This window comes from Conger conger, chromosome 18 (assembly GCF_963514075.1).
Source record: "Conger conger chromosome 18, fConCon1.1, whole genome shotgun sequence".
Classification (NCBI taxonomy): Eukaryota; Metazoa; Chordata; class Actinopteri; order Anguilliformes; family Congridae; genus Conger; species Conger conger.
The window spans coordinates 4,454,545-4,515,824 of record NC_083777.1 but is presented as its reverse complement, the minus strand read 5'-3'; the positions used below and the strand labels follow the sequence as shown (position 1 = coordinate 4,515,824).

General features: G+C 43.8%; 1 protein-coding gene across 1 annotated transcript; it reads right to left on the bottom strand.

Moving 5' to 3' along the window:
- Nucleotides 1-1,140: 1,140 nt before the first annotated feature.
- sptlc3 (serine palmitoyltransferase, long chain base subunit 3) lies at nt 1,141-38,110 on the bottom strand. The gene is made up of 12 exons (XM_061228085.1): nt 37,894-38,110; nt 34,066-34,266; nt 32,193-32,347; nt 30,922-31,070; nt 20,547-20,671; nt 18,575-18,668; nt 12,847-12,952; nt 11,683-11,902; nt 10,046-10,172; nt 6,394-6,529; nt 2,780-2,909; nt 1,141-1,895 (listed from the first exon to the last, which is right to left on the bottom strand). The coding sequence occupies exons 1-12, from the start codon at nt 38,002-38,004 to the stop codon at nt 1,782-1,784; spliced, it is 1,668 nt and encodes a 555-aa protein (XP_061084069.1). The 5' UTR covers nt 38,005-38,110; the 3' UTR covers nt 1,141-1,781.
- Between the last annotated feature and the right edge of the window lie 23,170 nt (nt 38,111-61,280).

The window sequence follows — 61,280 nt, the reverse complement described above, 5'->3', positions numbered from 1 at the left end:
CACTGAACCGCCTAACCTGGCTGTCAGACTGAGAGAGATGTGTGTCAGGTGCATCCCCTTTGACAAGGCGGAAATCAGATAGACGTGTTTGGAAGTTGCTTGTGGATGTGCCTCCATCTAACCACTACAACAGGTGTACCAGACCTGGGTCAAATACAAAATTGAAGAAGAGCAGAAGGTGAGGATTGTATTTTTGAGAGAATTTCATAGGTTGCAAAACATCAGACAAGCTCATTAAAGCATGGAAAATTATTTGAATGTGTGTAGAAGGTTATTTTAATCTCATTATTCATTGCTTAATCTCAAATTCAATGTGCTGGAGCACAGAGCCAAACGACACCGTGTCATGACACCAGAAGAAGAAAAGAGTGAAGACTTGAAGCAATCTTGACAGGAATTGAAGTACATTTTACAGGTCTGAATTCCTTCCAGTATCAATTACATGATTAAACCCCATTTCTGAAGAAGAATTCGGAGCACTTGTCTAATTGCTGGTTTAAGTTATCGTTGGCTCTTACGGCACATGCTCAAAATGCCTGCCATTTTGTGTGGGTACAGTCCTTCTTCAGAAGTACACCAATTAAGCAATCATGACCGAGTTAAGGGGGCCCACCACAGAGCAAGCCAAAACATCTATTTTCACTTTTGCTCGAGGCTGATTTTGTGTCACATAAGTAATTGCTACATGTTTATACGCAATTTATGATTTGGGTTTCTAAAGAGACAAAATGATCTACTCAGATGAAAAGCCGTCTACTCTTTGAAATTTTTGTGAGGGGTTTCTGTTTCAATTTATGCTCCGTCAAAAGATGAGTAAAATACACACAACTCCAGACTTTATAAGACTGGGAGTCTGCCCTGGCCAACATACTGTGACATAATGAATTCATATGAAAAAAGATGTCAAATAAAGTTGCAGTTGGGTAAATGAAAAGAAATTAAAGATGACTACATCCAGCTAAAAATTAAACACCCAGATACTGCCTTGGTACCATGCATGAAGATGAGGTCCAGAAATAGTTAAAATGAAAATCTCTTTATCTTATATACAGCATATGGTTCACACTCACTTGTTTCATGTCTTTTTTTTTTTCAAGGAAGCCTCAAAAGGGGATAAGCAAAAGCCTGGGACCAAACACGTAAAAATCAACCTTTTGGGTTTATGTTTATTGTGGAAACGTTTTCCATGTTTATTGCATGGTTATGCACAGACACTATTCATTTCTTTATTTTTTTTTCCTCACATTAAATTTTAATGGCAAGATTACAGAAGGTCAGCCATGATCTCTGAAAAAGGTAATCATTTTTAAAATTAGGAATCAGGAAAATGTACGCATGATGACATTTACATGCAGACCAGCAGCTGCACTGAGTGTGCAAATATGCCTTAGCTCTGGCACAAAATATCATAATATTCATATATTATTATGATTATTATGATTATTATTATTATTATTATTACTTTTATTGTTGTTGTTAGGACACCACTCCCAACAATTAATATTGTACATCAAGACACTCATAAAAAAAAAAAAGGTACAAAATAAATACAAAAATGTTAAAGTATCAAATTTACTATTCACAGATGTACAGACTTGCATCCCTAGTCTGCAGTCATATGTTAAATGCTGTAAGTTTAGCGGGCGAAGAAGACGCGAGCAGTGTACTGCCCTCGTGTCTCTGAAGCTTAAGTGCAGCAGTGCAGAAGGTGAGCTGCTCTGTGGGCTGCTCTGTGTGCTGATCCCTGGGCTGCTCTGTCAGCTGCTCCGTCAGCTGCTCCGTCAGCTGTCCAGCTCAAAGTCTGTCTCGTCGTCGAGCTCCGGGCGCGGGGAGGGCGTCCGGCGGGAGAACTTGAGGACCAGGTAGTCCCCTACCTCATCCAGGGCATCCAGCACCTGAGCCAGGGCACAGCACTCAGTACGGCACACACCTGGGAGCTAGTATGTGCGTGACTTTGTGCGTGTGTGCGTGTGTGTGCGTGTGTGTGTGTGTTTGAGTATGACTGTGTGTGTGTGTGTGTGTATGAGTATGTGTGTGTATGAGCCTGTGTGTGTGAGAGTATGACTGTGTGTATGTGTGTGTGTGTGTGTGTGTGCTTGTATTTGTGTGTATATGTGTGTGTGTACGCGTGTGAGAGTGTGTGTGTGCATGTGTGTGTGTATGTGTGTGTTACTCTGTGTCTGTGTGTGACTCTGTGTCTGTGTGTGTGTGACTGTGTGTGTGTGTATGTGTGTGCATGTGTGTGTATGTGTGTGTGACTCTGTGTGTGTGTGTGTGTGTGTGTGTGACTCTGTGTGTGTGTCTCTCTCTGTGTGTGACTCTGTGTGTGTGACTCTGTGTGTGTGTTTGACTCTGTGTGTGTGTGACTCTGTGTGTGTGTGTGTGATTCTGTGTGAGACTGTGTGTGTGTGTGTGTGTGTGTGTGTGACTCTGTGTGTGTGACTCTGTGTGTGTGTGACTGTGTGTGTGTGTGTGTGTGTGACTCTGTGTGTGTGACTCTGTGTGTGTGTGACTCTGTGTGTGTGTGTGTGACTCTGTGTGTGTGTGACTCTGTGTGTGTGTTTGACTCTGTGTGTGTGTGACTCTGTGTGTGTGTGTGATTCTGTGTGAGACTGTGTGTGTGTGTGTGTGTGTGTGACTGTGTGTGTGTGTGACTCTGTGTGTGTGTGACTCTGTGTGTGTGTGTGATTCTGTGTGAGACTGTGTGTGTGTGTGTGTGTGTGTGACTGTGTGTGTGTGACTGTGTGTGTGTGTGACTCTGTGTGTGTGTGAAGCTCACCGTGTCCAGCATTTCCCTGGTGTGTGCGGCGGAGACGCAGAACCTCGCCCGGGCCTCAGCGATGGGCGTGGCCGGGAAGCCCACCACCACCACGCCGATCTTCCTCTCCAGCATGGCCCGCGAAAACGCCCTGAGGGGGAGAGAGAGCGTCAATGTCCGCTTCAGTCAGCCACGACACCTCACCCTCCCCCGCCATCTCCTCAACGCTCAACCAGCCTCCGACCAGAGCAACATCTGTCTTTCACTCGGACTTACACGCAAGAGTTACACGCAAGAGTTTGTTCTACACAGGTTACTAAGCTCATAGGTCTCCGACAATAACTCACTGAACTACGTTTGTAATAAATAAATAAATAATTTGTTATTTAGCCAAGGCCTTTTATCCACAGCGACTTACGGTTGATTAGACTAAGCAGGGGACAATCCCCCCCCTGGAGCAATGTGGGGTTAAGGGTCTTGCTCAAGGGGTTGTGAAGAAAAGAACAACAATTTGTGAAAGATTAGGAGGAATGTTGATTGATTCAAGGGCCCTTTCTTTGTTAAAGAAGTGTTGCCATTCAATCCACAAAAAACTAATTTGCACAATAAAAGGCTTCAAAAGCTACAAAGAGAGGAAGCAGTGAGAAAACAGCTGTGAGGAATAGTTCACCTACTCCACCAATCCAGGGGTAAGTATTCCTGCCACGTGGAACATACAGTGATGTCCGTAAGTATTTGGACAGTGGCACTATTTTTTGTTTGGTTTTTTTGGCTCTGTACTCCAGCACATTGTATCTGAAATTAAACGATGAATATGAGGTTAACGTGTCAACTGTCAGCTTTGATTGTAGGGTATTTACATCCATATCAGGTGATCAGTGTTGGAACTACAGTTGTATTTATACATAGTCCCCCTGTTTTAGGGAACCAAATGTAACTGATATTATGCTGCTCAGCTGTTTCTTGACCAGCTTTGTGTCATTGCACCATGAATTCATGCACAATTATTTATGTATTCATGCCTATAGCATCAATCGAGCACACACAACAAACTATATTTTGGCTGTAATTGCTGTAATTGAGTTCTTACAACAGGACAACAGGACAACCCCTTCCATCCATTATCTGAATGCTTATCCTGAACAGGGTCGCAGGGGGGCTGGAGCCTATCCCAGCATACATTGGGCGAAAGGCAGGAATACACCCTGGACAGGTCGCCAGTCCATCGCAGGGCACACACACCATTCACTCACACACTCATACCTACGGGCAATTTAGACTCTCCAATCAGCCTAACCTGCATGTCTTTGGACTGTGGGAGGAAACCGGAGTACCCGGAGGAAACCCATGCAGACATGGGGAGAACATGCAAACTCCGCACAGAGAGGCCCCGGCCGACGGGGATTCGAACCCAGGACCTCCTTGCTGTGAGGCGGCAGTGCTACCCACTGCACCATCGATGCCGCCCCCCTTCCAACCGTCAGGACATAATTCAGCTCAACACTGCAAAAACTTAAAAATAAGTCAGGTATTTTTGTCTAAAATCTTATTTCTATGACTAATATTTCTATTATTTATATCTTTGCTGAATATGACAAAATGATGAGTTTGCCAGTGGGGTAAGACAATTCACTTGTCAGATAACATTTTCTACTTGAGAGGGAGAGAAAAGTCTCATTACAACATTGAAACACTTGTTGAGACAGGCTTCTTCTGCAATGTACACACCAACTCAACCACACCGCTCTGCTGCAGCAAGGAGACCTGCACTTCCTGCCGTGTGAATGGTTCTCACTCTTCTCAACCACAGAGCTACTCCACTCTAGCTCCCCTGTGGTGATATGACCTCATGACCCACTCCAATAAAACAATAAAACAATAAAACAATAAAACAACTGCTCAGTCACAGCCCATTTTCCATTGTGGTCAGAAGGCACATCTGGACTAATTTCCTCTGCAGAGCTACCCCCAATCAAGTAATACTTGTATCTTGGCATTTCAGTACTTTCATGTTGCACTTGTATCTTCATCTTGATGTTGTAGGCAGCTCTTTGCCATGTCTCTTAAGTTGTAATCATGCTTATGACTTTACTGTCTTAGCCAATACTTTACTGTGTGAAACAGACTTGATGTTCATGGCTATGTACAGCTGATACTCTTTGGGAGTTGTACTTTACCGGACCGGGGTTTTGTAGTTGTTCCAACGACATTCCTTACGTACTTATTGTATGTGGCTTTGGATAAAAGGGTCAGTCAAACAAATGTAATGAACGTGGGCACTCATGACAGCCAGGGTTCACCCCTCTCCCTGTGCCTAGCCCGGGTTCTGCGGTCTCCAGCTGGCCCGTCCGAAGGCCAACCGAAAGGCCAACCGAATGCACACACTCTGAGTGGCAGGCCAATAATAGTGTGCTTTTTTCAGTAAAGGCACTGAACATGAACACAGGCCTTCCTTGCAGCTCAAATGAGTGTGTGAGTGTGTGAGTGAGTGTGTGAGTGAGTGAGTGAGTGAATGAGAGAGTGAGAGAATGAGAGAGTGAGTGTGTGAGTGAGTGAGTGAGTGAGTGTGGGTGAGTGTGTGAGTGAGTGAGTGAGTGTGTGGGTGTGTGTGAGTGAGTGTGTGAGTGAGTGAGAGAGTGAGTGAGTGAGAGAGTGAGTGAGTGTGTGGGTGAGTGAGAGAGTGAGTGAGTGAGAGAGTGAGTGTGTGAGAGTGAGTGAGTGTGTGAGAGAGTGAGTGTGAGGGAGTGAGTGAGAGAGTGAGTGTGTGAGAGAGTGAGTGAGTGAGTGTGTGAGAGAGTGAGTGTGTGAGGGAGTGAGTGAGAGAGTGAGTGTGTGAGTGAGTGTGTGAGAGAGTGAGTGTGTGAGGGAGTGAGTGAGTGAGTGAGTGTGTGATTGAGTATGTGAGTGAGTGAGTGAGTGTGTGAGGGAGTGAGTGAATATGCTTTGCTTCATGCAGCACACATGAGCACCAGGACTCTGCCCCACACTGCTTTGCCAACTCAACTACCCTCCCTCCTTCTCTCCTCACTCCCACCGTCTCTTCACTTTCTGCACTTCTGCCTCCTCAAACGGGACAGGGAAGAGAGAGGGGGAAAGATCTGAAGACGGAGAACAACAGTAAAAAAAACAAACAAAAGAACTTCACAGGCCCAAATCGCTTCAGTGGCCCTCGCCTTTGAAGTGGTGCCAGGGCGCCGTTATCTCTGGAACGGGGTCCGAAACAGTCTGAAAGGCTGGCATAGAGATGACCAGCTGACGTCCGGGCTGTTTCAGCTGGGAGTGATGGGACCCCAGTCACTCACCTTCAGTCACAGTGGGCTATGGTCAGTCACAGTGAGCTACAGTCAGTCACAGTCAGTCACAGTGAGCTACGGTCAGTCACAGTGAGCTACAGTCAGTCACAGTCAGTCACGGTCAGTCACAGTGAGCTACAGTCAGTCACAGTCAGTCACAGTGAGCTACAGTCAGTCACAGTCAGTCACAGTCAGTCACAGTGAGCTACAGTCAGTCACAGTCAGTCACAGTGAGCTACAGTCAGTCACAGTCAGTCACAGTGAGCTACAGTCAGTCACAGTCAGTCACAGTGGGCTGTGGTCAGTCACGGTCAGCTGCGTTTAATCACGCTCAGCACTTACACGACTTTCCCGGGCATGTAGAGCAGCAGCGGGACCACAGGGGACTCTGGGGAGCCGTAGATGATGAAGCCCAGCTCCTGCAGACGCCGGCGCAGGTACCTGGTGTTCTCGGCCAGCTGTCGCACCCGCTGGATCCCTGCAGAACACGAGCAGCCTTGAGCGCCTGTTTCAGCCCCGCCCCGGAGAGCCCTCACACACGGCTGGAGTTCGCTCAAATACGCTCTACTCCTCCAGTTCGCTTCAACATTTACACATTTTTCCAAGACATTTCCATAAACGAAAGACAAATGTCACCTGTTTTTGAATATTGTTATTTCATTGCTTAGCAGACGTGACTATTCAGTGCAACAAACACAGCTTACCACTATTTCTTTAAAACAAAATATCCGTTTATAGAGCTGGATAGATAAAAGAGCTTAATTTGCCTTAACGTTTCCCTTAGTAAGAGACCTAAGCTTAAAATGGTACCCATGACACAAAGAGATACAATCAAGCAAATAAACTTAAAAAAGACTAGTTTAAAAGTTGGGGGAAAAACACCAACTCTCAACTTTTTCCCCAAACACCAACTGATGTATTTTAGCATCAAATATGAACACCGACATTTCTCAAGGCAAGTGAGGTTTGTTTAATGAGTGAATGTGAATGCATGTGTCTGCATTTGTAAGGGGGGGCAGGCTGTCTGAAAAATGACAAGAAATTATTCCATAATTTAAAAAATAGGTGGGCTGTTTGGAAGGAAGAAAAAAACACTAAAACAAAAAAAGAGAGAAAGAAAAAAGAGAGAAAGACAATAGTAACGTGAGCATCTGTGTCCTGCCACATCATACATGATATTTTGGATAACTTAGTGGCGTAGAGCAGATTAAAACGTTTTCTGCACATCCTAAATCGCCTGTGTCGGCTTAAGCCACAAGAGGCTTTAAACTGGCCCGCAGTGCGGGAATGAGAGCACAGCCATCTGGCCAGCTAATGCCATCCAGAGACGCAGAGTTCAGACACCCAAAAGCCACCGACGCTGGCCCACAATGCATCAGCACTGAAACGAGAGAGGCTTTACCCCATCAACACCCCAAACCCCCACCTTCCACCACCCCCCCCTCACTTCTGACCCCATGAGCACTGCAGCCAGAAATCCAGTGACCCCTCCCCCCCCCTTCACCTCCAAACATGTAGCCGTGTACACTCACCAAGCATTTTATTAGGAACATTTGTACTTTATTACACCTACATATTCAAGCGATTATCTAGTCAGCCAATTGTGTGGCAGCAGTGCAATGCATACAATCGTGTAGATACGGGTCAGGAACTTTCTGACTTTCTGACATTCACTGACATTCATGCAGTTTCATCACAACTTCGGCAACACACTGTACAACACAAAAACAGCCTGTCTGGGGTCCCCACAACACAATAAAAACCTGACTGGGGTCCCCACAACACAATAAAAACCTGACTGGGGTCCCCACAACACAATAAAAACCTGACTGGGGTCCCATAACTGCACGACAATACCATTAAAAAGCTATACACACCCAGCAAATTATGGAAAATGAAATGAAAAAAACATTTAGAACCTGAATTGTGTGGCCCACAGATGGTTGTGGTCCTAAATGACCACACACAGTGTATATATCAGTGGTCCACTTTGTGGTTAAGGAACTGGGCTCACAACCAGAACTCCCATCCTGGGGGAAAACTCTTTAGCCAATCAATGACTTTAATTAAATACTTAAGTGCAGGAACACATTAAGAAGTAGCAGACACAGCAGCCCTCCAGGATTTGAGTTAAAGATTGCACGTCTAGACTAAAGTTAACCTTGATCACTGCAGTGGACACCCAGGTATATACAGTATGTGAATGCTGTTACACTATGCAGTAAGAGGGTATCTGACTACCCTACTGACAAAAAACAGCTCAAGCTAGGTTTTGAAATAGCTGGTAGCTGGTTTACCAGTTCAGACCAGCTCCCAGCTTGATATGGTTTAGCTGGTTGACCAGTTCAGACCAGCTCCCAGCTCTACATGGTTTAGCTGGTTGACCAGTTCAGACCAGCTCCCAGCTCTACATGGTTTAGCTGGTTGACCAGTTCAGACCAGCTCCCAGCTCTACATGGTTTAGCTGGTTGACCAGTTCAGACCAGCTCCCAGCTCGACATGGTCGCCACCCAGCTAGTCCAGTTTATGACCATCTTGACCAGCTCAACCGCAGGATTTGTAAACAAAGCACATGCCACATTAGCCATGTACTACAAGTGAGTTTGAATGAGAACAAACATATAAATATATTAATTCATGACCATCATTATTACTATCAATTACAATAGTAATAGTACATTTGTGAGCAGCCTACAATGTGCCAATGAGCACATCATCAAGGGTCTCTGAGGCGTTTTTCTGTCAGCTTTCTCCCGCAGCATAGTAATGAGTACATCGCTTTCTTACTTTCTCTCGGCATATTAAGTCACTTAACAAACTTCATTCCAGCTCCCCCTTGTGTGCTTTCCAGCAGATGTTGGCAGTAAAAGTGCTTTATGTAAATCCCCCATAATTCTGATGGGTCCTGTCTTAAAGCAGCGATCCTGTGCATCGTGGACATGGATGTAATCAGTGCTTCCAAGAACATCTGGGCCGTAATAGCCGATGTTTACACAAGGGCCTTTCCGTAATCTTCTTCGAAATGAGCACAATGTTTTAACCGTAATCTTTCCTCGGTAAATTTTTATCCCTCCTAGATTAAATGTTTTGTTATGTGCATATCTATATGTGATACGGCTGGCCTAAAATGGGTGATGTTTGTATTGTGTGAAAATCTGTTCTGACATATTAAGACGCATTTCCAAAGATGCAGAACTGAAGTTGGAGAGCTCTCTCTGTGTTTCCCGTCAAGCAATCTTTGGACCCCAGGAGATTCCTGGAAAGTTATGGAAAATGTTCCCAGCACACTCTTGCCCGGTTCCCTGGATGCCCCATTAACGTTCATCGTCAGCCGCGTGTGAAATTGTCGGAAAAGTCTTAGAATGTTAGTCCGGTTCGCTAATGGAGATATTTAGAAATGTAACTGTTGGACAAACCTGGGCCTACCCTTAGCATACTGTGGAGAGACGCTGGCTGAGAGCATAACTATTACAGCACAGCTCAGTGTCCAAGGCCATTACCTCTGGGGCTGTTTAGTGATGCAGGTCTACCCCTGAGCATATGAAACTCATTACCACAGAACCTGGAGTCACGTGTGCTTTGAGTTAAACCTGCTCCCTTCACACATTAACCCTCACCTCCCCACCCCTTTAATAGCAAGCACGTTTCCACAGGACAACAGGACTGATGAATGCTCCTGTTCCTACCCCTGACTGCTTCCTGTTCCTACCCCTGACTGCTTCCTGTTCCTACCCCTGACTGCTTCCTGTTCCTACCCCTGACTGCTTCCTGTTCCTACCCCTGACTGCTTCCTGTCCCTGCCTCTGACTGCTTCCTGTCCCTGCCTCTGACTGCTTCCTGATCCTGCCTCTGACAGCGAGGCCTGTTTGTAAATACAGACGTTATACTATGCATTTTTGGACTACAAATTAAATTAAGCCTTTTGGCTAATCTGGGTGCAATGAATTGCATGCTTTTCAGTTGTACACTGTACCTGATAAAATTGTACACTGACCTACTGTGGTGCCATCCAATCCGATGATGCACTTAATGGCGCGGATGATCTGATTGGCCACGGGCGGCGACATGGCCATGGCGTAGACAGCACTGTGAGAGTAGGCTCTCAGGTAGTCCACCAGCTCCTGTACACAGAGATCATTTAACCCACAGGAAACACAGAACAAGGGAACAGCACAAACAGGAACTCACACTCACAAACAGGAACTCACTTTTAAAGATTATTATCAAATATGATTACAGTGTTATAATGATACATATTTGAGGATGATTTCACTTGGCCATTTGTCTTTATCTACAAATGCTACTAAACTGCTGTACGACAGGCACGATTGCTCCCCAACAGTTGTCCATCATGTCCACTAGAGGGGGCTGATTGAACCCTTTATAAAGCACTTTGTATCTGCAATAAGTCAGGTTGAGTTTTAAATAGCTTTCAGTGGATTTACTCAACTTTCAGAGGATGAACTCAACCAGTAAATATGGCACAGTAGTTTTTGTTCAATCGAAGCACCTGCATTTGATTTGAATTCACTTAGGTATAAAATAATGAAATTGACTGTTTTTTAAATTGTATTTTTTAACATGGTTGTTCGAAAAGAATCAACAGATACCGATACTTGTGTATGGTCATGTGTGTAAGCACGTGTGTGTGTGTGTGTATGTGTATGTGTGTGCGTGAATTCAGGAGCAGAATTCAGGATGTCATCAGTACAAAGGGCCATTTTATCCATGTTCCCACAAACTTCATAATAGAGCATGTGAAAAATTAAATAACTGATATGTGAAATATAACAGAACAAATATATCTTAAGTTAAACCCCCCCCCCGCCCACCACCAAACGTTTACCATCAACAGCTGTCAGTGCAGCCATTCTGTTCATTATTGCACGGCATCATGGGAAATCTGGAGCACGCTCTCGTGTTCTCCAGAAGAAGAGGCTGGTCCAATGCCAGCTCTCCCACCTTATAAACACACTGGGACCAGGCAGGGTTCTTGGGTTCTTAATTTGAAAAACATGGGCAACCAGTCTCTGTAACAACTGTATCCCTGATGTGGTCACATACTAAAGCCCGCTTTTAAAGACAAGCTGAAATGGAAGTTAGAGCTTCCGCAATTTGCTGTAGAGGTGGACTGGGGAATTGGGAATGTTTGGGGGACACGTTTGGGTGTGCGAAGGTTTTGGAGAGGTGGACTGGGGAACGTTTTGGGGGACAAGTTTGGGTGTGCGGAGGTTTTGGAGAGGTGGACTGGGGAACGTTTTGGGGCACAAGTTTGGGTGTGCGGAGGTTTTGGAGAGGTGGACTGGGGAACGTTTTGGGGGACAAGTTTGGGTGTGCGAAGGTTTTGGAGAGGTGGACTGGGGAACGTTTTGGGGGACAAGTTTGGGTGTGCGAAGGTTTTGGAGAGGTAGACTGGGGAACGTTTTGGGGGACAAGTTTGGGTGTGCAAAGGTTTTTGATAGAGGTGGACTGGGGATTTTTTGGGGGACATGTTTGGGTGTGCGGAGGTTTTGGAGAGGTGGACTGGGGAACGTTTTGGGGGACACGATTGGGTGTGCGGAGGTTTTGGAGAGGTGGACTGGGGAACGTTTTGGGGGACACGTTTGGGTGTGCGGGGAGGCGAGCCGGTACCTTCTTCCCGGCGATGTAGCCCCCCGCGGCACCGAAGCTCTTGGTGAAGGTGCCCATGAGCACGTCCACGTCGGCCGGATCCACCCCCAGCAGCTCGGTCACGCCCCGGCCCGTCCGGCCCACCGCCCCGATGCTGTGCGCCTCGTCCAGGTACAGGTAGGCCTTGTAGCGCTGCTTCAGAGCCACGATCTCGGGCAGCCGCACGATGGAGCCCTCCATGCTGGGACACAAACGGAGACGCGCGATTAACGCCTCAACCTGACCTCAGCGTCCTCCATTCCGTTTTCATTTTTAACTGTTTGCTGATGTAGCTCCTTTCTTTGCATTCTCCTGGTAAATATGGGAGCTTCTGGGGATATTGTTCTTAACTTTGGGTAGAAATTTGTGAGGAAGTATCGCTCTGTCTCCCCCACTACCTATCACCCCCACATTCTATCTGTCTGTCTGTCTGTCTGTCTGCCTGTCTGTCTATATCTATCTATCTATCTATCTATCTATCTATCTATCTCTATCTTATGTGTGCTTCCTGACCTCAGTTGCCTATAAGATTGCTGAATGGGAGACCTGCTGTTCTAGGTATGAGACTCTACAGCGCATGTAAATCTAATCATACCAGTAATAATGTCACCCTGAGCTATGAGCTCATCCATCAGCACGCCACTGCAGCTCAAACACACTGTGCTCTTCATCTTTGTCAGCCTGACAGTTTCGGGACATGGCGTTCTCCGGTGCGTTCTCTCAAACCTGGTCTGGATGAGTCACTGCCACCAGAACACTGACGCTCATCAGTGAAGCCACAACACGCCCTGGGACCCTATCTCACACAGGTAATGTTTCACACAACAGATAACCTCTGAGTTAACCTGCCGTTATGCGCAAGGGCGGAGAAAACTTTAAAATCTTATTTCCATTATGTTTCTCTTTCTATTAAGTTTGACTCATTTTAAGATTTGCCAATGGGGTGAGAAAATTTCACTTGCCAAGCACACAGTAACTTAACACAAGCACATATTAAATTTTTGAGAGAAAAAAATTGTTCCAAGAAAAAACAACTTTTATTATTTTTTTTCTCCTCTAACCTCAGCTGTGTCGGGTCTATAGCCAGCGCCTGGGGCAGTGTGCTTACCCCCCGGGGCAGGTAGGGGGCAGAAAAGGCCGGCTCACCTGTAGATGCCCTCCACCAGGATGAGGACCTTCCTCCAGGGCCGGTGGGTGCGAGGCTGGCCGTAGGTGATTGCCTCCCGCAGCATGCGCTCCAGACTCTGCATGTCTGTGAGGGAAACATCAACGTCAGCGCCGGAGACAGCTCCCGCTAACCCGCCCCGTGGGTTTCCGACAGGAGCTGCTGTTCATGGAGGTGGCCATTTTGACCGTGGGTGTTTTATTCCGGGCACCAGACCTTGCACTGGGTACCTAAAGGTGAAGGGATGAATAGGAATTAAAGAAATATTGTAATATCTTCCATGACAGTGGCTCAGGAAAAAAAATTAATTGGTCCCCGGTGAGTAATTAGTTCAATGTGAAGACTTTTCAAGACTTAGTTTTTGAATGTAACGCTGGGTGACACCCCTGAGAGGGACACAGGGAGATACTGCAATGCGGGTGACGCGCTGGTGTTTTATTGGCCAATAGAGACTGAGAGAGTCTCCTCTCACCCTCACTGATTCATACAGGACACTTTAAATGGTAAATGGTTGGCATTTATATAGCGCCTTTATCCAAAGCGCTGTACAATTGATGCTTCTCATTCACCCATTCATACACACACACACACTCTCACACACCGACGGCGATTGGCTGCCATGCAAGGCCCCGACCAGCTCGTCAGGAGCATTTGGGGGTTAGGTGTCTTGCTCAGGGACACTTCGACACAGCCCGGGCAGGGGATCGAACCGGCAACCCTCCGACTGCCAGACGACTGCTCTTACTGCCTGAGCCATGTCGCCCCCATTCACACTTTAACAAAAGCCTGTTTAAATTACTGGAAAATGACTCAAAAATCCCTGTCACTCAGGTATGTAATCATGACACTCAACAGGTGGTCAGGCAGCAATTCCCTGGATATGTTTTATTTTCCGCAGTAACAGTAGGGGAAGTTAGAAGTAACTAGTTAGAATAATCGGGGGTCGCAAATCAATCGAAATTAGAATGATTTAAAGTCTGTCTCTTTGTGGAAGCTGCTGTTGTTCCGCTGTGTCCAGTAGGTGGAGCTATTGAACAACTGCAAGCCGTGGCTCAGCGCTCGAGAGGAAACTGAAGAAGTGAAAGAACAAATGTGGAGCAGAACACTGAAGTGAAGGCAGAGAGCAGGACTGCTGATGAAAATACCATGACTGAGACATGACCGATGTCCACAAACGCTCACTCCTCCACCCAGAGATCAGCTGTATTGTTCCACAGAAGACTCACGTCAAACACTGAAAGCCTTCGCAAATATGAAAGATTTCGCCACGTGCGACATTGTCACGAGCAGGTGTCAAGAGTTGTTTTTGGAAGTATAATGCAAAACAGTTATTTAGCTGATGCTTTTATCCAAAGTGACTTACAGCTGATTAGACTAAGCAGGGAACAATCCCCCTTGGAGAAAGGACCTTGCTCAAGGGCCCAACGGCTGTACAGATTTTTATCAAGGCTACACCGGGGCTTGAACCACCAACCGTCCAGGTGCCAGTCATGTACCACAGCCAATAGGCTACACCAGTGTAGACTGACCCACCTTCACACTCAAAAGCCCAGAGACACAAACACGGCACTGTGGCATCTTTCCCCAGTTCAGCGATACCAACACACCCGGCCCACTCAAATCTGGATGTCTGAAACTTCTGCTTCAGCGATTGGCGAGCCACACCCAAGGTACTTTCTTTCCCATGGTGAAGTCTGGAAGGTTCAGCTCAGCCAACCACAGATGATGTGTACATACTACTCCGCAGGCAGCTTTTCTTTACTGCATTTTTATCAAATCTGTCTCTACCTATGTTACTAGCTAGTGCTAGATCTTTTGCAATGAAGTTTTCTAGTTCTAAAAGCTGTTGCCTTGCAGGCTTCACTGAGAGAAGGGAAGTACCTTGTGTGCGAACCACACACGTCAACAAAATCCAGAGATAGTAAACAATGTATGGAGGAGACACCAATATCCCCACCATTTCTACCCCTTCCCTCAACACCCCCGGATAACACAAATACATAGAAGAAGAGTCGAGACCTGGACAGAGTGGATTTGAGGATGAACAATGTAGCCCAAAGCCTGGCGCTGCTATCTCACGCCAGGCTAACCTGTTGAGTGGGTCTGTGCACAGGAATGCCAGCTCAATCGCAGCTGTGATGAATGCTCTGTACAGCCTGACAGTGACCTGGGTTTACCCGAGCAACAGAGAGCATGACGCCAGAGGAATGCGCACACATGCCTGTACAACCACACACATACACACACGCAGACACACACACACGTTCACACATACACACACGCAGACACACACACACACGCATTCACATATACACACACGCAGACACACACACACACGCATTCACACATACACACACGCAGACACACACACACGTTCACACATACACACATGCAGACACACACAGGCATGCACACATAAACACACGCATACACACACACACGTTCACACATACACACACGCAGACACACACACACGCATTCACACATACACACATGCAGACACACACAGGCATGCACACATACACACACACACGTTCACACATACACACACGCATACACACAGGCATGAACAAATACACACACACACATTTACACATACACACACGCAGACACACACACACACGCATTCACACATACACACACGCAGACACACACATTCACACATACACACACAGATGCACATATACACACACACAGACACACACATTCACACATGCACACACGCAGACACACACACAGGCATGCACATGCACATGCATGTGACACGGGAGGAATGAACTCTGCCCAGAGGGCAACAGAGAAGCACGCTCACACACATAAACACAAACACATACACTCACAAACACCTACACGCGCTCACACAGAATCACACAGGTGCACTCACACACACGCTCACACTCACACACATGCACACATACACACACGCAGACACACACACACAGGCATGTGCACACACACATGCACACAGATGCAGACGCACACAATGTCCTGTGCAAACCTCTGGTTCCATCTTGCACCAAATGAACAGGGCTCTTCACTTACATTTTTTTCCAAAGAGCACATGGGAGCACATTATTAGTAAATGACTTTTCAGTTAGCTGAAATCAATTTTCAGGAGCGAATGTTCCTAAAATGGGAGCACAGTAGATCCCTGATAACCAAAATGGCTGCCACATATATCTCCTCCTTTTGTGATATTGTCCACAGTCAGATGCCCTACTCGATAGCTTCACAATGGTGTCATTTCTCTCCACCTGAAAGGGGACCACATCCACACAAAGGGAGATGGGCTGACAATATCTGATGCGCAGTTCTAGTGCATAGGGTACAGATTCATATCATATTACCCTTTATATGCGGAGGGGAAAACTGTTGTGTCTATGATAATATTCTGTTTCTGATGCTTTTTGCTTTTGTATCCAGTCTCTACTGCAAAAGCTTTCTAAAGAAGAGGGTAAAAAATCATAATAGTAATACTGCCTGTATACTGAAATAGGTCACACTCACTTTCTACTGCCATTCTGCAGGGTATCCCTCAACAAGCAATTCACTAAATTCCAGGCTGACCAGAAATAAAACAAGTCAGAAACCCGACGCTAGCCTGTAGCCTAGTGGCTAAGCTACATGACCGGGCCCTGCAAGGTAGGTGGTTCAAGCCCCGGTTTAGCCACAGTAAGGTCCACACAGGTGTTGGGCCATTAAGCAAGGTTCTTAACCTTGTGTTGTTCCAGGGGGATTACTCTAATCAACAGTAAGTTGCTTTGGATAAAAAGCATGAGCTAAATAACATAAGCTGCATTATCAGTAGACAGATCTCTTGTATTAGTCGGTTGATATGGTGGCTGTTGGTTTTGTAGCGAGGGAGAACATAAAGACAGAGAGAGCAAGCTCAGAGCACTACAGGTATCAGAGAGATCTTCGAGATTGTAGTCATACGCTCATCCAGTTCAGCAAGCTGCTGGGCTGAAAAGCAGAAAGCCCGCACACTAACATGCATGTATGTGTGTGTGTGTGTGTGTGTGCATGTGTGTGTGTGTGTGTGTGTGTGTGTGTGTGTGTGTGTGTGTGCTTGCATGCGTGTCTGTGTTTTTTGTGTGTGTGTTTGTGAGTATGTGTGGACTCGGATGTCTGTGAGTGTATGTACGTGTGCGCATTTGTCTGTGTATATGTATACATGTGTATGTGTGTGAGTGTGTTTTTCCTCCGGGCAGAGTTCATTCCTCTTGCTGTCTGTTGTTCAGAAATATGTGGTTGACTGTGTGAAGTAGCACGTAAGCACAGCACTTCAAGTCCTTCCGCTAGCAGGCCAGAGAGAACATCAGAACCAGCTTCAAATCAACTGGATAGTACTTGTTTACAGACAATTGCTTTTCTTTACTTACGGAGTGATATTCTGTAATTGTCAGCACAAACAATTGTTTGTTCCTAATGCTCTTTTGTCCATAACAGTGACCACCAAAATCATACGTATCATTATGGTAGACTGGTGACAAATTAACTCAAGAGCCTGCTCTAGTCAGTACAACACTCGGAATGATGCTCATCAACGTGCCATTTTTACTGTGTTGTCAAAAGGAATATTAATCCATTGTTTGCTTTTGTTTTTCTCCCCTGTCGGTTCCCTTCAGATTTCATTATCATAAGCAGATTGTTTCAGTAAATTTCCTCTCCTAAAATCTCAACCTGTTTATCGTGCTGTGAATTTCACGGTGATCCACGCAATGCCCGTTTGAGGGCATTACATTACATTACATGTTATTTGGCTGACGCTTTTATCCAAAGCAACAGTGGATTAGACTAAGCAGGAGACAATCCTCCCCTGGAGCAATGTGGGGTTAAAGGACTTGCTCGAGGGCCCAAAAGTTGTGCAGATCTTATGGTGGCTACACTAGGGATCAAACCACCAACCTTGCTGGTCCCAGTCATGTACTGTAACTACATTACATTACATTATTGGCATTTGGCAGACGCTCTTATCCAGAGTGACGTACAGTTGATTAGACTAAGCAATCCTCCCCTGGAGCAATGCAGGGTTAAAGGCCTTGCTCAAGGGCCCAACAGCTGTGTGGATCTTACTATGGCTACACCGGGGATCGAACCACCGACCTTGTGGGTCCCAGTCATGTACCTTAACCACTACGCTACAGGCAGCAGCATTCAGTCTGTAGCGATGCCAGTGAGTCAGTCAATGAATCAGTGAATCAGTCAGTCTCTGAGTCAGTCAGTGAATCAGCCAGTCAGTGAGTTAGTCAGTGAGTGAGTGAGAGTCAATCAGTGAGTCAGTGAGTCAGTCAGTGAAAGAGAGTCAGTCAGTAAGTCAGTGAGTCAGTGAGTCAGTGAGTGAAAGAGAGTAAGTGAATCAGTGAGTCAGTGAGTGAGAGTCAATGAATGACCAGTGAGTCAGTCAGTGAAAGAGAGTCAGTCAGTAAGTCAGTGAGTCAGTGAGTGAAAGAGAGTCAGTCAGTAAGTCAGTGAGTCAGTGAGTGAAAGAGAGTAAGTGAATCAGTGAGTGAGAGTCAATTAATGACTCAGTGAGTCAGTCAGTGAAAGAGAGTCAGTCAGTAAGTCAGTGAGTCAGTGAGTGAGAGTCAGTCAGTGAGTCAGTGAGTCAGTGAGTGAAAGAGAGTCAGTCAGTCAGTGTATCAGTGAATCTGCCACGCAGGAGGGCTGATGACAGTGGGCCCCGGGCCCCAGGTGTGGTGTACTCACTGTTGTGTTTGAAGACCCGGATGGTGGCACCAGACAGCCGGGCTCCCAGGATGAGAGACGTGTGGTTCAGCTCGTCACTGAGGATCAGACAGCCCTGAAGGACAACAGAGCACACAGTCACCCCCAGCTCCTCAGTGACCCAGGGGAACCGCTCCTCTCCTGTCTGACACTGCTCCTCAGTGACCCAGAGGAACCGCTCCTCTCCTGTCTGACACTGCTCCTCAGTGACCCAGGGGAACCGCTCCTCTCCTGTCTGACACTGCTCCTCAGTGACCCAGGGGAACCATTCCTCTCCTGTCTGACACTGCTCCTCAGTGACCCAGGGGAACCACTCCTCTCCTGTCTGACACTGCTCCTCGGTGTCCCAGGGGAACCGCTCCTCTCCTGTCTGACACTGTTTCTGTTCCCAGGAGACTGAGAGAGCACCAGGAGGAGAAATCAGTTCCTCTACACTGTCAGTCAGTCAGTGTTTATATCATATGGATGGGTCAGTCTACACTGTATATATCATATGGATGGGTCAGTCTACACTGTATATATCATACGGACGGGTCAGTCTACACTGTGTATATCATACGGATGGGTCAGTCTACACTGTGTATATCATACGGACGGGTCAGTCTACACTGTGTATATCATACGGACGGGTCAGTCTACACTGTATATATCATACGGATGGGTCAGTCTACACTGTGTATATCATACGGATGGGTCAGTCTACACCCTGATATCCAATCTTTGCCCATTCCTACGACATATTAATCGATGTTGATATTTGCACCGTTTGTTCATAAACCAGGCCGAGCCGTATTGCTCTCTGTCGCCCCCCGCTGGCCGGTCCTGACTGCGGCTGCGCTGGTGGGCCGCGGGGCTGGCTGGTCCCAGAACGAGAGCAGCAGTCACCGACGCTTAGCAACGCCGCAGCCCAGACAGCCTCCCCTCCCCGCCCCGCCGCACTGTGGAGCCCTGTCTGACGCAGCGGTGCTAACGGCAGGTCTTCAGGCCTCCTCCTCGCCCCGCCTGGAGACCGCTGCTCCAGCAGCATCGCCAAGCGCTAGCGGTGATTCCCCGGGTGGCCACCGTTACCGCTGATTCACACTCCCACCTCTAGGGGGCAGAGCGGGTGCACTCTAAAGCAGTGGCTCTGACATGGCTTGCCCATCCCTAACGGCACATGTCTGTTGCAGCCTGTTGCGTAGTGGTTAAGGTACATGACTGGGACCCGCAAGGTCAGTGGTTCGATCCCTGGAGTAGTCACGATAAGATCTGCACAGCTGTTGGGCCTTAACCTCACATTTCTCCGGGGGGGGATTGACCCCTGCTTAGTTTAATCAACTGTAAGTCGCTTTGGCTTAAAGCATCAGCCAAATCACATGTATATGTATATATGTTTCCTGATTATTGCCCACCTCATATTTTCCAAGTTACTTAGCATTAAATGAATGATTACTTTAATTTAATGTGAGGTAAGGGCATGAATGTGTAGCCCTCCACAGCCTCTAAAGCCACATTATTTACAGAAACACAGCCAAATGAAGCCTGCTCTAGAGGGCCTATGAGCAGCAGGTTCCCTTCAGGACACGGTGAGAAGGAAGTTAGAGCAGCATTAGCTTCCTCAATATGACGCGTACACGAGTGAAAGGGATCTCTGCAGGGCGGGGAGTCGATTTGACTGATGCCAAATGAGGAGCGTGAAGAATGCACGACACTGAGTGACAGGACTGAGTGACTGGAGGGGACTGAAATTGGCGTTTCAGTCGTTAACCAGGAAGTGGATGGAAAAACTTTACTTTAAGTTTTACCGTTTTATACATTTCATGGAATATACTGTATACCTTAAGGCGTGTTCGTATGGTTATGAATAATTGACTACATTGAGGAAAAAGTTGATTTCAGCTGGTCTTAAAACGTGAAATTCAGCCTGTTCTTTGTGGTTTACACGCAGTAGGTATATAGTTCCCATAATGCTCACCTTTCCCACGAGAGCTGGGATGTTCATGGAGTTGGTGGCGAATCCCATGCCAAACGTCATGGCAGACTCCGCCCCCAGGAACTGGGCCACCAGGTCCTCCAGCTCTGTGTGGAGGCTCAGGTTACCTGCGGGGGAGGAAAGAGGGGGGGGGGGGGGGGAGCTGTCAATCAGCATGCGGGGGGAAACGCCCTGAATCGCAGCCTGCGGGAATGCACTCACGCTAACACACACACACACACACTCACACACACACACACACACACACACTCACACACAAACACACACACACACTCACACACGCACTCACACACAAACACACACACACACACTCACACACACGCTCACACACACACACACACACACTCACACACAAACACACACACACACTCACACTCACACACTCACACACGCTCACACTCACACACAAACACACGCTCACACACACACTCACACACAAACACACACACACACTCACACACACGCTCACACACACACACACACTCACACACAAACACACACACACACTCACACTTACACACTCACACATACACTCACACACAAACACACACACTCACACACACACTCACACACACACACTCACACACACACACTCACACACACACTCACACACACACACACACACTCACACACACTCACACACACACACTCACACACACACTCATAGGCAGGGTTGCTCCAGTTCCCTGGGTCACTTCAGGGCGCTAAGTCAATGAGGTGCTGTGTGTGTGTTTACGACCCAGTGGGGGCTTCATGCCGGCAGTGGTTCAGGTAAGTTTTCCTCCACACAGTAAAGTGCTTTTAGATCACAAAATGAAAAGCAGTATAAAATCTACTCAATTATATGTCAATGTATGGTTAAACAGAGAACCTCCAAAATTAAATTCCAAAATTAAAACACAGCAAATACTTTTTTTGACAGCTATTTGGCCCAGTACCAGTAGAAAAGGTTAGTAGGAGATGGGTGAAAGCAGGCAAAACAGGGGTTGACACACTGTTGCTGTACTCAGATAAACAGAAATGTAAGATTTCTAATATTATTTTCAGACTGTGGTTATAACGCCTTTTGATGGACAGTCTGGCTGCTAAAAGGAATGAACAGCGACTGCAAGGGCATCTGCTCTTTGCTTTCCCTGCCTCACGGCTCAAATCTACTGCTGGAAAAAGATCAGGAAACGATGCGGTATATCCAAGACAAAGGCAAACAGCACCACACCCTTTCAGCAAACACCTACAACTACATACTCTGGAGGGCAAAGATCAGAACGTCACGAGGTGCCAACGCACTTCCTGCGCGCTGAGGCCCGGAGAAGCCGCTTCACGCCTGAAGAAGAGCACTCCCGCGAGGGAGTCTGTGACGTTAACGCCACGGCGCACTTAAACGGTGCTCCACGCCGCATCAAATTTTACACCGCCCAAATACCGAAAAGCTCCGCCACCTCGCTGTGCACTTCAGCCGCCCGTCCTCAAAACATCACCTCTGTCTGAGGAGGAAGCCAAAAGGGCAAAAAGGAAGCAGTGTTATCTGCCAAATCGTTCCCGTGAAACAACACAGGACAGGGCAGTATTGAGCCTAACCCGGTCTGACACGAAGTGGCACCACATTACTCCCATAACAGATGAGATTTTATCCCATTCCTGTTTTTTCCTCCTCTATTTGTGAGGAATTTCCACAGCTCACCGCCGCGGGTGTGCACGGATACACAGAGACTGTGGGAGATAAGATCTCGGAAAACTGAAGAGCTGGAATCCCTGGAATGAACGCACTATTCCCGGAACAAAAGCCGGCTGTGCAGGACAGCTTTAGCTGCTGGAGATGGGCTGACAGACTACAGCAGGGCTGGTCACAGAACCACCTACAAATACACACACACACACACACACACACACACACACACACGCGCACACCCACACCAGCACTCCGATCCAAGGGTCAGTCTTGTTATGAATGACATCGCTGAAGATGAGGGGGAATTAGGTGACTCAGAGTACAGTTTTTTTACAATCACTTTGGCACTGTTACATTTCAGATAAGGTTTTAAAGCTGTACACACAGTAATCAAAATGCTGATTGGCTTATAATAGCGAATAGTGATGTTGAATGGTTGGGTATTTTGTCAAGTCGGTTCAGTGAGACCAGTTGCAAATGCTAGGAGACCAAGGCCATTGTGAGACGGAGGTGTCCCCTTTCAGCAACACTTTCATGTACAGGGAACAGATAAATAAAGACATAATAAAACAGACACAATACAACAAATGTTCTGGGCTCAGGAGTGCCCTGGCCTGTAAATGAACTCACTCTCAGCAAAGGCTGTGCCCTAAAGGCAAACTAACTAACACGCTAGCTGTAAATTACACAAACGGGAGCTTAGCTAACGCGTCTTAACGTTAATTTGTCTTGTGTTTGGAAAAACCTGGCTAGCCTGACAATTATGAACTTAAGCGCTTAATATATGTAGCTTAATGTAGCTTAAGGATCCTCATGTCTGGTGTATGCTGTAAGAAGACTATAGACACGATTCTGCGACACCACCAGGCTCCAAATGACTCCATGAGCGGCAATGCCTTGCTATAAAATCCAGGTATGCCTGCTTGTAAATTGAGCTGGTCAAGCTGGTCATGAGCTGGGTAGTAGCTGGTCAAATAGACATTGCTGGTAGCATGTCTGAGCGCAGCTTGAGCTGGACAAACCATGTTGAACTGGTCTGAACAGGCCAACCAGCTAACAGCAGTTTCAAATCCTACCTTGAGCTGTTTTCTCAGCAGGGTACACATCTCCTCATAGGTAGCTTTACTGCAGTACTGTGAGGCTTCTAATGTTAAAATATAAATAACATCAGAGATTCATTCCCAATCCTGGTCAATGAGAGCAACAGCGTCTGTTGTGTCTGCTGTATAAAACATTGTAGATGCAAAAACAGGTGTTAGCTGTGTAACTAAGTGCGTTGATAAATTAAGCTCTGAGTAGCAATGAACACTGATCGCCATAGCTCTATATGATATGCTTTGCTTGTTTCATTTCAAACTGACCCCTAAAAGTGACATATTTCTGTACCACTGTTGTTGCGGAGAGCCAGATAGAAAGAAGTAATCGCGGCAAACCAAATCCAAACCCTCTCACAAGGGTGAGAAAAAAGTCACAGCTATAAATCCAGGTGCCGAGGTCTGCAGAGGAACACCCGTGCCTTATTTCCTGTTTTATGGGTTCAATGGGTTCTCCTGAGCCTCCACAAAAGAAGAACTACAAAAATTTAAAGAAGAACTTTCACCTTCCTCAAAGGGCTGTAGCGTGGAGCCCAAAATGGAGCTCGTTGACGGTGAAGAGTTGGTGTCTGCACTCGGTAACGTGCTTTCAGGAAACGCCCACAGAGGGCATCTGCTGTACCCCTATCTCTCCAGACCTTCCCTCCCCATATCCCACACTCTCAAAAAAAACGCTATGAAAAGTGCTTAAAAAGGTACAAATGCTTGTTGCTGGGGCAGTACCTATACTACCTTCCTGTGCATATTACCAAGTGACTGGCAGGGCTGGCTCATAAATGATGTGTTACTCCACGGATATCTCACAGGCAGGAGGAGCCAGGGGAAACTGAACCACAATCTGGGAAAAAATCTGGGAGTCATTTTTCATGTATTCGTGGAAATATACAGAAAGTTTTAGGATTTTGAAAAATCTTTAACAAATTAAAGTTATTTCAAAGCTATGCAAGAACTACTCGAAGACCAAATAAGAGCAAGTGGTGCTACACAATCCACCATCAGCTGACCTCAACCCCACTGAACATTTATGGGGACACTCAAAGACTGAAAACCCAAGCATTCAGGAACATCACAAGATGCTCTTGGGAACATTGTTGAATAATGCTGGGATAACATGAATCTTCAGGTTTTGCACAGATTTGTGGAGTCCATGCCAGCTTGAGTGCATGCTGCCATTAAAACAAAAGGTGGACATACCAAGTACTGAGAAATTCTTAAATTCATGTACATTTTTCACAGATTCAACTTTTCACTCATTAATTTGTATTAAATTAGAAAATAATCAAAAATCGAAACATTTTCACTAGTGGTTCCAGACTTTTGGACCCTACTGTATCCATTAAGCCAAATAAACTGCAATACCAGCCTTTCTAAAGAGATCTGGGTGCAATAAGAGGAACAGAACAAATATCAAATACTTTGTTGTTCCAACTTTATAATGTGAAACAATAAAAATTATTGCAAAAGAAAGAACAAAATATCTGATCCTGCTGGACCTACAGTAGTAGATTGCAAGAGTAGACCGTAACTCTATGTTGACAGGGCTGGTTTTGGTGAGAACTGACATTTCCCCATCTCTATTTTAGTCATTACTTGGGTCCGTGGAGATTTTTATTTTAAATGAAAAGGGTGCTTCCAGTTCTGTCAGGGTTACTCGGGGTCATTCCGTAAATGACTCATCGCCTCGGTAACCACGGGTTGCTTTAATTCCGGCGTACTCTTCCAGGTTTCTATTTGCCTGGAAAAATGAATCTTTTAGTCTAACATTAACACAGGAGCATAAAACACATCATATAGCGTTTCTTAACAGGTCGGTTAACCATTCTGTGTCACATTCTTGTCTGTTAATTATTGCACAGGTCACACACACACACACACACACACACACACAAACTAATGGCTTCACTTCCTTTAATAATTGATAGGGCAATAATTTAATCATGCCAAAAGCAAATGTAATTGATTTGGTTAAAAAAACATGTAATTAACCGTTGGGTCATGCATCTCACTGAAAGAGGCAGTTCTCTTTCTGGATTTTTTCATATACTTTCAATGTTTTGTGTGTTGTAAATTAGCCCAGACAGGTTTTGTGGGATATTTTTGATTCATACAGCGCTTCCTGATGACCCGCTGGTTGTATAATTATGTTTAGAGGCATACTATGCAGGATTTTTTGCCTTGCTGTCAATCAAAGTTTACAATCAAAGAAGTCTCTCAACCTGGCCCACTCACCTGCTTTTACACTTTACATTTGTTTTTATACTGTTTTTATTTTAAAATCTCTGTTTTCTGGTCGCCATCCCCATCAGGGAAAAGCAGTTCCAGGGTTGAAGCTGGTTTTTGACCGAGCCATGTCAGCTTATGGAATGCGCTTCGCTGTTCTTGTGCTTCCTCATCTCCAACGTTGCAGTAACTACCTACACACACTCTACACACACCCTACACACACCCTACACTCACTCTACACATACCCTACACACACCCTACACAGTCTACACACACCCTACACACACTCTGCACATACTCTACACACACCCTACACACCCTACACACACCCTACACTCACTCTACACATACCCTACACACACTCTACACACCCTACACTCACTCTACACACACCCTACACAGTCTACACACACCCTACACACACTCTGCACATACTCTACACACACACCCTACACACACCCTACACGGTCTACACACACTCTACACACACCCTACACACACTCTACACACACTCTGCACACACTCTACACACACTCTACACACACTCTACACACACACCCTACACAGTCTACACACACTCTACACACACCCTACACACACTCTACACACTCTGCACACATTCTGCACACACTCTACACACATCCTACACACACTCTACACACACCCTACACACACTCTACACACACTGTACACACCCTACACACACTCTACACTCATTCTACACACACCTGGGTCACGTTCCGCCCCGACAAAACACAGCAAAACATTTATCTAAATGGAGATGGTGGCGCGTTGAACATCATGTTGCAAACCGTGGGCGGACTGACTGACGTCGGTAGGTACGGTTCGCTGCTACTGGCGTCTGAGAAGACCATTCTGTACCTTCTCTGGGCTTTAAAGCACAGGCCAAAGTCATTATTGATTCAGGCTACTCCCTCAACACACCCACCAAACAGGAGCAAACATACCTGAAAGCCTGTTGCAAGACATTGCACACCATTGGGAGGAAGCGTACTGTTCAGGCAGCTAATCATAGTAGTGGTTCAAACAGGAAACCTTGGCAAAGTGTTTTCTGATGGCGGTACCCTATTGGTGCATAAAACTGTACCCCTAGCTAGCAATATATAACTCCTTTGTATCTTTTTTGCATGGAAAATGTACTCATTTGAAATTGCACCCAAAGAGAACATTATTGTACTGTCAGGGTACTTTTGGAAATGTGATCCTTGAAGAACAAAAATGTACTGTTATTTCTGAGAGTGCACTAACACAACACAAGAAAGGATATTTATATTTATATAAATAATACCATCCATCCATCCATCCATCCATTATCTTAACCCACTTATCCTGAACAGGGTCGCAGGGGGGCTGGAGCCTATCCCAGCATACATTGGGCTAAAGGCAGGAATACACCCTGGACAGGTTGCCAGTCCATCGCAGGGCACACGCACCATTCACGCACACATTCTATAAATAATACAACCTATTAAATGAATGTTCTCATATACAGCCTCTGAAAACATAATTCTGCTTTGAACATAATTGTTTTATTAGTATTGTGTTGCTTTAAACCAAAAAACCCTAAATGTCCAAATACTAGCCATTGTGAACTTGGGGAGGTCACAAGAAATGTCTGCAAGTATGTGAAATAGGCTTCATCATACACACGAAAACCAGGGCCAATCAAAACATACACTGCAACTGGCTGCTGAACTAGGAATACACTGCCTCACAATATACCACCATATTTCTTATTATCTTTAGGCCACGATAAAACAGAATGAAACCTGATTTTACCTCTTCATGGAAGTTACACTGCAGCTCCATTGCAGTTTGGGTGGACCATTCCCTGTTTTTAGTTTGTTTTGTTTTTAACTGTGAAACCCCACCACTCACTCTCTCTCTCTCCACAACGTAACATGTACCTTGTTACCATAACAAGAGTTCCTTCTCTTCAGATTTCTTCAAGTGCCTTAAGACGCTTTTCATTAACTCGTTGTTAACAATGTGCAGCGTTAATAATTTGTGTTGCTCAAATGTACAGCTTCGGAAAAGAAACTGAAACAAAAACAAATCCATAGAGCCAGCACGGGAGCCAGCGACATCACACTTAACGCAGGTTTAATGAATTGCCGGTGTTTAATAAGGCCCCACGGGGCGAGTGTGCGACTTGTTATTTTCCCCCCTTCTCTGTGAGCCAGAGGAAGTCAACAAAGTACACACACAGAGACAAACCTATTTTGAAGGAAACAAACACAAAAGACATCAAAGGAGCTCACTGCTTTTAGGCCGACACTCCCTTGACTCCAGATTAGCCTACAAAGCTACACAGGCAGTGTGTTTCCTTTCAACATCAGGTGAGCCTATGATATAACTCACAAAAAGCCCTTTCAGGACATAAAATCCCAACTGTTGCTCTGGGTTAACATTTCAGCTACTGTGCAGGTAAGAACTACACATTAAAAGGAGAAACAAACTCACCCTTCCTTTGAATGCAAACTACAGTAATAAATCTTCTTCACTGCACAATAATGCACCCCCCCCCCCCCCTTCCCCAACTCCAGAGTTTTAATTACCAACTAAATCAGTCCTTGGAAAAAAGCTGCTCATTTGATGTCATAAAGGCACACACACACACACACACACACACACACACACACACTATATACAGGGTTGTTTCGGGTGTCTTCGAGCCCGTATTGGCAAAGCTCAGTACTGAGATAATAATCGCAGAGGGTGACTGAAAGCTGGATGAACTGCTTTCAGAATGTAAATGACGTGAATGCATGAAGACTGTCAGGGGTAATGTCAATGCTAAAATGTGGAAGTAAGTGTGGAAGAATAAGTAGTTGACGTTAAACAAAGGCAAAGTATTTAGTTATGCACAACGTATTTTGTCAGATAACTAAGCAGCCCTGGAAAAAGTCAGATTGAGAGGCACTTTGCATCTTTAGATATTCACTAGGTGATAATAATAATCTCTTTCTCTCGCATTTCGGTTTCAAAAGTTAATGTGCGCATTCCAGCCTGTCCAGCCTGTCCAGGCCGTTACTCTTTCAGGGGAACGTTTCATACTGTCGGTGGCGTTTACTCCAAAAACATCTCTGACCCGCAGCACTCCACAGGGACAGTTCAGAGAGGACACCGACTCCAGCTCTGGTCCTGGAGACAGCACTGCTGAATAAAACAGCTCAAGCTAGCCAGCTAGCCCGCTGATAACTGGTTGACCAGTTCAGACCAGCTCCCAGCTCAACATGGTTTAGCTGGTTGACCTGTTCAGACCAGCTCCCAGCTTGACATGGTTTGACCAACTCAACTAGGTTTTGAAAATGCTGGTAGCTGGTTGACCAGTCCAGCCAAGACAAGCTACCAGCGCTAGCTGGTTGACCACCTTATACCCAGCTAGACCAGTCTTATGACCAGATTGACCCTGCTGAAAAGTGACAGCAGGGAAGTGCTCTCAGGGACTGGCAGGCTCAGAGCTGTGACAGTCAGTGTAAAAACTCTGCATACCTGCCAGGAACAGCTTCTTTTTTGTTTGTGTCCTCTTCTTGGAGACAGGCTCTTAATCTACAGTAACTTCTCAAGTTCTCAGCGCCCTACACTGTAATTCATCGATCATCTTACAGTAAAACTGAGATTTAACAAAGGCTGAATAATAATTGACATGTGGCAGCCAGGATGGGGGCAATTAAGGAGTGTTGCCTTTGAAAACTCTAACACACCACAAAACTGACTAGCCTAGTTCTATTGTTGCTCAATCCACCTGCTTCCCACAAGACAAAACGGGGCGCGCCAGGATATCGCATGGCAAATTTGTCAACTGCAGAAAACAAACAGGACTGTTTTCTGTGAGGAAAGTGTTTTGGTTTGGCTTGACACATTTCAGTTAGAACCTGCCTGATGGTTCAAGGGTGGAGACCTAACTCTGTCAGCCTAAGTGTTAACCATGGACACACAAACTGATACACTTACGCCGATACACTTACACACTGTCTTAGACTCTCCTTAGACTGCACAGAAGCCAGAGACCAGCAGGTCACATGACAAAATGAAAATGGCAATGGTTTGCAAATCTAAAACAACCAATTTCAGCTGATCCAAAATAATTATACTGTATGGTCCTATCCGCATTCTCAGTGGTTTTGAGATATGCTTCAGAGCTTTCACTTCCTAGCAAAACTGAAATGCAGGGCGGTTCTTCACAGATCAAAATGACAAGACACCCTAAAGTTTCTCTGAATGTACAATATCAAGATCCTATCAACTTGCCATATGAATAACATAACGAAACACATTTTTGTCAGAAATGTCCGTACGAAACTGAGGTCTCGAAGTGTAAATGAACGGCACTGCGAGGACAGTAGAGCCATCATGTCAGCAACAGGCATTGCATAAAAAAGCCACCATTAGAGTATCTGGTCAACTGAAAAAGGAGCACATTTTCAAAATGAGAGCTCCAGGCTGCCGCCAGCACTGGACAGGTTACACGCTTAATATCCACAAGGCAGCTTCCATAATCCTGTCGTGTTTTAGTGACACCTACAGTGTTGTTTTTTTCTTTTTTTCTAAGCCTCATAACGGTTTATTTGACTGACACTGGCACAACTTCTGGGCCTCAAACAGACACCAATGGCAATCAAAAGCCTACAATCAAGACTAGACACTCAATGCTTTCTTAAACAGAAGCGATTGAATACACACGACTATTCAGAAGGAGCTGAGAAGCCAACCAATTACTTTTGGTCCCCTAAAATGGGGGGGACTGTGTACAAAAAGCAACAAGATTCCTACACGCATCACCCGATGAATTAAAGGGACAGTCTGCACTTTAACCTCACAGTTACTGTTTCATTTCAAATCCAGTGTGCTGGACTACAAAGCTGAAAGAACACAAATTGTTCCAACTGTCCAAATACATACATTTTGCACTGTATGCCTTGAAATGTGTGTTATTACTGACATTACTTTGAATGGGTATTTGGCGCTCTTATTCACAGCATATGGTGCATATGGTGAGGTCAGATGAACCTCAGCATAGATACACAAATGTACTCTTTTAGAACATCCATCCATCCATCAATTATCTGAACCCGCTTATCCTGATCAGGGTCGCAGGGGGGCTGGAGCCTATCCCAGCATACATTGGGCGAAAGGCAGGAATACACCCTGGACAGGTCGCCAGTCTATCACAGGGCACACACACCATTCACTCACACACTCATACCTACGGACAATTTATACTCTCAAATCAGCCTAACGTGCATGTCTTTGGACTGTGGGTTCATAAGTATCGGTTATGAGTAAATGAAACATAACGAAAGGGAAAGAGAGGAAGTGATGTCGGAAGATCAATCCGCACGCTCACCCATTTCCTGCCGAGTGCTGCAGACCCCGGCCCCGTACTCCTCTGTGGTGTCCGCCACAGTCTTGAGGAAGCTGGCGTTGTTCTCAGCAAAACCCAGGTAGTTGTAGGAGCCCATGTTTATCACGTCTTTTATCGTTCGGCCTGTCAACCTGCAAAGCAAGACAACCTTTCTTGGCTTGGTTCCGAACCCACTCTGAAATGCTCCTGCAATTCCTACCGTCCTCATTTTGATTTGAGTTTGACAAATGTTATTTGAAAATCTAAATATACAATATAATAAGCCCTGATAACATCAAAACAATTGGTAGCTTCCTCAAAGAATGCCAAAAGGTTTGTCAGGCATGACATACCCTTACAAATACCATGCTGGCTATCCCTTAGAATGTTATTATTTTCAATAAATAATTCCAGTTTGTCTCTCATGATAGATTCCAGTATTTTACACGTGATGACAGGGCAGTAGTTTCCTAGATCGGTACAGTCCCCTTTCTTGTATATTGGTATTATATTACCTTGTTTACAGTCATCCGGTATTTCTCCAGTTTCTAAAGACTGTCTAAAAATACTTGCCAGTGGTTTAAATTTATCTCACTTAAGTCTTTGAGTACCCATGGGAATCGGGGCCTGCTGCCTTATTTGTCCTTAGTTCATATAATTCTAGTTTTTCTTTATCCCCTATCTCAATATTGGCTAATACAATTGACAAGTCAGCCTGTTTTACACCTCTGACACTGTGGTTGTACAGGTTCAGAAAGTTAAAGCCCTCCCCAATAATTTGTTCCAATCACCTGGATTTGCTAATTAGCACAATTCTTCAGCCAGTTGGCAGAACTAATTGGAAGAAACACATGGCAGGACTTCCTAACTATTTCCTGACCCCTGGACTTTCCATCTGTGATGGTTGCTAACATCAAATACAAGAGTTTATCAAGATACAAAAAAAGGCATGCCAAGGATAAAACATCTATTGCCACAGTACTGTCCTTGGACATTCATACACGTCCTTCATAAAAAAAATCACGAGATTGGTGCAGAAGTGTTTTGGCTCGAGTGGAAGGGAGATGGATCAGCAGGGCTTTATCGTTCAGCCCGTAATTACCTAGTATTTCTGGGCTCTCTAAGTACACAGCTACTTGTGTAATCCTTAGGTCAGTTGTAAATACTATGAAACAAAGTCAGTAAGTCACATGTGTGAGTACTATGTAAATACATTTTCCATGCTGTAAAACGAAGGGTTACCAACGGATGTGTAGACTCTGCGGTGGCATTACCTAAAGGTCCAGTTGTAGTCATCTGAGACACGCTCCATGAGGTCGAACATGGGCCCAGGCAAGCTGCATAAGGGTCTGTTCCAGTTATCTCGCACTCTCATGTACAGATTCCGCGTGTAGAAGTTCTCAAAGTCTTGGTAAAGTGGGACGAAATCCTGTGGCCAGACGGTTTGACAGGAAGCAGCTGTTAGATCTGGGTTTGAGGATCGACATTGTTCAGTATGCTTAACCCTTTAACTGACTCTCATGGAAAGTTTTTTTCATAACCTGACCATTTTTTGTAGAAATTACAGACCGCTACAGTATGGTTGAGATGTCAGTTTATGGCAAAAGATGCCATTCACAAAGTATTATATTCCTGAACATTTTTCATGAAACACAATCATTTTACTCCTTATTAGAAACTTAAAACAGTTCATTGCTTTTTTACACTCCATCAAGATGTTATTGGACTGAAAGGGTCCCATCATTTACTAAGGCTTGGTACACACATCTGTATACATTGACATCCTGCATCATGTGCCATTGGTGCTTAAAGATCCACCACTTTTCTTCAGGCAGGCAGCAATGAATTCTGGGAATGGCAAAGCACAGAAGTGCAAACAATGCTCTGTTTCTGCATCTGTTTGCTAATGACCATCCTCACACTGAGGCCTTGACAGTGGAGCTGGAGTGCTCGTTAAGAGGAAGAAAACAAAGCGTGCGAGCTATTGCACACTGGAAGGCACGACTAACTCTGTAACTCTGCTTTATAAGCTGTTTGCTGTTAAGTGCTTGTAGGCACTATGTTGTACAGTCAGCAAATGTCAGAGAAAACACAGAGGTTTCCTCCGCTGATGCAGAAGTCCCCCTCCACCTCCACCTAAAACGTCTCAGTGATGAGACAAAAACCACACTCTTTATGAATCATTCTTCGCTTATTTGCAACATAGGAATAATCAAGATATGCGTAGATTCTAATATAAAAAACAACTCAAACTAGGTTTTGAAACAGCTGGTAGCTGGTTGACCAGTTCAAACCAGCTTCCAGCTTGACCAGCTCAAGCTATGTTTTTAAACAGCTGGTTGACCAGCTGCCAGCTCAGACAAGCTACCAGCACTAGCTGGTTGACCAGCTCACACCCAGCTAGACCAGCTTCATGACCAAATTTTTAAGATGGCATAGCTTGATTTTACAGCAGGGTTCATTTAATGCTTCCTATACTGGATTATGGTAAAACTGAATAATTCTGCTCCTTTAGCAAAGCACAAGCTCAAAGGTGAATCCGACGAGCATAAAATTATTTGTTTTATGGAGCGCCGATACCACAGCTGTCTTTTGCACTGACAAAACTGTGTTTTACTCCCCAAACTTCACGGCAATGTTTTTAGACTGAAACCTCTCGTTTTTTTAAACAGGTTTCACCGTTGATCGCGATGTCCTTTAAACAGTCTCCTTCAGACACGGTTTGAGCCGGCGTCGATAATCGCGCGTTCCAGCCGAGGGAATTTGGCTCGGAGTCTTGGAGGACCGCTTACGACGAGACACAGCGTGAAAAGCAGTCAAGCCCAGAACAATCATCCCGGCTCTACAGGGTATTAATTATGCCTTTAAGCAGTTCAATCCCCCGTTTAATTTCCATCACAGCCTTTCTCTTAAACAACAGCAATGGGCCAAATAACTGCTGCCGGAATACAACAAGGGGCGGGCGGAGAATAGAGAAACAAGTGACAATCGATCATCGAGAGTCCATCACAATTGCAGCTTCACTCCGGATAGCAAAAGAAGCTACGTGTGCTGCCTACGATTTTCAACCAAAATGGCTGCCAAAGGTTAAGTCTAAACACTGGTGATTACATTCTGGGGGGGGGGGGGGGGGGGTGTAAGTGTTACTTTTTGCTCCTCTCTCTCCTGGGCGACGTGGCACTTCTCAAGGCCGATGGCTCGGAGGAAGTCCCTCAGGTAGCCGAACAGGGTGACGATCCCGAAGCCCAGGTAGGTGAAGACTGCGACGTGGAGAGGGGCCTGCTCAAAGCTCTCCCTGTCCCTGGGAGCTGGGTCCTGGGCCCTGGGGTCCACACTGCTGGTGCCGTTCTTCAGAACCAATACAAGAATCACAGGTCAGGAGGCTCAGCTCAAAGTCAACCGAATTAAGTGAACACAACCCAACTCTGCCCTCATGTACAAACTCACCCAAGCAGGGAACTGTGGGTAGATAGATACTGCATATATATTCAAGACCACGGCTCCACTCTACTGACACACACACACGTGCACAAGCCCACACACACAGACACACACACACACACGCATGAATGCACAAGCCCACACACACTTACACACAACACACACACTGGCACACACACGTGCACAAGCACACACACACACACACAGACACACATGCACTCACGTGAGCACAAGCACACGAAACACACACACACACACACACAGACACACATACACTCACACTAACTCACAAACACACACTTTGTATAGTCTCTCATTAGATATATATGAAAACGGCATTAAGTTTTGTAACTGAACTACACATCATGCACATTCTTGCGTTTCGTATTAAGCTTATTATGATTTACTGTTGCGTTGTCTATTTGTTCACATTTCTACACACACTCATGAATCAATTTTACAGTTTTTGACAATCACTTTGACTAATTTCAGAAACTTGAGGTAATTTTTCAAAACCGTAGACACGAAACTCAAAACGGATAATCACATTTTTCATGACTGATGATTTTACATAGTGGTAAGAGCAGGAGTAAGGATGTGAATCCTGCTAGAACACATTGACAACATGGAGCAGTCAGAGGATCCCTGTTAGAATAGAGATCCAGCAGTGAGAGGAGGAGGCAGAGGAGGGGGACGTGGTCAATGGAATGACCTCATATCACCCTGTGCTTGACACATATCTTATTCATAAACTTCACACACTGCATCTTGTGTGTGAAGTTGTTTATACAATAGAATTTAATCAGAATACTGTAACAAATATATATAACATACTGTTTTTTTACAATTGCAAACAAGCATTTTTTTATTCTTTTTATTACTTTTTTTTAGAACTTTTCACAGTTAGCACAGGAGCACTATATGTGGGCCAAACTTGCTTTTACAAAAAATAAGGCTGAACCAGCAAAAACTATACATTTCTACAGTCCAATTAGAAAATGACTAGCAGAAAATAGTGCATTGTCTGTAATGCCACTGGTTGTTAGTGTTGTTTAGATCATTGTTCTATGATTGACACTAAAAATTATAGTGCTGGTGCTTGTTCACAGCAGTTTGGCAGTTTTGATCCATTTTGTGAATTAAATGAACTGACAAGCTGCATGTTGGTGCAGAGACTTGTATGAAGAGTTTTGAAAAAGTCCATTTTTAGCAATTGTAAAAAAAACTGTAAGCATAGCAACAAAATTATAGATACAAAGTTGGGAAAAATCCTGAACTGCAGTGAAAGACACTGTCCTCTACCAGGACAACCCCCCCCAAGACGAGGAACAAGGCCACCTGTCTGGAGGAGTACTTGTCGTCTGCCATTCCATTGACCACCTCCACCTCCTATTCCTCCTCCATTCTCCATCCTCCTCCATCTCCATTCTAACATGGATCATCTGACCGCTCCATGTTGTCACTATGTTTGGTGCAGGTGGATACACATCCTTACTCCTGCTCTTACTACTATGTAAAATCAATCATCAGTCATTTGACCACCAGCGCAAACGTGTGTGTCAAAAAAGGTTGAAAACCGCTGTGACAAAGGATGGTGATACAATATTACATTCAATGATAATGTGGAAATCCTGTTCCAAAGTAATTGGTGTCAATCGATTCATTTATCCTAAAACATTCATGATCTAAACATGGAACATGATCTGAACAAAGTAATCTGTTTCCATAAAACTATGCTTTAGGAGTAATGTTACTTATTTTGAGTAGTTGGATACATTGGTAGTTAAATGCATCGAAGTGAATGAAAATATCTTCAAATGTAATGCGTGCATTTCATTTTGAAATGCTAATACTTTGACCGTTAAGTTGTGTCACTGTGAACAAGTGATGGTTCATCGAACAAATGATTTTTGGTTTATGTATATTGCATCCAAGCAATGGAAAAAAGTGTTTAGAGTTTAGAAAAATTACCTCAAGGTTCTGAAATTAGTGCCAAAGTGATTGTAAAAAACTGTAATAAATGATAGATAATGACCTAATATCACCCTGTGCTTGACACATATCTTATTCATTAACTTCACACACTGAATCTTATTTTCTATGAGTTGTTTATACAATAGAATTTAATATTATGCAAATTAATTATTGGAGATAAAATTTAAAATGTCAACTGAAGCTGAAAATGGCAACATGCATATTGATGACCTGTGCCAAAGTTTCTGTTTGAGAATATACCATTATAATCGCATTAATATCAGTGATCCTCAACACAAAGAGGGATACAGCATATTAGAGTTGTTTTTCATGTGACATCATTTCAGCTTTTACAATATACTGTATTCAGTAATGTTATCTGGGACAGGTATGGTGGTAAATTGGCCAGGGTTACTTCCTATTGATTTTAATATGTAACCAGTAAATGTAAATACTGTATGTTTTTTGCTTCACTCATGGGAGTAACACCTGAAGCTAAACATTCACAAAACCCCTTACCTATCTGAGCACATTTATCTGATTCTGGGTTTTGAGTAGGCTATATACGTTGATCTATTTAGTTGATGCATACAATTACAACACCAATTCACATAACTTCCTCATGTGGAAAATAAATGTATAACTTATTTTTTATATAGCTGGCAGGAAAAAGGTTTGGGTTCATCATTATGTTGACATTTACACCTTTTGAATTAGCACACAGTGGTCTGCTTGCAAATCTCTAAAAAGTTCAGTGCATTTGCATTCAAACTGCTCCCTGTGCTCACAGGACAAATCACACCCGTCTCATCGCTCCTATTTCAGCAGAACACCCGATGTGGATATTTATCTGATGGTCTGCGTTATGAATACAGCTTTGGGTCATGAAGTCTTATCTCTGGACATGCAGTACAGTAGCGAATTGCTCTGCTGACACTTCACATATGATTTGGAGTTACGTAGCCTACACCGTCCTGTAGAGCTGTACGTTGAATTGAAGTAGACGATGAGCTTTTCCCCAGGTATATGTAATAATGTTGCTGTAGTCTGCTAATAACAATGACATCAATTCTTAATTGCATGCTGTTCAGGAACATTGTATGATCTAGGTTATAATTATTCAATCAGCGCAACGCCCGAGTTAAGCTTTGTAAGAAAACTGGGTGGAAATATTGCATCATAGATGTATGACAGGAAGCATAAATTGTGAAGGACCGGTTTTTTTTCCAAAATATACATACATGTGCATAAATAGAAAATGTACTAGACGCCAGGTACGTTACGTTAGCTCTACAGCAACAAGTGGGAAGAATTTCAGTGTTGTCACTGTTGCTAGCCCGCTAAATGAACTAACGACAGTAGATTACGCTATCTATTCATAATTCCATATTCATGTTCCAATTCAGGGTTTGAGCTAAAACTGTCAAAACACAAGAACAATGTTTTTAGAAGCAGTTTCAGAATAGTTCATGCAATAGCTACACTTCACATATGACTGAAGACTGTGCGTCATATTCGCTATTCCAACTTGAAAATCGTCAAAAATGTGACGCCGTGTACCTGACCAGTTTTGTGGAATCCATTTTTCTTAATTGTGTCTCTCTCCAAGTTGCTCTGGTTAAAAGCAGGCTTCACAAGTATATTACGCACAGGATCCGCAGTTCTTGTCATTCCTGCTCTGTGAAAAGGCACAATTGAAGGTTAATGCAGGGAGCAGAATGTCCGTTTAGCCCTTTGAATCCCAGGTATGGAACCGGTCTGTTTGGGTAATTATGGCAGTGACTTCCTTACTAGAACCCCCCCGCTTGCTCATGCCGTAGAAATTCAAATCAGTGTTGTGTTTACCTTCGAACGAGAGTGCACCTTTACTAGCTTTAGTCACTTAGCTCTGGGGTTTATCTTTTAAAATGAGTGCTTGGTAGATACCTGTTTATGGCTTCTTTGGAGATTAAGTCCTGGGCAATTGGTCCATAGAATTCAAAACGCTGTTTCAAATCACTTTGTACAGCGATTTCTGTTTCTATGTACAACATTGGATGCGAAATAAAACAATCAGTGAGAGGTTTAAGGGCATTTGAGGGCATCACCATATTGAGATATTTGTAGGAATTACTGCCATTTTTATACATTTAAATTTTTTTCCCTTTAAAACTGTGTCACTGTCCAACTTACCAATCACACACACACACACACACACACACACACACACACACAAATAATTGGGACGGTTTGCTTTTTTCTCCGCTATACTTATAAAAAGTGTGCTTTGAATGAGGCAAAATTCAGAACGTCTACATTTATTTAATGTGTTTTTTGGACAGACATTATTACAACAATGGCATTCAATGTGTCAAGTGCCCCTGCAGTCAGCATAAGAAATGATCGTGAGGTTTTCTCAAGGTTCACAGGTTTACCATAGTACTCAAATTATTTATGACTGGAAAGCTGTGAGTTTCAGGGCATGGGGTATATCCTTCATAGTCTACTTTTTAAGTGATACATGATTTTTTTTAAACCTGCCTAGGAGTACCAGATAACTGAATATCACAAAATTGTGATGAGAAAGAAAAAAAAAAAAACCATGGGTATAAAATTTTCACTTAACCAAGAAAAACTTCCAGTGTTGGACTAATTCTTGGAAAAACCGTTTGAGCACTCAGAAATGTAAAAAGAGCTTGCCAAGCTGGTCACAAAGATGGCCTAGCTGGGTATGAGCTGGTCAACCAGCATGGCCAATGACATTACATTACATTATTGGCATTTGGCAGACGCTTTTTTCCGGAGCGACGTACAGCTGATTAGACTAAGCAGGAGACAATCCTCCCCTGGAGCAATGCAGGGTTAAGGGCCTTGCTCAAGGGCCCAATGGCTGTGCGGATCTTATTGTGGCTACACTGGGATCCAATCTGGTCATAAAGCTGGCTGAACCGGGTATGAGCTAGTAAACCAACTAGTGCTGCTAGCTTGTCTGGTCAACCAACTACCAACTGTTTCAAAGCAGAGCTTGAGCTGGTCAAACCATGTTGAGCTGGGAACTGGTCTGAAGCCTAGCTTGAGCTGCTTTTTTCAGCAGGGGAGCCTAACGAGTTTTGGGAATACGTCTCATGGACAGATGAGGCAAGGGTAAACTTTCACCAGAGTGAAGAGACAATGAAAGTGTATGAGCGGGAGAGCTCTTGACCCTCTGTATACTATGTCATCTATGTAAATCTGTTAAGCAGTGGGATGCCTTGGATGGAACGGGTTCAAGGGCCTTCACTAATGATGTTACCTGTGACGGCAGTCACAGAAGTGTACAGATGCACACTTTAGTTATTAATGGCTCACTGGGGTTCAAATAATAATAATAATAATATTATAATAACTCTGTGTTACCCTTACCTTTGAGTATATACATGTTATCCTGTATGATTTTACAGCACAATAGTCTGCATTTCAGAAGCATTACACAACCCAATATGTTATGTTTATCAGTTGTACTTGATCTTCTTAATGTAAATGTCTCTCACAGTGGTCACACAGTGGTTGTAATGTGTTGCCGCAATGTAACTATGCAGTCGGTGGAAATATGTGACTCAACGCGATAAAGGGGGTATCATTGCGCAGCTCTCAACTTTTTAAAATAAAATTTGGTGCAGTGGGCAGCACTGCTGCCTCACAGCAAGGGGGTCCTGGGTTTGAATCCCGGTTGGCCAGGGCCTCTCTGTGAAGAGTTTGCATGTTCTCCCCGTGTTTGCGTGGGTTTCCTCCGGGTACTCCGGTTTCCTCCCACAGTCCAAAGACATGCAGATTAGGCTGATTGGAGAGTCTAAATTGCCCGTGGGTATGGGTGTGTGAGTGAATGGGGTATGTGCCCTGCGATGGACTGGTGACCTGTCCAGGGTGTATTCCTGCCTTTCGCCCAATGTATGCTGGGATAGGCTCCAGCCCCCCTGCGATCCTGATCAGGATAAGCTTGTGAAGATAATGGATGGATGGATGGACTATCAGTGCTACAAACATTTTCACGATAGGGCTTGGAAAAGTATATGTGTCTGACAGTATTTGTCTTCAGAAATTTGCCTTCAAAGTTTTGTGAGCGTTTGTCACAGATTCTCACCTGGAAGTGACCTAGGTGTAAGGTGCATAATATAGGTAGGAGCTTGGGCATGGCCTGCAATTCTGAGAGACAAAATCAACCTTAACAATTCAGTTGATGCTGGGAATTGTGAAACAGTGATTTCAAAGCGTGAGGCAGATTCTTGGGTGAGCTTTGGATCAGAGCAAGTGCTGTCACTCTCACAAAACATATCTGGCAATCGCTTCCTGTTGCCATCATTGGGAAATTTTTGAAACGTCTGTTCAGCAAGAAATTACAAGCCTGACAACATCATGGGGTCAGATGCGGTTCGTGAAGACGACATCGAATCTGTTTTTGTATGGAATTGTAATCAATTTTTTGAGTGAATGGTGTTTTGAATGCTTTCATAAAATCAGTTGCAATCGAGATTCAGCTTGAAAGCAGACAAATTATCCTGGAGGGTGACCAAATCAAGGGTGCCACAGAAGATGTTTAAAGGGAGCCGTAATCAAGAGTTGATTATTTACAGGTTTAGGGAACTTCTGAATTTGAATGGGCAGCCTGTCAGAGGTCTGCACTTATACGAAATGGGCCACAGTTATCCCCATGGTAACGGGTGCGAAGCAGGCCCGTTTCCCTTCAGCGCTGCAGAGCAGGGGGATGAAAAATCCATGTCCTGAATGTCCATTGCTGTGTCTGAAATGCCATTCTAGCTTACTATTTAGAATGTCAAAATAGTATGAGTATGCACTGCACACAACCCCAGCAACCAGGAGGCATGTGTTCAAACCAAAGCAGTGAAAGAGTTCGTTTAATTTTAGATTTAAATTTAAAAAATGTACATTTAATAAAGTAATACCTTTCACTATGCTTAGCAGAGTATGGTTACATGTAAGTTGTTTTCAACTATGTCACTTTCACTTTCATATTTATGAATGGAAGGCTCGTCATTTGGGATACAATAAGAAGGCGATACACAAAGTGTCAAAAGTTTTATTTTATTTTGCAATAGTTTTGCGTTTATTGAAACTGCTGGAGTTAATTTGACCCCAAATATAAAAGCGATCATAAAATCTCAACATAATCGGAGGCTGAATGTGTTTCTCCTCTTGCTCGTGCAGTGTTGTGGAGATATGTTGCTCTGTATGCCAATGGGAGTGCCCTACCCAAGTACTGTCTGGCACAGACATTGTGTCAGTATTAAATGCATTAATTACAGGTACACACACACTGCACCAAAGCTACACACACTGAACCATCCAGTGTATCACAGACATGCACACACATCGCACCATCCACTGTACCACAGATACACAGACACGCACTGCACTGTCCATTATACCACAGATACACAGACACGCACTGCTCTATCCACTGTACCACAGATACACAGACACGCACTGCTCTATCCATTATACCACAGATACACAGACACGCACTGCACTGTCCACTGTACCACAGATACACAGACACGCACTGCTCTATCCATTATACCACAGATACACAGACACGCACTGCTCTATCCATTATACCACAGATACACAGACACGCACTGCTCTATCCACTGTACCACAGATACACAGACACGCACTGCTCTATCCATTATACCACAGATACACAGACACGCACTGCTCTATCCATTATACCACAGATACACAGACACGCACTGCTCTATCCATTATACCACAGATACACAGACACGCACTGCTCTATCCATTATACCACAGATACACAGACACGCACTGCTCTATCCATTATACCACAGATACACAGACACGCACTGCTCTATTCATTATACCACAGATACACAGACACGCACTGCTCTATCCATTATACCACAGATACACAGACACGCACTGCACTGTCCATTATACCACAGCTGGTGTACACTCACTGTAGTATCTGTATAGAGTGCATCAGGAAGTTGTTCACCTCTTGTGCTCACATGCACGCCCAGGTGTGTGTGTGTGTGTGTGTTTTGGGTGGGGAGAGTCATGTGGAGGTGTGTGGAAATATTTCATCAGATGGGTGCTGTGGGGAAAGGCCATGGGTCGGTGCCAGTTTGACAAACTCACTTAGGCAGGCATGTGTAAAGAGACAATTGGAAGTGAATGACTGCGGAGCATTTTAGTATCTTTATTACCACAGTATGGCGTCCCACACATTCCCACAAGAAGTGATGTCATGGGTATAGTGGTGAAATATCAAATCTCAAATCAAGCCATAAACATTTACACAATGGACTGCTTTATTTTAAGAGAATATCAGTTTGGTAATGTCATAGCTTCCCTGCCACACCACAGTGTGAGAACTTCCCTTCAACGTTTCTACATCCTGTTTTGATGCAAAACAGTGGGGAGTCGCATTATAACAGACCCCATTTTATTAATTCTTTTCGAGCTGGCTGTGTGTGTGATGGTGCATTGGTTTATAATTACCTGCCACTACTCTGCTGTTGCTGTGTATATATGTGTTACCATGTCATGACTTCTGTTCTTGATAACACATACAAACATAGCAACAAATGCTATGTATGTGTTATGTATACGTTAACCCAGGCACGACAGATAAAAATGAGCCATAATGGCTCAATTTTCCATTTTGTCTGTTAATGTACACTGTCCCTTCTTTTAAATAAAAATGAAATTCGGTCCCACTGCTGTCGTACCGGTACGGGTGCTGGGTGCGCGTGTCACGGTTAATTAGATGGGCGCTCTGCTCACACCTCCGCGAACACCGCCCCCAGCCTCGTCTGCGCGAATGTGGCACAAGCCCAAAACGTGTGACCTGTTTTTAATTTTCTGACGGGGAACCGCGAGACTGCCCTTCGACCGGCTGCAGATTTAGCCCAGATACGCCAAGCTTCATTAGCGAAATTAAGCAACGCTTTACACGGAAAATTATTCTTCATTGCCTATTCTCCCACATCTTTTTTTCTTCTCAGAATTAATATAGCACGGTAATGCTCAATTGCTCTGAATAACCGCTTTGTGGGATACATATTTTACCATTTTCCCCCCCTGCAAGGATGTATTTGTTGACATGATCATCTATAATTTACAGTACATTTAAGTGTGCTTTGATCACGTGTTTCCATAACCTGTTTCGCACCTCTTTGATATATTCTTCTTATTAGGAAGACTGCGGTGAGGATGCAATCAACGAACAAAAATGCTTCCCAAATCCCCAAGGCCTGCCTCAGCTTGTGATTACGCACGACTGTTTCCTACATGCCCTATAACTCCTCCGGGAATATCCCAGTGCCCAGCAACCATGTGCAAATAAAAATACTTTCCTTAAAAGATAGGCCGACTAATCACATATTTGATTAGAAATGTTTTTGTCTTTTTTCACCTTTTTTTTTTTTTTCTTACAGAGAGCTTGAACGAAAGGTTTGCAAACTGCCATGGTAATCAATTATTTTTCTAAAAATAAGATAATTGTCTTTCTTTCTTTAGGTTTTTTCTTTGTGAATAGAGTGAATAGCTACAGTTAACCACGATATAGTCGTCCCTTTAAATTAAATTAAATTCGCTGTGCTTCATTTAAAGGTCCCTTATTGTGGAAAACGAAGTTCCCCTTGCTATGTGGATTATAGATGAGTTGCAGGTGCTATAAAAACAATGTGAAAGTATGAACAAGAGTATGAATCAGAACAAGAGCTTCATTTATATTAATGAGCCTTAAAGACCCAGTCACTAAAACAGCCTGTTCTTGGTAAATCTCATGAGAGGCCATGGAGAATGGACATGTAAAACTGGATCGAGATTAGTATGAAAGTTATTAAAACCACATAAAACCACACAGACCTCTTCTTATGGATATCAGGACCTAAAAAAAACACTGGAAAGGTGTACAATATGGGACCTTTAACTGACAGATCAGAACCTGGAATGAGGTCTTGTGTTTAAAGAACAGCAGGAGAGTGCCTTCTTCTTAATGAACCCCGATATAAAAGGTGCATATAAATTGATTCCCAGCTGTTTATTTTTAGGTTTCTTTTAATTAGCCTAGCAATGCATAGCAAATTCAACAAATGATCTTTTTATTTTACTTGGTTAATATTAATCCCATGCATGTATTATGTTTGTATAGTATATTATATGGTTCTGTCTGTGTTCTGAGTGGTTTGGAGATATTGAGCTTCAAATATAAATATACAAATAATATACATGTATTATTATTGTTATTCGTGGTTTGATTCGTTTTTGTTTTTGTTTGTTTATTAGTCATTTTTTATTGACCAGAATGCATGTTAAAATACTAGTAAAAGAGTTGCTCCACCTATTGGCAATGAGTGAAACTGCAGTCTCCTTTGATATTTACTTATTCAGTGCACTCCACTCGCTGAACATGCTTCAGATTTCTGTCAACATACAATATAAATGCAAATCATTGCAACGAATGGAATAATATGCCTTCTATTTAAGTGCATAAGGCCATTTGACTATCTTAAATGAATCCATATTCTATTTTCACACACTGTCGATAAGAAAGAAGAAATATTGATATTGTGATGGACACGCGCGTGTGGAGGTGGGCATACACACACAGCAGAGCGCGTTGTGTGTGGCTACTTCTCGGTGCATTGTGGGTAAGTTTCCTGTCACACTGCCTCATAATAAGACAGTGGCAGGCTTCAGCTATATTTATATCTGCCCTGTGGGGCCATTAAATCACATTGCTTCTTCATCACTGGGACCTGACCTGATTTCCAAGACTGAATCCACAAGCAGAAGATAAAAAGACATATTAAACTCAAATATACATTTTGTGCAGGCTGGGTGGGATGTCTACTGTTTACTAAAATTGAGGGGGGGGGGGGGGGGTGCATTGCAAAGGATCCATCAAATATTTGTAAGCAGGAGAGGCGAAAATTGGAAAAGGATCTTCAACAGTCTAACAGTTAATGAAAAAATGCATGGTTTGTTCCATGCAAATGGATGGCGTAAATACATTACACTATACATTTTATTATCAGAGCTATATTACCAGAATCAATCAAAAGATAATTGTATATCAGTCATCACATGTAATGGACAGGGTAGTTTTACATCCTACTAATTATTCCCTAAGGACACTAAGTTCTACTTACCAAAGAGCCCTGCTTTGCTGACTAAACCACAAGAGAAAAGAGAAAGAGGGACTACAGTTTGGACAGAAATGTCCTGCAGCCATTTTCTCTCAGATATTTTGGTTATTTGTGAATTCTAGAGGCACATACAGTAGCAGAAGAAGAGAATACTCATCTAAACTCAGCTTCTGAAGGAGGCAGCAGACACAGACAGACAGGTCCCGTGTTTTCAACAATGAATACACCTACTACCACGCAGTCTTACTGTAACAACCCCACCGGGAACCACGACTTTTAGAAAATATTTTATCTTCTATTTCTATTGCCGAAGGACACTATAGAACACAGTGTTCTATTTTAGATCCGGAGACACTGTCTGCTGTCACCAGAATATCTGGAAGGAATAACAAGCGAATAACCTATAACTAAGTGAGCCGAGTAAAGCATTTGCTGTAGGCTACTTTAATCATTTGAGGCCAGTGCCGTTCATTGACAGTGAGGTGATTCGAATATGCTTCGCTGGAGCAACCTGTCCACTTTCAACACCGCCGTGACAGAACAAAAAATAAAAGGGCCTTTTATTTTCCGGAAAGTTCATCAGTCTTGCCATGTCTCTGAACTGTGGTAGCCTGATTATAATTACGCTGTTTTATCAGCGGAGGCCACATCTGCGGGCGCGATTCGGTGAAGAGAGAGAGAGAGCGGAGATTTAAACCGGTTGTCTCTGTCACCCGAAGCAGAAACTCCCCTGAACGGGAGCGGGAGAGCCGGGGTGATGTATGATCCTGACGCGCAGGCGGGGTCTGAGGAATGGGCTCTTCAAGCGGCGTACTGATATAATGCCACCTCCGCGAAGATGGATGGAGTTCGCCGCTGACGAGAGATGACAACATGGGGAAAGTTTCACGTCCGACTCTCGTTTAAAGATTCCTGAAGGGAGGAGCGCGACTATGAAAGCGTGAAAGGCTTGGCCCGAGCACCCATTTCGCCGGAGACAGAAATAATTTATATCAGCCTGAGCAGAGGTGGCACTTGTTGACAGGCTTCCTGCGTATTAATATCACACAGGTCCGCATTGAATGCGCCTTTTAGTTTCTGTGGACCAGCTGAGAAACATAACGGGTGTTTGTCATGGCAGTCAAACATTATTTTAGTGTGTGTGTACATATGTGTGTGTGCATGTGTATATGTGTGTGCATATGTGTGTGCGTATACATATGTGTGTTTGTTCGCATGTGTGTGCGTATGTGTGTGAGTACTGGGACAGCTTCTCTGCTTCTCCATCTCCAAGTTGACGTTTAATATTGATGATATTCTGATGCAGACGTCAGAAATAGTCCTACACCCAATCACAGTTTTTAAACATGGATCAGCCCATTTAAAGCTGCTAAATAGCCTGCAAGTTTGACGTAGTTGCAGGTACAGTATACAAACATGTACCTGACATTGTTGCTCACATCAAAACACAAATGAGCAACATTACAGCAATTAGAGCAAAGTAAACATCACATAGTATACGCAGACATAAAAATGCCACTGTAATTCCCCTTTGTCTGAGCGGATAACCAATTCACTTCCTCCAGTATACTGCACCTATGCTGTGGCAGCCTAGATTGTATTACCAGTTCCTTGCATCACACATAGGCTAATTCAGAAACATTTATGTATATCAATGTCTGTCGATCTGAATCCTATAGTCATATAGAATCATATGCTTGTCTATGTCCTTTGGAAACGGCTGGGTGAATACGTTAATTCATGCATATCCAGACACAGAAATAATAGTAGCTTTCATGCTTCTTTATTATGTTTAATCAATAGAGTCAATAGAGGTTATTGGTGTGTAAATAAACCTGCTTAAATAGCTGAATTGCCTCAAAAAGAACTGACATTTTGTGTTTTTGTTTATTTGGCCTTCGGGTAGGATGCTCTGCCCGGTGTAAAATTCAGCTATGACCAGCTTGAAATTACCATCACCAGCTACCAGAGGTCTCAAAACCTAGCTTGAGCTGTTTTATTCAGCAGCACTTAGGCTAAATATATTGCATAAGTGGACTAATTTGGCTGCCTCTGCTCTCTAAAGTTTGTATCGTGTCAGATTCTGTGGGATAGTCTTTCAATCTCTGGGGGAGAGCATGATGATGTCACCAATAAATGTGAAATGACTGCCAGGGTAGCATATGTCAATGTGCCATTCTGAAGCCACTCAATTCTACAGGGAGAAGTGATACCAAACCACCCTGGTAACCCATCCACCCACCCAGCCCTCCATGACCTTCCCATCTTCCTCAGCAGCCAGATCACCAATGGTCTGGAACAGAGGTGCCCAAACTGGGTCCTGGGGCACCCCTGTGTATGCTGGTTTTCCTTCCAACCGCCACTGCAATCCCAGCATTTTAACAAGCTTAACTTAATTAGGTGCTTTTCATCTTTAGAGGGATTGTTTACCCTTGTACGCAAATAGCTTTGCATGCCTCATATTCACATTGTGCTTATTGTGCTGTATTGCAAATAATTACATAAAAGGAGGTAACAAATAAAAGACTGGTGTTAATTAATAGGCTCCTGACTCGGTTGTTGAGCCCGTGTTTAATTTATTTTCCTTAAACATGTCAACGCAATTCAGGTTTTTCTCATTATCATTTGCTTTGTCTTTGAATTCCTCATCATCTTCCAGATGGTTAGTTTTACTGGCCAGGTGTCCACACCTCATTCATGGCATGCATTGCTATTTCATTATATTAAACAGTTTGGGGACCTCTGGTCCGGAACTCCTTGGCCACCTGTGAGTCACACTTGTACCAGCCTGGAATGCACCGGTGGTCCAGAATAGAGGTTCCCAAACTCGGTCCTGGGACCCCCCTGTGTGTGCTGGGTTTCGTTCCACCGACGATCGCATTCCCGGAATTTTAACAAGCTGAGATCTTACTTAATGAAATGATTCTCGGCCTGACCTTCCTTGTGTTTGCATTGTCATTGCCCCTCAATAGCCAAACCACAAGCACAGGTCAAAAGGGCATTTTTCCACATTAAAGCACACAATTAACACAGTGACCCTCGGTTAATGTGGCTGCTAATGTGGACAGCAGCTCCATTATTCTTAATTTGTGAGATTATATCAGCAATGTTTTCTTTTGACTTCAACTTCCTGTTTTCAGTGACCAGCATGAGTCCTGAAAGAGTGAGAGAGGGAATGACAGAGAGGGAGAGAAACGAGGGAGGGAAACTTTCCAAACGTTTATTTTTCGCCTCCTTTTTCCTGATTGATCGATTGATCGATTGATCATTCCGACCTGTTAAAAGTTAGGAACTCCCAATCTTGCCTTTGAGCAAGGAAACATGAGTGCATCCTTTGTGGAAGTATTTTGTCAGAAAGCATGACTTGATGAAATGATCGACCTGTGGATCCACCTCTCCCCATCCGCCATGCATCTACAGACATGCCTCCAAATGAATGTTTGAAGGAGCGATTTCCTAATTCATTCCAATTCCCTAATTCATGTTTTCATGATTTCCCTGCCTTCACTTCTTTTCCTCATCTCTTCTCCTGGCCTCACCCGATAGGAGTAGAAAAAGGGGCAAAGAAAAGGAAAGCGATTGGAATGAGCCCAGTGAGAGAGAGAGAGACTGAAAGGCAGTCCAATTTCCCTGGATGCCACTGAATTTCGATATTTTACTTCCATTTCAAAGGCTTTTACAAGGGAGCTGCATTCTACAATCCACAGCAACCTGGGGAGACCTGAGAAATTTAGGAAGACAGGTCAGCATTGAGCCAGCCATTTTGAGCTTGCCCACTGTGGTGAGGAGGCAGGCATTGTACATCAAAATCTAGTCAGAGCGCATGTACACTGTAAATGTCAAGGCTTGTGAGTGCTGAGTAAAACTGATTACTTCATCACCTGTCAAATTTGCGAGGAGGAGGGCGAGGATTAATGGAGGGAGGGCGGTTTATTCCTGTTTTCTGGCTCCGCTGTACACCGCAGGTACTCGGGGAGGGTGAAACAAACTATGAATTATGCAGCTGACAGGTGATCATTTCCCCTGGGTCAGATGCTTCTAAAAAAAACGTTAATAAACAAAAATGCAAAGAGCTCAAGCCACATTTGCTGGGGCCACATTGCAATATCTCACTGGTAAATTATGAGACAGGAACCCAGCCAAAAAAAGCAGCTCAAGATAGGTTTGGAAACCGCTGGGGGCTGGTTGACCAGTTCAGACCAGCTCCCAGCTCAACATGGTTTAGGTGGTTGACCAGTTCAGACCAGCTCCCAGTTTGACATGGTTTGACCGGCTCAAGCTATGTTTTGAAACAACTGGTATGTGGTTGGCAAGCTACAAACTCAGACAAGTTACCAGCACTAACTGGTTGACCAGCTCGTACCCAGCTAGACCAGCTTTATAACCAGTTTGGCCATGCTGGTTGACCAGCTCATACCCAGCTAGACCAGTGTATGACCAGCTTGACCAGCTCAATTTTCAACATGGTCAAGTTGGCATAGCTGGATTTTACAGGGAAGAGATCGAGGAAGCACTGGAGATGGAAGACAATTCACTCCTCTGGTTGAGCTCATTGCTTGCTCTTTAGAAAAGCATCATCATTTTCCTTAAAAGACAAAAAAATACTGAAATTGAAGTTCTGTGCTGTCGGATAACCTCAATCCCCAGCCCTCCGACATTCATCTTCCTGTAGACTGGCATGTCTGAGGGAGACATGGAGGAAAACCTTCCATTTGAAGATCTGCTTCCATCAGGTAATACTTGTGATGGATAGAAATGATAGGTGTTTTTTGGCCTATTCTTTCCTGTTGAAGGAGTGGCAGTGGGCTTCTGAACACTGAAGTGATGGGACAGAGCATGCTCACATCAGCCTGAGAGGAGTGCGAAAAAAATCCATATTATTTAAAACATCACAAAAGACATGTTTATAATAGAGGGAGACTTTACTGACAAAAATTAGTTAGTGTCACACATATTTTGTTTATATGGCACTAAATATTCAGTCAGTGACCACTTTATTAGGTAGACCTTAGCTTACATTAGCTTGTTAATGCAAATATTTAATCAGCCAATCATGTAGCAGCAACTAAATGCATAAAAGCATGCAATCAAGGTTCAGCTGTTTTTCAGACCAAATTTCAGAATGGGGGAGAAATGTGATCTAAGTGACTTTGACTGTGGAATTATTGTTGGTACCAGACAAGGTGGTTTGAATATCTCAGAAACTGCTGATCTCCTGGGATTTTCACACACAAAAGCAGCACTTCTGCGGGAAAAAAAACGCCTTGCTAATCAGAGAGGTTAGTGGAGAGGGGCCAGACTGGTGAAAGCTGACAGGAAGGTGACTGTAATGCAAATAACCACACTTTACAACAGTGATATGCAGAAGAGAATCTCTGAACCCACAACACGTCAAACCTTTAAGTGGATAACCTACGCCAGCAGAAGACCAATAAGTAAATAAAAAATGAGTCCAATAAATAGCTAATAAAGTGTGAGAAGTATACACAAAAATCTTCGACTTCGGCTTCGACCTCCGTCTGTCCTGTTGCCTGGACTCGCCCACGATACTGCTTACCTGTGTTGGCTGTGCTTTAACAATTTTTCTGCCTCCTCTGATTAAAGCCGTTTACTACATTCCTCTGCGATATACGCTCTCCCGTAAATGTCCTTTTGCCCGCAGCAAGATTTTATTTTCTAACCAAAGGTGTAAGTTTTTATTTTTGAGCTCATGTTCCCGAAAAGGTCTGTGCACAGCCTTGGCTAGATTGGAATAACAACTTCCTACCTGCTCATTACACTGAAATGTAGAAACTGTTGATTAAATATTTCATCAATTGAAGGTGGACCCCGGGGTTGAACTGAGAAGAGTAGATTTCAGCGTTTAGTCCCTCCTGTGCCTGAGTGAGTTGGACAAAGAGGAAGAGCGGGGTCTTTTTTTCTTTCTTCTCCATCCTCCTGTACACAGGCTTTCCCTTTAATCCAGGGAACGTACGCATGCAGTGCACTGTTTGGCACTCATTGTATCTTCATCACAAAAGTGACAACATTTGCAGAAGGCAGTTAAAAAGCGGATGCACTCCAAGATGAAGCAATGACTGTCTTTATTTATAATAATGTAAGCAATATCTTTTTCTATTGATTTCTTGGCTATGATAGGAATGATAGGGAATGCAGATAGCTCTCAAATTAATAGATGTCAATTTTCACAAATGACCAAATTGTACATATTGCAATGTGCTGCTGTAACTCTCTGGGTATACAACTACAGCTGCACTGCTTATATACAGCAGTGTGTTACTGTAACTTTCTGAGGTAAATTCATGCTTTGGCTCCGAACTGATAGGTCAATGAAGGGATATTTCAGACCAGCAAACAGAGTGGATTAATGCGGGCTTTGGCACAAACTGTGAGATCATTTCTTGCTGCCCATAGCAGACACTACCAGCCCAAAGTGCCTTGGCATCATTCGTTGCTGAGGCTATAAATTCACTTTCTGTTTTCAGTAAAGCAGAAGCACTCTGATAAATTGTTCATTTTTAGAGAAGCATTAATTTCCCCTGTCTAATATGCTTATGTGTATGGTAAACATGTTTGTTATTCCAGTATTTTTTATATCTCACAATTTTCACTGCATTTGGCTTGATTTATTTAATATTTTCCCCATTTCGGCTGATAGATTGCGCATATTTTTCTTTATGCCCAATGTGAAGCACCCTGAATAACACTACAAAATAAAATAAAATAAAATGAATTGAAAACCAGTGATAAAGTGTTTAATGTATTTTTAAAGGCTCATCATGTAGAAATGGTGAGCACAGAGCTGCAGCTTTTTGTGCTGTTTTGGCAAAAGCAGTTTGCCCATAATGCAATGCACTATGACATAAATGTTTTATATTCCACATATCAATATTTCTGTGTATTTAGAATATTTATATAATATATTTGTGCATATAAAGACTTTTTTCCGAATAATAATGACATTTTATACATTTTATTTTTAATAATTTTTTTAAATATTTAGAAACAAAGGCCAAGGACCAAGCTGCGACTATTTCTAGGTAAGGTTGCTTTATTATCTCCAAATAATTTAATGTAGTTAATCTGAATTTTAATACTGATATGATACTTATAGTTCCAATTTCATCCCCTTTTTCCGGTGCATTCCTATATTGGTAATGTGTAATATTTATATTTTCTGAATGAAATATTAATGTTAAGGTTATGGTGAAAGAGTGGCTGTATCTCGAATAGAAGGCTGCCGCCTTAGAAGGCAGAATTTTCACGATTTTCAGTATTTTGCATGCTTGTCCTTCATAGGCACATCCCAAACCGACATTGTCAGCAATGCGTCCTTCATCAGGTAGGATATCCCATAAGTCTTTGCGATTACCTTTGTGGAGGAGCTCGTTTACAAATGTGAGTGTACAGTGAACTCGATAATTTATCATAGTTGTATTTAAAATATCCATTTAAATTATTTAATACATTTGGAAAAATGTATGTTTAATTCCCGCTGAGCTTTCCATAAATTAGACAGCTAATGTGCTTGTAATCACATTACTTTTCTGTGAGGTCATCCTGCCTTCAAAGTGCATCCCGAATTCCTTGCCTTTTTGAAGCTCCTTGTTACAACACTACCTTTGGAGTGAGCTGATTTTGAAGGTACCTAGGCAGCCGTTTCCTGTTTGAGATGCAGCCAGAACCTCTTTAACATAGTTGCTAAACAATGTTTTTATTTATGAGCTAGCTGGCACGACCCATCTGTAATGTTATCAGAGTCTGGGCTTGTTCTGTATCGATTCCAGGCAGTAAATGCTAAACCTTGGAAACGCTTCATTGTCAGTTGTCCTGTCCATGCAACACAGAGCAGAAGGAAGTAAGGTCCAGATAAGTAAAAAGGGCTGTTCCACTGGCAGTCTTTTCCAAAGGCAAACTTGGTACCACAACAACTTAGGAGACACACAAAATTCTGTTGTGCGAGTACAGACCTGACACGGCACAAAAAGGAATGAACGGGAGTCTCAAAATTTGGATGACGTTCGGATTGGGCGCTGGGATTATTTGTAGCGTGGCTTACTTGAAAAGAATAGCTTCTGTGGTCAAGAGTTCTGCCGTGCGTTCAAAATGTCGCACTCGCTGGTATTTCTCTGTCGGAGCAACTGGCACTAGAAATGGGGGAAACCCTTCGAAAGACACAGCCAGCACAGGGAGAGAGCTCCACTAAGCCCGGAGCATCATTAATATGGGTATCCAGCTCGCCATGAATTCATGCAACTCTGTGAATAAAGAGGGAGATACGGCCTGTATATTAGTCCCTGAAGGCAGCCTTGACACGGATATGTGTGCGTGAGGAGGGGGAGAGGTCCTCAGAAGCTCAGTTATATTGCATAAAAGCCCCTGATCATGCGAAAGTCAAAGGATCGTCATGAATTATGAAGCAGGAGGAGGATGAAGGAGCACTGCTGGGTTTTGGCGGAGTGAAATCGTGCTGAAATGGAGTCGCTCATTTCCACCCCCAGCTTCAGCTTTCTCCGGTTCTTGTTTCCTTTCCAGTCACGATTGAAAAAATATGACCGGCTCTCGGGCGGTGCATCGAGGTAAAAACCGCAGAGCAGTGACCCCCTCCCCATGCTAACTGTGCCAGAGTGCCGCCTCTGGTCACTTCACTTACACTCGTCCTCTTAGCTGGTGGACTGCAGAGTAGAAGACTTCATTTGGGCTTAACTCTTTCACTCTTGTTTCTAGACCTAGCTCCACCCATCGGGAGACGCTGGAAAAAGAGGCAAGAAAAACAGATGAATTTGAATTAGGCTAATGGGGTGTCCTTGCTCCTACAAACGTTAGTTTGAAGCCATGTCAGTTACAGACATGGCAGATGCAGAGAGGTGGATCCACACATCGATCATTCATACGTCAGGCTTTCCAAAAAAATACTTGCGCAAAGAATGCACTGAGGTTTCCTTGCACAAAGGAAAGATTTGCAGTTCCTAACTTCTAACTCCTACTTTTTAATTGTATTGTGGCTATACTGGGATTAGAACCACCAACCTTGCGTGCTCCAGTTATTTACCTGAACCACTACACTACAGGACGCCCCTAGATGGTTGACCTTGATCTTTTCCGGGTCAGGAGCAAGGAAAAAAAATAAAATAAAAAATAAGTGATTGGAATGAGCCCATAGCATCGGGCTGCTCATACTTTTAAGAATGATAGTCTGCATTTTCCTGAAATCGCTGAGGACACTGCAATAACCGAACAGGCCAAAAATGACTGGGACCTGGAAGGTTGGTTGTTCAAGCCCCGGTGTAGCCACAATAAGATCCGCGCAGCTGTTGGGTACTTGATCAAGGCCCTTAACCCCACGAAGCTCCAGGAAGGATTGTCCCCTACTTAGTCTAATCAACTGTAAGTTGCTTCGGATAAATGTATCAGCTAAAGGTAACGGCTCTCCTTTCCTGAATTGACGGAAGAGGCTACAATGGGGTCAGCAGCATTGTCACGGTTGCACGTACCAAAAAAACGAGTACAAACATCAAAAGAAAAATACCAAATCGCCACTAACGTCAGTTTAATACCCAGTCATAATTCTCAACTGTATTGATTAGTGGGCACTCAAGATCATGACCATGAACTGGCAGCCTTTGATCCTCAGTCAAAGACTATTCCAGCATCAAAAGATGTAAAAAAAAAGAACATGTCATCTGAGACACAAGACACATTGCAGACGGACTGAAGAAAATTCACTCAAGTGCCCACAGTCCTTTAGATGGCAGTCTTGTGGGAAAAGTGGAGGTGAAACAAAGTGACCTACATAAGTTCTTCACAGATGTATCTGTCTGTTACTGACTGAAAACATGAGTGCTAAAACCTCACCCACTTAGAGCACTGCTGGTAATGGGCAATCAGCAGGCCCGGAGCAGCAGTGTGTGCTCTCCTGAGCCCTGTCTCTGGGGCCCTGTGCACTGAGTGCAGTGCTCATGCTTTCCCTGACAGTGGAGCCCTGTCAGTGCCAGAAAACCAGTGTAAACTGAGGACTGGGCCTGGCTGTGACTCCTCTTATTATAGCCCAGCTGAAAAAAAAGCTGTTTCAAGGTTTCTAGGTTTTGAAGCAGCTGGTAGCTGGTTGACCAGTTCAGACCGGCTCCATACTTAACATGGTTTCACCAAATGAAGCTATGTTTTGATTCAGGTACAAGAGAAAGATTTACATTTAAAGACAAGCTGAAATGGAGACAATATGACGTATACATGAGAAACGTGTTTTTGAAGGGTGGGGAGTTGAGTTGACTGACGTCAAACAACGATGCACACCGCTGTATGAAAAGGACATTGTTTGGAGGGGAAACGGGAAATTGACAGACAGTTAACAACGACAGACAATGAAGCAAAATCTTGTAAAATCTTGTTTTCCAGGAAGTGGATAGAAAAATATCAATTTCAACTTTAAGTCTAGGATACATGCCCCCGGCTATAAAATTCAGAAAAATGTACAAATGCCAGCTTGACTAGCTGGGTATGAGCTGGTGAACTACCATGGTCAAGCTGGTCATAAAGCTGGTCTAGCTGGGTATGAGCTGGTCAACCAGCTAGTGCTGGTGGCTTGTCTGAGCTGGTAGCTGGTCAATAAGCTACTGGCAGTTTCAAAACATAGCCTGGAGCTGGTCAAACCATGTCAAGCTGGTCTGAAGTGGTCAACCAGCTAAACCATGTCAAGTTGGGAGCTGTTTGATCTGGTCAGCCAGCTAGTGCTGGTAGCTTGTCTGAGCAGTGGTTTCGAAACCTAGCTTGAGCTGTTTTCTTCAGCAGGGTTTAACACTCTCTTGGGGGGGGGGGCTCCTCCCAGGCTCCTCATGGGCACGTGTCCTCCTTGCTCACGGGGACAACATGAAAGCCAGCCGGTTAATTGAAATTAGGCACAAAAGGCTGGCTCTCACTCACCTCTTAATCTCCTCTTACTGCTCTGGGAGAACACGGATGATGGACACTGAATAAGGAATTATTAGTCATCCGCACGCCATAGAAAAATGCTTTCATCAAGGGCAGCTCATCAGGGGAAACAAGATTTTCAAGAGCCCCTGGGAACAGCTCCAAGAGAAGACACAAATCAAAATGTGAAGGGTGCTGTGTCAGTATGATGCATTGCGGGATCAGGTACGGGGAAGCGCTCTGTGGATGTGCTCATGCAAGTGGGATTTGCTGGGCCAGTTCATGGAAGAGCGCATGGGAAGCGGCAGCTGTATTTTTTAAATGTGCCTGGCAGGGAATGTCTAAACGCAAAAAAAGGAAAATGCAGACCTTGTTTAGCGAGGTGCCGACCCTGGAATCTTGAAAGCAAAACTTAAAAAGAGAGGACGCACACTCTTAATTCGAATACAGTTGTTTACTTGGCAAAGTTTCGGCAGCAAAGCTGCCTTCATCAGGGCTTTGACACAGCAATCACCAGACACACATACACACACACACACACACACACACACACACACACACACACACACCCACTCACACACACACACACACACTCACACACACACACACACACACACTCACACACACACACACACACACACACACACACACACACACACACACACACACACACACACACTCACACATACACACACACACACACACTCACTCACACACACACACACTCACACACACACAGCACAGCACTATATTCGGTATTTATTAGACTTCTTTTTTTCTTCTGCTTCTGTAGCCTATCCACTTAGAGGTTTGATACACTGTGTGTTCAGAGATGCTCTTCTGCATTCCACTGTTGTAATGTGTGTTCAGAGATGCTCTTCTGCATACCACTGTTGTAATGTGTGTTCAGAGATGCTCTTCTGCATACCACTGTTGTAATGTGAGGTTATTTGTGTTCAGAGATGCTCTTCTGCATACCACTGTTGTAATGTGTGGTTATTTGTGTTCAGAGATGCTCTTCTGCATACCACTGTTGTAATGTGTGGTTATTTGTGTTCAGAGATGCTCTTCTGCATACCACTGTTGTAATGTGAGGTTATTTGTGTTCAGAGATGCTCTTCTGCATACCACTGTTGTAATGTGTGGTTATTTGTGTTCAGAGATGCTCTTCTGCACACCACTGTTGTAATGTGAGGTTATTTGCGTTCAGAGATGCTCTTCTGCATACCACTGTTGTAATGTGTGGTTATTTGCGTTACTGTCACGTTCCCGTCAGCTTCAACCTGTCTGGCCCTTATCCTCGGACCCATTTTTAACATAACATAGCATAACATGACATAACATAACATAGCATAACATGACATAACATAACATAACATAACATAACATAACATAACATAACATAACATAACATAACATAACATAACATAACATAACATAACATAAAATAACATAACATAATTATGAGAACAGGCCCAGCAATGCTCGATTTTCCTACCTTTGAACAAAAGCTAAATAATATCTAGCACCTTATCAAGCCTGGTCTTGAAAACCCCTAGGTTTAAACACCCTTTGGTTTCTTCAAGGGCACCATAACTTAACAAGCAACAGTTAACCTGATACATACAATAAGACTTTCAGTGACAAGAAGTAGTAAATAATCAACACGTATAAGTGTTAACTCATGCAGGGAGAAGCACATACCCCCATCCGCGTTAATTTATTCAAATAGATTCCCTGGCTTTAGGGAGACTGAACTTAGCATTTTCGCACAATAAGGAACATGAATTCCTTAATTAGCACTTACAAAAACTATTGTGGAAATGGGTTTGCCATCTGCTATGTTACTACTTGGTGTGGTATTCCCGGTACCCATTGTGTACAGCACAGATAGGGCCATTTCAGGGTTTCCTGTAGACATAATCAGAGCTTCCATTCTTAAAACACACCGTTTGCCTGCGGAGCACTTTTAATATGCAAAACTGTGATACAACTCAATACAGCCACATAATAAATACCAGTCCAATGATTATTGCAGCAGATTATTCTGGCAAGAAGAGAGAAGAGTAGCCTGTGAGCATATGGCATTTTGTTGGGAACTCATGCAGGGGTTATCCAAGGAACCCTGGACAATATTAACCCATCCTACCCACAGCCTCTACAACCCAGCTTTTATGACCCAGCTGCTATGACCTGGCTTGTGTGACCCAGGCTGTATGGCCCAGCCTGTATGGAATAGGTTAGGACAAGGGCTACTCTTTGATTTTGGATGAGTAACAATCTATCTTTATTTTACATTTGGGTGAATTGCCCCTTGAAGATCTGGCCAAACTTAGTTAACTGTGGCCTGCAGGGGCGAGGAGGAAACAGGAGCGGGTCAGAAGGGAAACATTACGGTAAATATTTTGCATATTTGGAGCACAGTAAGCTTCACTGTATAGACTGTATATACTTATGCCAGTTTCTGGGTGTGTTTTGAATTGTCCATTATACACTGTACAGTCTATATAGATTTATTGGCTTGTATAATTAAAATTCACAAAATTACCAAAGTTTAAAGCACTTTGAAATTTCTTTTAAAGTGAAAAGTGCTTCATTATTATTATTATTATTATTATTATTATTATTATTATTGTTATTTAGGTGGCATAGTTGTGCAGTGGATAGCACTGCAGTCTCCAGTTGGAGAGTCTGAACTGCCTGTAGGTGTGAGTGTGTGAGTGATCATGTGTGAATGGTGAGTGTGCCCTGCATTGAATTGACCTGTCCAGGGCATATTCCTGCCTGTTGCACAATGCATGCTGGGATAGGTACCTGCCTCCCTGTGAGCCTGACCATGGACAAACTCATTAGACAATGCATTGTTATATTATTATTCCTATTATTATTATTATTATTATTATTATTATTATTGTGATAATCATAGTATATTGCGTTTGTATGTGTCTGTATGTTTTGACAGATACCCCCCCCCCACACACCAAAAGATCAAATCACGCTCTTGATTCAAATCCTGATTCAACTCCCTTCCTCCTGTACTGATTTAGCATTCATCTCATTCATCTCCCAACTTCCTCCTCCTCAAGAGCTTTGTTCCATATGGCTGCAGACGAGCCTATGTTTCTCAAAGTCCAGAATTTCATTTTGAATAAAATGAATCCCAGACTTTCGATCCACCACCACCAACTTCTCAATAAACAGGTCTGCCAGGTCTTGTGTCCTTGCAGCAGCACTCAAATATCACTCTCCTGTCACAGTGCTAAAAAAAAATGAGAAAACTGAGAGTGACAAGGAGAGAGACTGTCTCATTTCTGTGAGTCGGGCGTATTCCTGCAAGGGATGCAAGACGAGAGAGAGCTTTCGGTTTATCGAAAAGTCATTCCGTAAGAACAAACCGATGAGTCAGCAGGCTGGCCGGATTAATATAAACGTCTCTTCTGAAATGTGCTATCTGCCAGTTTTTCTCAGTTCATTGAATATTCAGTCAAGACTTACATAAATGTTTTTCTTAAAGCCTTGGTTCCACAAATGTAGCATATTAGCGAATCTGACCACATTGGAGTGAACTAATGAGTCAATGAACTCTGACTCGTAAGCTTGAGATTAGAATTGAAGTCACATTTTATTGATAACGAAAAAATGAACAGCATTTTTCTGTTGGCAAAATTGATCTCAGGAATAACAGTGTTGTGTCAAAACAGTGTTTGGTTAGATATCTATAAAGCATTTGTATAATATTATTAATATAATCTATACTATAAACAATTGAATTGTACTAAAAGTTGCTTTGTACGCAAAACAGTGGTAACAGTATCGCTAGTAATTGTAGTAGGCCAACTAATATGATAGTTTTAGTTGTAGCAGCATAGTTTTTTTAATTTTTTTATTGAGTATTCCGCTCATGAATGCGGATTTTTAGTCAATTTTGCAGTTTTTTTCTGATGAGTCAACCGAAATTAATGAGAAAACGGCTATCAGTCCTCCTGTGAACACTACAGAAGAACAAGGAAAGAACGGGGAAGTTTCGCTAATGCGGCTGGTGTTGTACGCTTAAAAGGTTAATTGTACAATTCAGCTGTAGGGCTTGGCCGGAAGAATGCCATGGGCTCCTCAGAGCTGCAGTACAGATCTGGATCTACAGCCACTTCTTCTCTTTGAAGGTCAACGTTTCAAGCTTCTTCTCCCCATTTGCACCTCTACTAGGGATTGTGCTTGTTAACATGAGGCAGTGCTGAAACAGAGTTGACTTGAACTTAATTTCATGCGACTTTGAGGTAATGTGGAGGAACACATGCATCATCAATCATGTATTCAGGCAGTGGTTCCCAAACTAGGGTCACCTGATTTGGGGATATAGTAGCCTACATCTCTGCTGAAAAACAACAGCTCAAGCTAGCTTTTGAAACAGCTGGTACCTGGTTGACCAGCTACCAGCTCAGATAAGCTACCACCACTAGCTGGTTGACCAGCTCACACCCATCTAGACCAGCTTTATGACCAACTTGGCCATGCTGGTTGACCAGTTCATATCCAACCAGACAAGCTAATGACCAGCTTGACCAGCTCAATTTTCAAGCTGGATAAGCTGGCATAGCTGGGTTTTAGAGCAGGGATTGACTCTTTAAAATATGTGAATGTGGGCTACTAGCGGTCAAAGATCACAACAGCCTAACTATAATAAAGCAATGAGGCACATAAGGCAATGGCAAATCGGCAATATACACATAATCACAGCTGAAGAGTTGTTAAGCACTTGGGGTTGAAAGAAAGTTTGGGAACCCCTGTATCAAGGGAAATAATTAAGGTGGAGTTCGGTGGCTGGGGTACGTTGAATGCATTTAGATCAATCGTCGAATGTTTGTCGAATGCACAAGGGCTGAAATGGCA

Excerpts from the sequence above, each read along its gene's own strand:
- sptlc3 (XM_061228085.1), bottom strand. The coding sequence starts at position 38,004 with ATGACAAGAACTGCGGATCCTGTGCGTAATATACTTGTGAAGCCTGCT. Across the intron at positions 11,903-12,846 it reads CTGGTGGAGGGCATCTACAG|CATGGAGGGCTCCATCGTGC; the intron begins GTGAGCCGGCCT and ends TTTGTGTCCCAG. Across the intron at positions 1,896-2,779 it reads CCAGGGAAATGCTGGACACG|GTGCTGGATGCCCTGGATGA; the intron begins GTGAGCTTCACA and ends GCCCTGGCTCAG.